Source organism: Dermacentor albipictus, chromosome 3 (genome assembly GCF_038994185.2).
Source record: "Dermacentor albipictus isolate Rhodes 1998 colony chromosome 3, USDA_Dalb.pri_finalv2, whole genome shotgun sequence".
Classification (NCBI taxonomy): domain Eukaryota; kingdom Metazoa; phylum Arthropoda; class Arachnida; order Ixodida; family Ixodidae; genus Dermacentor; species Dermacentor albipictus.
Genome location: NC_091823.1, coordinates 111,698,366 through 111,770,454, shown reverse-complemented (window position 1 = coordinate 111,770,454; position 72,089 = coordinate 111,698,366). Strand labels below are relative to the sequence as shown.

The 72,089-nt window shown below is 47.6% G+C and overlaps 1 protein-coding gene and 1 long non-coding RNA gene across 3 annotated transcripts; one reads left to right on the top strand and one right to left on the bottom strand.

Annotated features, from left to right (window-relative positions):
• The first annotated feature begins 43,160 nt into the window (after nt 1-43,160).
• Nucleotides 43,161-47,072, top strand: LOC135896570 (uncharacterized). 2 transcript variants are annotated; one of them, XR_011513067.1, is made up of 5 exons: nt 43,161-43,321; nt 43,654-43,895; nt 45,513-45,678; nt 46,624-46,740; nt 46,917-47,072. It is a non-coding gene; the product is annotated as an uncharacterized lncRNA (long non-coding RNA). The 2 variants fall into 2 exon arrangements; XR_011513068.1 differs by having other exon boundaries at nt 43,168-43,321; nt 43,748-43,895.
• Nucleotides 47,073-58,701: 11,629 nt separating this feature from the next.
• LOC135908475 (uncharacterized) lies at nt 58,702-70,434 on the bottom strand. Its single transcript, XM_065440257.1, has 3 exons — nt 70,342-70,434; nt 63,825-64,107; nt 58,702-59,078 (listed from the first exon to the last, which is right to left on the bottom strand). Exons 2-3 carry the CDS (start codon nt 64,078-64,080, stop codon nt 58,930-58,932), a joined length of 405 nt encoding a protein of 134 aa, XP_065296329.1. The 5' UTR covers nt 64,081-64,107; nt 70,342-70,434; the 3' UTR covers nt 58,702-58,929.
• Nucleotides 70,435-72,089: the final 1,655 nt, after the last annotated feature.

Sequence of the window (72,089 nt, the reverse complement as noted above, 5' to 3'; positions counted from 1 at the left end):
TCACGGAAACTCCCTTCGTGAAACGCTTTGCTAAATGTGCAGAGCAACATGGTCAACATACGCTCAGAACGTGTTCAGTTGTCGTTCCGCAAAGCTTACTACATGAACCAGAAGCTGCGAGAATGCGCGCAAGCGTCAGACCTGCTTACCTTCAATGTGGTCGGCAAACGGCTCCTTCGTCTCGCAGGCACCACGCGACGATGCTCTTTCCGGCGCGAACACTGTCGAATTGCCAATGAACACCCGCGCACGAAAGCACAACTTTCAACAAATTCTTCCACGCACCATAATTCGAAGCCACAGTACCAGGTATTCCACGAGCGAAAGCGGACAGGCGAGAACAAAGGCAGCTCGGACGGGCGCTGTAGTACACATATGACACTGGCGTATCACAGGAAACATAAGGCGAACTAATGGCGTTACACGAGTCCAGAGGTTTCTTGATGGTTAATGCACACGGTACGGATCACAGTTTGTTTAGGCACTTCGAAAATATGATTAAATTACCGTGTAACTGCAACGAGCACTCTCATCGGTCCCAGCAACACAACATGGCCCAGCTCACCGTCAACCGTTACACTGCGGCAGCGCAGCACTGCGGTTAACAAGTGAATTTAGCCTCCGAGATCTGCATTTCCTTTTAGGGCATACATGTTGAAAAAGCACGGCCTTCGAGATTTAAAAAAATCGTAGCTGGAAGGAAGGCTGGTATTTAAACACAAATTATTGAGTTTGAAGTGTCTTGGTGCGCTGCCTTGTTTTTTAAAGTATATAGAGAGATTTTAGACGACCTATGCACGAACTTTTGGCAACGGACACGAGCCAATCAGCGCGCATCATGTGCCGCTCCGTCTCCTTGTGATGGCGGACGGTGTGCGGACAGCCGCGATAGCACTGACACCCACCGATCAGAAATTCGGAATCGTCACACATATACACGCTTCTTGTGGCGCCCAGTGGCGTGTTTTTGAGAATGTCAGGCCTTATCTTGAATAGGTGGAACCATAGTTCCCGTAGCGTAAAGAATAAAGGCAACAAAATGTGGCGATGGCTGGCTTGCAGCGGCAGCGGAACTTCGGCCAAAGTGAAGCAGGCGTACTGCTTGCATGCTCGCCTATTCAAATACGGCCATACCCCGCACACAACTTTCATACTCAGCCAACTCACAATTATAAATTATTCAGTTGTACGCTCAAGCAAGCATTTACGGGATCCGCGCTGCCCTTCTTCTACGCGTGCTAATATCGACACAGCAGTTACTCGTACTTGTCGTCAGCGCGAAAGCGACGAGAACAGCTACTTAAATGGTTGTATAATCATATACGCTCACTAGCAAAGCGGCAGATTGGCCGCGGAGGCGTCCGCCTTTATTGGGGTTCATGTAGCGAAAGCCATCGAACACTGCGCGTCGTGCCACCGCGTCTCCAGCCGCCGCGCAATTGTTATTTGTCGTGAGGGATTATTCGCTGCATGAGGCTTTGATGTACGTATGTAGTGTTGATGGCGCGTGGTGATCAATACGGCCAAGATAGATAGGGAGGGGGAGGCAGGTGCACCCCCCCATTTTTTTTTTTTGCTTTGATACGCCAGTAGTTAAAGTTAATACATCCTTCAGGTAGACGATCTATCTGTAGCATGTGTAAAAAGATAATCACTATATATAAGCGCAACTCTATCTTACCTGGATGTGCACTCGAGGGAGTACACAGCCAGGTAACATAGAGTGCCCACACAGGTAACATAGTGCTCATATATATATATATATATATATATATATATATATATATATATATATATATATATATATATATATATATATATATATATATATATATATATATAAATTAAGTAGATTATTTCCCAAACTGGAGGCGAAGCGGAGCATCTGAAAGACGCCTGCTATGAGATCCGTCTTAAACACTCAATCAACTATATTTGATAGCCTAGCTGGCGCACAACTTTCGTGAAATTCTTGCATATTAGGTTAATTACTGCAGATTTCTACATATGGCTTGCTACTGGAGAATAGCAGGTTGAAAAAATGGCTGTGGCTTAGGTAAGGTTAAGCCCAGGATGCGAAGCATACTAGCCTTTATTTTAGTTGTTGAACCACTGTTTAGCCTGGTGAACTGCTGTTGCTTGGCTATATTTGGTTCGGCTAGACGAAGAAACAACTCATGCATTACTTCTTCGCCTTCAAGAGTGGAACGCGACAGCGTTCCCGTCGACCCGCCAAGGGGTGTAAGACAATGGGCTACAGGGCAGCGACTACGCGCCCCGCATTGGACGCGGTGAGCGTCGAGCAAAGCAGCGTTCGGCGCGGCAACGAAATGTGCGCCTGAGCAAGAGACGCACGCCTTAGAAACAGCTCGTTTCTAAGGCAACACCGCATTCACTAGAGGCGCTTTTGTACCGCTTTGAAGCATCGTAATCGTGGCTCAGTGGTAGCGTCTCCGTCCCACACTCCGGAGACCCTGGTTCGATTCCCACCCAGCCCGTCTTGCAAGAGTTGAGCCAAAGCCACTTCTCCTCTGTCGTGACGTCACGGTGTCACGTGATTTCATGGTCACCGCCGCGCCTGAGGAGCTGGGTTGAGCCCTCGTAATATGCTTCGCATAAAAGTAAGAAATACTTTATATATTAAAAGAATGCATGGCATAAATCATTATATACACCATCCTATTTCATGGCATGCTCGATTTTCCGCACAATATAGCCACAATTAGTGCCGGTTGGCATGTCTAGTGCGAGGGGTGCAAGCAGTGCCTTTTCCTTGAATCTGTCAGTGACTAACATACAGTAGAGATAGCTCTAACTGTACTATTCGCAAAAGATGCTTACTGCGCACATTCTGTTACCTACATGTGCACTCAAGTGCACATGTAGGTAACATATAAAGAGTGCATGCACCATATATAGATTAATGCTCTATGTTACCTACGTGTGCACTGAAGTACACACCTAGGTAACATCCCGCCGTAAACACAAAGGGCACATACTACAATAATCATAATAAGGGTTGTTTTCTTGGGGCAAAGGAAAGGATAGGTCAAGATTTAGTACTTACAATGACTCTGCAGAGTGTATCAACGGCTGTCACAAAGTACAGATATATCTGCCTGTATTATATGTACAGACAGTTGTTATGTGCACTCTATGTCACCTACATGTGCACTGAAGTGTACACTCAGGTAACACATAGTACACACCCAGTTAACATCCTGCCGTAAACATAAAGGACACATCCTAGCGGCATAATAAAGGTCACTTCCTCGAGGTATACGTTAGGATGAGTAAACATGTGGTACACACAAAGTTGGCGTCCCGGAGGTCACACAAAGGACAAGGAATCATAAAGGTCACATAGGGCACAAGAAGGAAACATAAAGGAAACATAAAGGAAACATAAAGGCAATGACCAATTTCATAGGGGCTCTGCGAGTGCGTTGCCTTCCTTGCCAACAAGACCGCTCAACTGTTGGGTATCGTCCCGCGCATTTCTTTCACGCTTCGTGTCTGCCAAGATTCTTGCCCTCTCACCTCCCCCCCCCTCCCCAGTAATAATATAAGTTGCATGGTAGGCAATAAAAGCAAAACAAAGCTCAAAGAAGCGCTCCCCTACACAGAGGTCGCAATCCGATAGGAAAGCGAACGTTACAGCATTGTCTGCGCGCACCAATAGCTAATCGATCGCCGTCTATTTCTTAACGAAAACGAATTGAAGCGCTCCGCGCCATCCACGCAAGACTTACCCTATTCTAAAGGCGATAAAGAAAACAGAAGAGAGTGGTGTCAAAATCAAAAGTACCGAAAACAATACCCCCCCCCCCTCCCATCTTTTCCCCGTCTCTCTTCCCGAAAAAAGACCACTCGGTCCCCATTTCACTCGCTCGTTTTCCGACAGCAAGCAAATGGTCGTCGCATTTCGTGAAGATGTAGTTTGTCGGGCTCCGTTAGTGAATTAAGGAGACTCGATTCGGCTGTCTCTTGTCTTGCACTTCTCCAGTGTTGCACAACTTTTCGCTTTTTGTTCTTTCTATTTGGTTTCACACGAAAGGACAAAGCTGCTGTCGCGAAAACGTTTTAATCGAACCTGACCCGGTCCACAGCAATACTCTGTTCTTTCAGTGTATGTAACGCCTCATCATGCAAAAAAGAGGCGAGGCGTGCAGACAGGAAGTGGACGACACGAACGCCGTTCTCTACTTCTCTATTCTTCTGTCAAGTCTGCACGCCTCACCTCTTTTTTGCATAATGAATCCTTACCAACTGGCTCAGCTTTCTGTCGTTCTAACCATGTAACGCCTCAGCTCGTAGTTGTTGATGTTGTTGTTGTCGTTGTTGCCCCTCAGTCATCTGCTGCAACACACTCTGGGGGACCAGCAACGAATTGGGTGGTGCACGGGTTCAAAATAAATAAATAAATAAATAAATAAATAAATAAATAAATAAAAATGCTAATTGCTAAGTTCCAATCAAGAGCTGATAACTGGAACTTGTGCAAATTAATGTTTGCCTGATAGAAATATGACATGTATTCTATCTACACATGACAGAATATATAAATCTGAATTACCAAAAAAATACCAAAGCGAAAATTTGAGCAATGAATTCTTTTTTGTCTCGCACAGAAAAATGCAGAGATCATTATGTTGTTCTTGTCGTCGTCGTAGTTGTCTATAAGAAGAAAGAGATGAAATAAACTAGCAGGGGCCAAAATGGCAAAACACCGTTAAGTTTATAGACAAACATCATACATTGAGAGAATAAAGGAAGTTTAATTGCATGCATAACAAAGAAGATAGTGTGATGCTCGATCTCTATATGTAAGCCAAAGAAATGTGCAGCTGCTACTTATGCTCGCACATGCATAGAGAGATAGAGGGAGAGAGTAAACTTAGGTGGAACGTCACTGCTGTATTGCCAAGACAAAAGAAGACAATTCCTGAAAAAGTCGTTTCCTCTTGGCGAAACTTTAGCTTCTATACGAGGCTTTTTTTTTGCCCACAAGGTTGATCACTTTAAGGTCTCGCTTCAATTTGCACTCCTGGTTCCGCATTTATCTGGAGCTATGAGATAACTCTTTTTCTCCTGACAGCCTAACTTTGGTTTCTTACTCTTTATGCAGTGACGTAAGACTTTGTTCGCAATATAGTCCGTAGAGCAGAGTCAAATCGGAACTCGAACTGAAAGTGAAAAACTTGAACGAAAGTGAAGAAGAATAAGATGAATAATTACATTCAGTGCAGCGCTCCGCATGGGGTTGGTCGAATACAAATTATTATATTGAAATTTGCAGCCAAAAAAAAAAAAGAAAACGTTTTGTGTCTGGGCTGCTGTCGCTTCCGTATACCGTAAGCGTTCCTTTGTCTTAAGAACGACGTAACTGGCGAATGGTATTACTGCAGTGGTGCAATTGAATTTGTTTCCGCTGGCGATGTGGCGACCCCCGTCATTGACATGAACAACGCCATTTCAACTGAATTTGAATTGAATCAATTGAATCTTTTCGCGGAGTGCTTTCTGCTCTCCCTAAGCACCGCATCCTTATCTATACGCAAGTGAGTTTTCCCAACAACGTCAGTCCCAAAAGGGGGCCCCCCTCGACGACGTGACAAATTAGAGCGTCACGGGGACAGCGAGGGGCAGCGCGCTCCGTGGAGCCGCTCTCGATCGGCATATCGGTGTACGACGCCACCCGCATCGAGACTACGAGGACGATTAGGCGCGCGCTACGGCGATATACATTTGCGTTCTGCAGCAAAGCGCGTCGGTGCAGTTGCGCGTACGACGCAGAAAGAGAGGCGCGAATAGAAACACACTCTACCGATGCTCGAGCTGGAACAACACGCGTGCTCACCACCGGTGCGCGAGAAACGTTTAGCGCATAAAAACGAGGGGGCAGCAGCTTCTCTCGCCCAGGAGGGGGGGCGTTAATAAGCCGCGCTAGGAAGAATCGCGCCGGAGCAACCTTAAGGAGAAGCAGCGGCGGCACAAATGGAGCAACCGTCCCCGGCGACCGTATCGCACTTATCCCGGCACACACTCCTGCCGTCCGCCCGTATACAGACAACCGGCGCATACACTTTAGCTTCGCCCCCTCAACGAAGGCGTACGCGCTGTAGCACAGCATAGCGCGGGAGTGTATGCGTACGCGCACATGCGCCGAGCGTCTTTTTTTATCCCGTGAACGCCGCGAGCACCGGCGGGCCACGCAGGGTATCGCAGCGGTGCGGCGCGCGTTCCCGAAAATTGAGCGCGTATATCCTCGCAGCGGCTCTGGCCCGAAAGCTCGGCAGCGGCAACGGCGGCGGAGCGGACGCCGGAAGAAAAATGATGCGGCAGATGGCTTCGAGTGCCTCGCGGACCACGCCCCTCAACACTTCCCTCCTCCCTTTCCAATCCGTCGTCGCTGAAGAAACGAGAGGAGGAGAAGGAGGGGGTGGACGATCATGGTTTGGGCTGCTCACCATGAAGGCGTGATCGTTTCTATGCCTTCCTCTTTTTGTTCATTTTAACTGCTCACTTCGATTCTGTACATCGTTCTCCCTCTCCCCCCCCCCTTTCTTTCGCCCTCTCGCTTCGTAACGTGGCACCTGCTCGCCAGAGGCGGCGGCCATTGCCTGCAGATGTCTCTCTTTCATCTCCCAGCGCGCGCGAAGCAGTCAGTCAACCGGGCGCGAGGAGCCGATAATCACGCCCGATATGCATATTGTATGGAGCGGTTCACTCGCTCGCTCTCTCTTGCACTCTCTCCCTCTCTCTTGGGAGGTATACTATCGAGCGCCGAGGCTTATGGAGATCTATTCCCTGCTCGTAAAGAATGCCTCCACTTCCGTCGCGTCTATACGCGCGCTGTCTCCGGAGGCGATATCCGAGGGATATGTTGCGCGAGCGGTTTGAGTACTGCGAGCAGTGAATCGGAACACCGTGGATCACTTCGACCCCTTTCAGGCGAGTTTGCCTAGTGCTGCCTCTTTCTTTTTCTTCTTTTTTCTTTTATCTCTCAGTCTCCGCGTTTGGGTGTCGTCGTTTCGTCGCTTTCCATTGCGGGGTCGGTGAAACGGCTCGACTACGAGTGCGCAGAGAGGCGCAATACTCTTTGAGACGATGCGTGGCTCTGTGCTGAGCGACACCGCGGTCCAGGCATGAATGATGCAGAATTAATGTCCTCTGCGCCCCCTTCAGCGACACGATATAGCTCGCCGATCTCTGCTGACACTGGTTCTCGTCCGCCCATCTCTCTTCCGGTTTTTTTACTTACTCACCAAATCCCGGACCAAGTCTCGAGATCCGGTGTTCTGGCTGTTATTGGTTCTCGCCTTGTTTGTTTGTGTGAAAACAATTGTCTTCTGTGTGTGCGCGCTTTCACGGAACGATTCGTTTTTCTCTCTCTCGCTTCCCCGAAGTCATCGGCGAAGTATTTCATGGGTTCCTGCGTCATTTGCTCTCGCTTTGTTTTTACTTCTTTCGAAAATGTATGAACTCGCTTTTCCCCTGCTTTGGCGGATGCCTGCATTTCTCTCTTATGTGTTCACAGCGGACCTCGGCAAAATACCTCACATTTCTGCTGCTGCATTCTCTTCACGCATCGACTTTCTCCAACTGTCCTGTCGGCTTAATCCTTGCGATCTCTTCATTTTCGGTGTTGAAATCTGTCGTTTGTGAAGCGACGTTGCATAATCGGTGCTAGACGCCGGTTGTCGCCTCAATCGTGTTAACAGCAAGCTTTTGATCTGTTTAGTTATGGAATTATTGGATCTGTCAATTTACAAGTATGTGAGCATGACTGAAAGAGAAGGACAGAACGATGGCTTCTGCGTTGAGCAGTAAAGCTTCCTGCTGCCACGCGCCCCATAACAAAGAATGAAGCGGTGTTTACGAAAGCGCCATGACGCTGCAGGACGAAAAAAAAAAGAAAGAAGAAAAGGAAAAAATAACGCTTTTTTTTACGCACCACACCAAGGTTTATTCGACGGATATGATCTGTCTCGCTTAGGGGAGTCCAAGTAGAAACGGTATGCGGAGCAAAATGGCCCGGCGGGGTATGTGCTTGTAAAGTAGAAGAGCGAGAGAGAGCAAGACACAGAAAGAATGAAAGAAAGAAAAAAAAGGAAAAAAATAAAGAAAGTTAACCGACGATTACGATACTCCCTATTGCGAAATTTGAGCGCAGATCTATATGTGTTTTCATTTCATGATATATTAAGGCAAAGAATTTGAAAGAGACACGTAACAGAGTCGGAAGTCGTCGAAAATCTGATCTGCGGGTCAAGCACGTCGGCTATTATACATGACTCGTCCAAGTTCACAGTGTAATCGCTGCTGCCGCGTGGCTTCCATAACGTACTATACGCTTCGTGTCGGGCATACAGTCAGGTTACAAAACAATCGCATACCACGAGACCCATATATATATATATATATATATATATATATATATATATAAAGAGAGAGAGAGAGAGAGAGAAAGGCAAAAGAAGGACAGGGAGGTTAACAAGAGATTATCTCCGGTTGGCTACCCTGTACTGGGGGAGGGGCAAGGGGATGCTATAGGTGAGAGAGAGAAGGAAAAAAAGAAAAATGAGAAAACCTACGCACGTACACACAAACTGTTTCTGTGGGCACTGTCACGCAGCCCGCAAAGACGTTCCTAATCTTACACAATGTCCTCGTACAACCCTACGTCACACAGTGTACAGTTACAATCTGTCAAAAAGTCCCGTGTCTTTCAAGTACCGCAGCAGCTCCTTCATAGCGGATTGCGCTGATGTTCGAGTAGGCCAGTTTCCAAGGATCTTGTTCTCTGTCATTGGGCGCTTGTCCAGTTTGTCTAGGGTGGCTGAGAGGACCGCTCTTTGCGGGTTGAAACGAGAGCACTGACATAGAAGGTGCTCGATTGTTTTGTTGCACTCGCAGAAGTCACAAAGTGGGCTGTTGGCCGTTCCGATAAGAAAAGAGTACGCATTTGAAAATGCTACTCCAAGCCATAGAAGGACTAGAAGGGTGCAGTCGACGAGACCAAACTGAGCAAACCAAACAAGCGCGAGCGAGAGCTGACGCGATCAGACGATTGTACGAAACGAGTGGCGCGGCTGAGATCAGATACGAGTACGCGTAGAGCGCTCGCGTGGGTCCGCTTGACGCCAGTTTCCCGCACGCACGTCACTGAAGGGGCCGCTCGCATTGGTCTCCGCAGTTCACGGCTCACGTCTTTCATCTGCTGCTCCACATTCATTCTTTCATCTTTCGCTGTGCTCGTTCGCTCGCTTACGCCGCCGACGCCGACGCTCGTCGCAGGAACGTGTACCTAAGAGTTGTGCCTTAAAAAAAGATTACGCAGAAACTTCTCTGGGAGTCGTCTAAGAATGCCTAAGCATTCTGCCGCTTGCTCATCTCCACGCAGCCTGGAGTCAATATTAGTGATATGAAACTTGATCCGACCTGTACAAATGACAGCGCTGCGGCGACACAAACTGCTGTGGACGGCGGCGCGAGGTGAATTGATGACGTAAGAAAACTACTGCAGGTGGCGGCGCCAGGTGCGTTGATGGCATTCCGGTCAATATAAGCCATTATCGCTCTTTAGCGCCTTATGCATTCGCGTCGAACTATCATCATCATCATCATCATCATCATCATCATCATCATCATCAGCCTGGTTACGCCCACTGCAGGGCAAAGGCCTCTCCTATACTTCTCCAACAACCCCAGTCATGTACTAATTGTGGCCATGCCGTCCCTGCAAACTTCTTAATCTCATCCGCCCACCTAACTTTCTGCCGCCCCCTGCTACGCTTCCCTTCCCTTGGGATCCAGTCCGTAACCCTTAATGACCATCGGTTATCCTCCCTCCTCATTACATGCCCTGCCCATGCCCATTTCTTTTTCTTGATTTCAACTAAGATGTCATTAACTCGCGTTTGTTCCCTCACCCAATCTGCTCTTTTCTTATCCCTTAACGTTACACCTATCATTCTTCTTTCCATAGCTCGTTGCGTCGTCCTCAATTTGAGTAGAACCCTTTTCGTAAGCCTCCAGGTTTCTGCCCCGTAGGTGAGTACTGGTAAGACGCAGCTATTATACACTTTCCTCTTGAGGGATAATGGCAACCTGCTGTTCATGATCTGAGAATGCCTGCGAAACGCACCCGAGACCATTCTTATTCTTCTGAATATTTCTGTCTCATGATCCGGATCTGCCGTCACTACCTGCCCTAAGTAGATGTATTCCCTTACTACTTCCAGTGTCTCGCTACCTATTGTAAATTGCTGTTCTCTTCCGAGACTGTTAAACATTACTTTAGTTTTCTGCAGATTAATCTTTAAACCCACTCTTCTGCTTTGCCTCTCCAGGTCAGTGAGCATGCATTGCAATTGGTCCCCTGAGTTACTAAGCAAGGCAATATCATCCGCGAATCGTAAGTTACTAAGGTATTCTCCATTAACTTTTATCCCCAATTCTTCCCAATCCAGGTCTCTGAATACCTCCTGTAAACACGTTGTGAATAGCATTGGAGAGATCGTATCTCCCTGCCTGACGCCTTTCTTTATTGGGATTTTGTTGCTTTCTTTATGGAGGACTACGGTGGCTGTGGAGCCGCTATAGATATCTTTCAGTATCTTTAGATATGGCTCGTCTACACCCTGATTCCGTAATGCCTCCATGACTGCTGAGGTTTCGACAGAATCAAACGCTTTCTCGTAATCAATGAAAGCTATTATAAGGGTTGGTTATATTCTGCACATTTCTCTATCACCTGATTGATAGTGTGAATATGATCTATTGTTGAGTAGCCTTTACGGAATCCTGCCTGGTCCTTTGGTTGACAGAAGTCTAAGGTGTTCCTGATTATATTTGCGATTACCTTAGTAAATACTTTGTAGGCAACGGACAGTAAGCTGATCGGTCTATAATTTTTCAAGTCTTTGGCGTCCCCTTTCTTATGGATTAGGATTATGTTAGCGTTCTTCCAAGATTCCGGTACATTTGAAGTCATGAGGCATTGCGTATACAGTGTGGCCAGTTTCTCTAGAACAATCTGCCAACCATCCTTCAACAAATCTGCTGTTACCTGATCCTCCCCAGCTGCCTTACCCCTTTGCATAGCTCCCAAGGCTTTCTTTACTTCTTCCGGCATTACTTGTGCGATTTCAAATTTCTCGAGAATATTCTCTCTTCCATTATCGCCGTGGGTGCCACTGGTACTGTATAAATCTCTATAGAACTCCTCAGCCACTTGAACTATCTCATCCATATTAGTAATGATATTGCCGGCTTTGTCTCTTTACGCATACATCTGATTCGTGCCTATTTCTAGTTTCTTCTTCACTGCTTTTAGGCTTCCTCCGTTCCCGAGAACATGTTCAATTACATCCATATTATAGTTCCTTATGTCAGCTTCCTTACGCTTCTTAATTAACATTCTTAACAATTCTTAATTAACAGACGAAGTGCTTCTCTTGCGGAACACATCTCGCCCGTCTCTGTGCTTTTCTGGACTTCTCACTGCACCTGTGGGGTCTACCGCCCCCTCCATCGCGGTGATGGATGTGCAACACCCCGAGGATCCTCCCGGTCCCCGTTCACCCGCGGACATCGGTTCGAGGAAGCGAGGAAATACATCGAGTGGTAGCGAGGACACAGAGCTGTACTCCGCATCAGGCGACGAGTCCTCGGAAGACAGCTTTCGACTTGTCCAGTACCGCAAGGCCAAACGAAGAATTATCAACTCATCTTCGGCGTCCAGCTCGAACACTGTGAAAACAGCACCTCAACGATGGCCTCACTCCATCCTGTTTGTGCCACAGAACGCTACCGACAACCTGCGCGTCCTCAACAGGCAAGCACTCTCCGTGTACCTCGAAAACACTGTGCCAAACGAGATTAAGGATGTCAGGATAAACACTAGGCGAAACATCCTGGCAATTGATGTGATGAACCCGAGCGCGCTGACCATACTACAACATGTAACGCAGCTGGGAAACATCAAGGTCCGATCCATCATGCCAACGAATGGTGCCACAATAACAGGAGTCATCTATGACATTGACAATGAAATTCCTAATGCAGACCTCCCAGTTCTTATAAAACCAGTAAGTGAACGCAACGTCATTGTGCATGTTTGTCGCCTCGGCAACACACGTTGTGTGAGACTAACGTTCAAAGGCGACTGCCTTCCACCCTACGTGAAGGTCGGCCACTTTCGCCATCAGGTTCGGCCATTTATTCCAAGACCAATGCAATGCTTCAATTGTCAGAAGATTGGCCATGTGAAGGGTGTCTGCAGAAATTCGGCCGTGTGCCCTCGATGTGCCGAACCCCACTCAGAAGACAACTGCAGCGCAATCAAGTTGAAGTGTCCTAACTGTCAGGGTGATCACTGCGCCTCCTCCAAAGACTGTCCCCAGATCAAGAAAGAGATCACCATTCTTAAACAAATGGTGAGAGACAACTCTACCCACAAAGAGGCTGCTGTGAAAGTACGGCGAAGACGACGTCACCGTCGAAGGTCTTCACGACGGAAAACATCAAGTTTTCAGGAACAGTCAACTCGTCAAGCAGCATCACCAGCGAAAGTTTCCAGCCCTCCGAACACCGATGTTGGAAGGGAGAAAACTGCCAGATCTCTCTCCACAAAGGAATGGCCGCCACTTCCACGTACACGACCGCCAGAGGAGCCGCAGCAGAAGCCGCCCCCAGTGCAGCAAGGTGCTGTATCCGAGGAGTCGCGGAAAACCGATGAGCAAGTGATTGCACTTATTAGGCCTTTAATGAATGCCATTCGCGTGCTGCTAAGCAACATGCACACACCGTCTGCCAGAAGTGCGCTTCAAGTACTGGACGCTCTGAGTCCGGTGCTTGCAACCCTTGAGTAGATCATGGCTCCACAGCCACGGTCTTTTAGGGAAGAGGTCCGACAAGCAGCTATTTTCCAGTGGAATGCGCGCGGACTCAGAGCGCGCCTTTCGGATTTCCGTCGCTTCGTGTACGCCAATATGTTTCCCATTATCGTCATTTGCGAGCCGAACTTAACGAACACAATCAGGCTTTCTGGATATGAATTATTTATGTCGTCAACTGTTTATGAAAACAGTAAGGTTTTGGTGTGTATTCGCCGTGACCTCACCTACACTCGTCAGCCTGTACCACCTAATGACAATAATCAATATATATGCCTAAACGTAAGGAAAAAGAATTTGGCCTTTACTTTTGTGGGCGCCTACCTATCTCCGTCAAGTCGATTTGATTATAAAAGACTGCAAGACATCCTTTCCTCAACCTCCAATCCCTGGGTCATCATTGGAGATTTCAACGCCCATCATACACTCTGGGGAAGTCCGATGATCAACGCAAGAGGCAGAGCTCTGGTATCTTTCGCCTCCAGTAATGAACTTTGGCTGCTGAATGATGGAAGTCCTACCTTCTTACGTGGCTCCACCTACAGCAGCTGTCTTGACTTGGCTTTCGTCTCACGAAGCCTTGTCAGACTTGCAGGGTGGTTTGCGGACATAGAGACGCACGGAAGTGACCATATCCCCACGTACATCAAGATCAGAGGATTGTCCCCTTCCAAAATACGGGATACGATCCAAAGTGTGGACTGGCCTAAATTTCAGTCTATAATGGAAGAACACTGCGACGCCAATCCATCTTTGGACTTGGAAGAGGCAATTAAGAGCGCGGTGCAAGACACTGTGCGCACTCTCACATGCTCTTCGAAACTGAACGAATTTGACGTGGAACTAGAAAGACTTCGAGCAATCCGACGACGTGCTGAACGAAGGTACCGACGTACGAAAACAATGGACGATCTACGGACCGCCAGGCGCACGCAAAAGAAGATACAGCGCCGGTTAGACAAGCTCGAATCGCAACGTTGGGCTGCCTTCTGTGAGTCGCTAGATCCACGCAAGCCTTTATCGCAACTATGGAGAACGGTGCGCGGACTGCGGACACTTCCCGTACAGCGATTCCCATTTAAGGCACTTGCCCTCTCTCAAAAGAGATCGGAGATTGACGTGGCAGAGGATTTCTGCGCCAGATTATCCGGCCAACTCACAGCTACCAACATTCCATCGCCTTCGATCAGCTGTCCGCCACCACGTGATCACCGGTTGGATCTACCATTCTCGATCCACGAACTTAAGGCAGCATTAGCTTTGTGTAGCCGCACATCAGCGCCAGGACCTGACGGAATTTCCTACCGAGCTCTGTGTCACCTGGGGGAGCGAGCGAGAGGTGTTCTTCTTGAGGTTTACAATGAATCTTGGAGAAATGGCACGCTACCAACAACCTGGAAGACAAGTCGCCTTGTTCCACTGCTGAAGCCTGGCAAGTCGCCGTTGGAGCTCTCATCATATCGCCCGATCGCGTTGGCGAGCTGTGTGGGCAAAGTAATGGAGAGGATGGTCCTAGGACGCCTGGAGTGGTACTTGGAGTACCACAACACCTACCCAGATGCCATGGCGGGCTTCCGACGCGGTCGATCATCGATCGATAACGTCGTCGACCTGGTCACCTACATTCAACATGAGAAATGCCGTAAGCGTCTCTGCGCGTCTTTATTCCTCGACGTTAAAGGGGCGTATGACAACGTTACGCATGAGGCCATCCTCTCTGCTTTCGCAGAGGTAGGAGTGGGTGGTCAGATGTTTAAATGGATACGGAGTTATTTATCCATGCGATCCTTTTTTGTAAGCACCGAAGAAGGCCATACTTGTCTACATTATAGCTACCGTGGCGTCCCCCAGGGCGGTGTACTTAGCCCTGTGTTATTTAATCTAACACTAATTGCTCTCCTTGAGCACGTGCCAACTACAGTCAGGCTATCAATGTACGCGGATGACATCTGCATATGGACGTCTGCAGTAACACGCCTACATTTGCGAGCGAGAATTCAGAGAGCCGCCACACAAACTGTTCTCTACCTTCGTAATCGAGGCCTGGAAATTTCCTCAGAGAAATGCGCACTAGTGCCATTTACGCGCAAACCCATGGCCAACTACAGTGTAATGATAAATGGCCAAATAATACGACGGGTCCGATCGTACAGGTTCCTAGGTGTCATAATCGACAGGGACTTGTCATGGAGCCCACACGTATCATACATGAAAAAACGGTTGACAGGCATCTGCCACCTATTCAAGTTTTTCGCTGGCAAGACCTGGGGAATGTCGCCAAGTGCGATGTTGCAACTGTACAGGGTGCTTTTCCTAGGATTTCTGCGATACAGCTTGCCAGCAATAAACAACACTGGTAAAACAAATCTACGCACAATACAAAGTATTCAGGGTCAAGTGCTCCGGATCTGTCTAGGCCTGCCCCAGAGTGCTTCAACAGTGGCTACGATAGCAATCGCTGGAGATCACCTTGTCAAGACCCACATTGAAATTGAAGTACTCAGGACCCATATAAGGCATCTGACCAGGACTCCTCGTCACCACTTGGCCTCCCTAACAGCGGACAGACCACACACATCTTTCAGCCGGACGATAACCGCATATGATGAATCATTGCCAGCTTGTTTTACCCCGGCTGCGAGACCTTCGATTCCTCCATGGTGCCTCGCTCAGCCAAAAATCAACCTCACAATACCTGGTATTTCGAAAAAAGCTGATCTATCATCGCCAGCCCTTAGACAGCTCACGCTACTACATTTGTACGAGAGCTACCGTGATTCTACGCATATTTACACTGATGGATCTGTCCTTCCAAGTAGCACCGCGGCGGCAATCGTCATACCAGCGAAAGCTACAACAATCAAGTTTAAGACGACCCACGCGACAACATCGACGGCAGCAGAGCTCGCAGCGCTGTTTACTGCCCTTCATCACATTGGTGATGAACCACCACATAAATGGACAATATTCTGCGATTCGAAGGCGGCACTGCAGTCTCTACTGTCACCTTTACGACGTGGACCACACGAACAACTAATATTCCATATTACAGAGACTTTGCAACATATAAGTGAAGCAGGCCATGAGATAACCTTTCAGTGGCTTCCAAGTCACTGCGGGATTATCGGCAATGAACGGGCGGATCACGCTGCCCACTCAGCCCATACTGAGGAGCGCTGCGTCCCGATTCCTCATTCTAGAACTGACGCAGCACGGAAGCTCCGCCTACTTGCTCGGCAGTGCACCGTGTCGCAATGGAATGAGCCACATTTAAGAAACACGCGACTGTACTCACTTGATCCAACATTAAGTCTTCGAGCGCCATCACAGCTTCGCCGTAGAGACGCCACGCTTTTCTATCGACTTTGGTTGGGCGTTGCCTTCACTAAAGCCTATGCATTTCGCATAGGGATGACCGACAGCCCAACCTGTGACCACTGCGGCCATGAAGAATCAATTGGCCATATTCTGTGTGCCTGCCCGCAGTACAGTACACAGAGGGCATGCCTTCGCCACGAACTTGACAAACTGGACGACCAAGCGCTAACCGAAAAAAGAATTCTACAACATCGAAAGGACCTACCATCACAGAAGAAGGCCGTGCAAGCGCTATTGCGCTTTTTGCGATCTACCGGCCTTAGTGAACGGCTTTAACTGGAACGCCTTTTGTGTGTGTGCCTCCATGTGTGCGTGTTTTTTTTTCTTTTTTTTAGCGTTTTCCTCTCTGTCATCTTTCTAACCCCTATCCCCCATCCCCAGTGTAGGGTAGCAAACCGGAGACTCATATCTGGTTAACCTCCCTGCCTTTCCTCTTCATTCTCTCTCTCTCTCTCTCTGCCAGTTCTATTCTAGCTGTAGGGTTAGAGGCTTTCATACATTGGCGTCAGATCTTTTGTCTCCTGCGATAGCTTACTGGCATCCTGTCTAACGGAGTTACCACCGACTTCTACTGCACACTCCTTAATGATGCCCGTAAGATTGTCGTTCATATCTTCAACACAGGTCCTCTTCCCGAGTTAAGGCCGAATACCTGTTCTGTAGCTTGATCTGGAATTCCTCTATTTTCCCTCTTACCGCTAACTCATTGATCGGCTTCTTATGTACCAGTTTCTTCCGTTCCCTTCTCAGGTCTAGGCTAATTCGAGTTCTTACCATCCTGTGGTCACTGCAGCCTACCTTGCCGAGCACGTCCACATCTTGTATGATGCCAGGGTCAGCGCAGAGTATGAAGTCTATTTCATTTCTAGTCTCGCCGTTCGGGCTTCTCCACGTCCACTTTCGGCTATCCCGCTTGCGGAAGAAGGTATTCATTATCCTCATATTATTCTGTTCCGCAAACTCTACTAATAACTCTCCTCTGCTATTCCTAGTGCCTATGCCATATTCCCCCACTGCTTTGTCTCCAGCCTGCTTCTTGCCTACCTTGGCATTGAAGTCGCCCGTTAGTATAGTGTATTTGGTTTTCACTCTACCCATCGCCGATTCCACGTCTTTATAGAAGCTTTCGACTTCCTGGTCATCATGACTGCATGTTGTGGTCTTCACCCGCGACGCTCACGGCGAGCACGCTCCGATTCCGCGCGCGCCAGACGACCACGGCGGGTTCGAGCACTCCGAGCCGCCGCGCGCTCAGGGCACCGCGCGCCCGCGCCTTCTCCGGCCCGCTCCGTGTGCCGACGCGCAGCTGCGCGCGTACGCGCCCCGCCAGCCCCCCCCCCCCCCCCCCCCCCAAGCTTAGGGGAAGGTGAGACCGCGCGCGCAGCAAGGGAGACCCTAGGCAAATCTCTCGAGAAGTCACAAAGAACATTTATTAAGGTTGGACTCAATACAACCATCAGTTTTAACATAACGTCCGAATCTGAATCACACAAAACATGGCCGAATGGTCGCCGGTGGCCGCTAACGGCGCACCGCGACAGAGAGAGAACAGAGAAACGAGGAACAAAGAACAAAGAACCCGAGCAGTAAGAATTTGCCTATCCTTCGGTCAGCGCCTGCCATCGCGTGCCCGCACAGCAGAGAAAAGGGAAATAGAAAGAAACGACAGACGAACAGACGGGGGCACGATCGGCAGATGCTGCCTCAGGACATCGAGACGACGGAAGAGTGCGCGCGCGCCCGCCGCGGCCGGGACCCCGACGAGCCGAAGTAACCATCGGCCGGCGGCGGACAAAGGGGGCCGCCGCCGGCAGAGAGGAACACGTACGCACCTTCCGACGCCCCGATGTTGTCTCCCCGGGACCCGACTTGCGCGCGCTTACCCGGAGTGCACGCAAGCAGGGCCCAAATCCCGCCAAAATGTCGGCCAATGGGGAAAGCCTGTTGACCTTCCCGTGGGCGGGATGACAGCAGAGTGACAGTGTTTTATGACCCGCTGCCACCCCGTCCAGGCAAGGAGAAGAGGGACACGGAGCCCCCGGCAACACAACGCAATGGCTCCCACACAACCATCACGAGAGCCTGAAAACTCGGCGAGAGCCGGAAACCCCACATCGTAGGGGCATAGACTTGTACCACCTTCAATTTGTACCTCTTATTAAGTTCCACAAGAAGACCTGCCACCCTCTCGTTAATGCTATAGAATTCCTGTATGCTACTAGCTATTTCCTTATTATTCAGGAATCCGACTCCTTGTTCTCGTCTCTCCGCTAAGCCCCGGTAGCACAGGACGTGCCCGCTTTTTAGCACTGTATATGCTTCTTTTGGCCTCCTAACTTCACTGAGCCCTATTATGTCCCATTTACTGCCCTCTAATTCCTCCAATAGCACTGCTAGACTCGCTTCACTAGATAACGTTCTAGCGTTAAATGTTGCCAGGTTCATATTCCAATGGCGGCCTGTCCGCCATTGTCAACTATTATCAACAGTGATCAACCGTACTCCGACGGCGGCTGCGTCTGTCGCGGCCGCGCGGGTCGTATCTTGAAAGCGATCTGCAATGGCTACAGTGAGCGGCTACTGGTGATAGGCCCGTGTGCACTGTGTTCTCGCCGCATAGTTCGCGTTGGAGAGAGACGCGTGGGTCGCTATTTTGAAGGCGATCTGTGATGGAGGCGAAGTGCGGCGAGTGCTGATAGCTCCGTGGACGCCGTGTTCTCTCCGCTTAGTTCGCGTTGAACGAGAGGCAGCATCTATCTTGAAAGGCGATCATATTGCGGGATGAACAGTCGGACGGACGGATGTATGGACGCTTTTCTTCGTTGGGTAAGCATAGAAATGCTTGCGCATATAAAGCTACTGAAAAGCAGAGTGGTTCGCTAGCGTATATTCGCACCTGCTACTTGTTGCACTTTAATATAAGAGTACGATGTTGACCACGTACATAAGAACACTGGAAGGTTAAAACAAACAAGTGACGTTCCGGCTCCCATACGAGAGCCTCGTTCACAATCTGCAATATTGGTCACATACGTACAGTCATATAAGTATACGCCGAATTTGTATGAAATCTTTAGTTTGACGAGAAGTCTTTTGGTCGGGGACGATCATGGCGATCTTGGTGCATAATACACGGAAACACACATTCATAATGCAAGCAGGCTTAAAGGAACAAAAAACAAGTGTATATTCCAGTGTTATTAAATGGTTGGTGTCAGCGTCATTAAATAATGGTGCCATGATCGTCGCCAACCAGACGAGCTTTAGTCAAGCTCTAGATTTTATACGCGCTATCTGCCAGGAAATGAGAGACCCTGGGCTCATCTGTGGCAGAACAAAAAGAAATTAAAAATAAATATGCGACCCTATGTTCTGTCTTGATTTTACGACAGAAGCTTTAGAAGATTAAGGGAGGCATTTATCTTATAACTCGTAATCTTGGAACCTAAGATGGACAAAACAAACATGATCGATGAGTGGAGGAGAGTGAAGCACAGTTCCGCAAACGAGCCTGTTGGATCAAGGGAGTTCAAAGCTTTGGGCTGTTTTGATGAGCAACACCATCGACCCAGCCTCCTTTCTAAACTGGAGGGGCGTTGGTGGAGCATTTGCGTATTCACGGGGTCACACGATCTGTAATCTCTCTAATATCTGCATTCATTCAAGCAAGCCATGGTAAAGTGACTCCGAAGCGTGATACTTTGTCGCATCAAGCACCTGCAGTTGGACCATTGCGACAAGAATCCTTTTTTCGCATTGAATTTCGATCAAAACCTCTGTTTGAGAGTCTCGAAATGCTAAAGAAGACATCGCGGAAGTTTTGGTGAAAGCTCTGGGTCAGCATAGGTTTTTGAAAAAGGAAAATATTAGTGGCTTAAAGGCAATGACCACGATTGTGTTCTATACGACTAAGTGGGCATGTGGCGCTTCGACGATATATATATAGCTCACTCCTAATAAAGACTTCTCGAAAATTTTCCAAAAGTTATCTGGTCGTCACTCTTATGGTGTGTAAAAACATATTTAAGGCCAAGAGTGTTCTACATGAATAGCGTGACGTCTCACACGCGCACGTCACATTTCCTACAATTGCATGCGTCGTTCACAACGTAATGAATTTGCCTAATCGGTATTCACGAACCGGCCAAGCCGTGTCGATCCGCGGGTCCATTGGCGACGGTGCCGTAGAAACCTGGTAGCCACTAACAACAACAACAACAACAACAACAACAACAACAACAACAACAACAACAACAACAACAACAACAACAACAACAACGACGACGACGACGACGACGACGACGACGACGACAACAACAACAAAAATAAGAAGCAAAGCGTGAATTTCTTCCTTGGCGTGGTGGTGAATAATTTTCCCAACTTCGAAGACAACTCTATTTTGCATGGCATAACCATATTTGGTAGCTCCATTTTGTATGCGGCTGCAGCTTTGCCTGTCCATTATCTAAAAGTTCACCTCCAAGGTGCCATGGGAACCGCAAAGTTGCGCTGATGCGTGACTGCCCGTTGTTTGCGGTGCGCTAACCGAATTCGCGAATCCTCATGAGCGCACGAAGAGTAACTGTGCGAGTTGAAAGACCGGAACGCCCTGATGGAAAAAAAAAAAACCAAAGAGAGAGAGAGAGACAGAGAGTAAGTATCGCGGCAAAGAAGAACTCCGGCAAAACAAAAAGAGCGGCAGAGCCAAGTTTATCATGCACGTTGTTTGTGCGGCGCGGGTTGCCGTAACGTTTTATCGGCCTTTAGACCCGCTCGCTGCGTGATTACTTTATTCATTTATCTGCAAACTCCTGGGCGTGAGCGGGGGCTCGGAGCGGCAATTTGTGGGAGTGCCTCGGCGTATATGCAGCGGAGACAAGCTTTTTCAGCCCGTGTAGTACGTGAGGTGGTGGCTGCAGAGTGCGCTGCAAACTAAATCAACCGCCTGATGTGTGCTTCAGGTTATTGCGTGAACGCGGGGGCGTGCGGTGCCAAAGCCGTACGCAGCGTTACTTACACCTGCAGTGCACCTATATGAGGCCTCATTTGGAGGCCTGCGTCGCAAGTGGCGCATGAGATACTGAAATCTCGCGCATCTATACGTGTGCCTGTATGCGATACGTGACGCTTCCATAGGGGGTAGAATATGCCACGAATCGAGGAGTGTCACGAACCAGCACTATATAGGGAACGGGACGTGTACGAAACGAAAGCGACACAAACACGGCCCTCGACAATTGAAGCTTTATTCTGACAAGCGTTTGAAGAAGTATTGATTCCACTGCGAAAACGATGCAAAGAAAGGAGAAAGCTGAAAAATAAAAAAAAGATGAACAAGAAACGCAAGTGTGCAGATGGTGTGCACAAGCCATAGAGTTTCTCACTATCTTAGCTAGAGGGAAATTTGGCGCTGCTGCGCTGTGGTATGCATGGGAATGCCGGTATATTGTGACTTCGGATTGGCATTGTTCTCGGAGAGCCAGGACACCTTGAAGACGCGCCTGGCAAGCACCGGTCCGTTTGTCACAATGAGTCATCTTCTACTAAAACAGCACGTAAAATGCTGTTTTAGCTCTATTATTACACAAAAACATGTTTTGTTTACCTATGATAACTTGTCATTGCATGTACAATTATATGATACGTATAAAGTATCAGCGGGCCGCTAAACTTGGAGGACAGACGACAAGATTCGCGATCGCTTTGAAACAGTTTGTCGTCTGTTCTTGCTTTCCTTCGCTTGGTCATGCATTGTACGTGAGTAAAGATGTAATATGCGTGAATAAAAACATTTTATGCATATTTTACTTTAAGAGCGCGTTAGTTGTGTAGCCACATCCACGTTTTACACGAAGCCTCTTACAACACCAGCCAACACAAGCCTCGCAGACACATATACTGTCATTCCCATGACGGCACGGCGCCTCTTAAGAAACTCCCTTAGACAGTGGCGCCAGTTTTCCCTCTAGGTGTTATAGTGAGAAATTCTATGGCGCAAGCAATACGGAGTACATTCTTATCTTTTTTTTCTAGGCATGGCGGCTGACTGTTAGCATCGGCGAGCGAGCGATAGCCGACACAGTTTTTCTTTTCTGTTAGGCTTCCTTTGTGAGGGCTGAATGAATCAAGGGCGAGGCAAGCCCACGCACATACGGAACGTCACATTTAATAGATGGAAGTGAGCACAGCTTAGGCGCGTGGCTGCGCCAATGGCCGGCATTCAGAAGAAGACGAAGCGCCCCGTGCGCCACTTGGGCCTGGCGTTGCAACGCTAGCGAAGAGGAGCTCAGGTGGCGCTAGCGATGTGATCGACTGTAGGACCTCACAGCTTGCATATCTGTCATTCTGCCTGTGAATCTCGTGGGCTTCTGTGACCTCCCTTGATTGTGGGTCTGCCTTGTTGGTTGGTTAGATGGAAAAGCACCGCTTATTGTCTTTTTTGTTGCTTTCAAATTTTGTCGGCATGCTTGCGTATTTTGCGTTTATTACGCCAACGTTGGGTCTGTGGCTGTGTAATGGGCTGAAGGTGTCCGTGTTTTCCCAAGAATATTGATGATTATCGTACAACTGTAGAAGGATAACGTGGTGGCGCGTGCAATCGAACCAGCCCTCATGAACGTTTAAGGAGAGCAGCCTAACCACTAATTTGCCCTTTACTGCAGAGACAGTTATGATCCAGGAAATAGGCTGAAAGTGTCCATCCACGGTTGAGCAGATTTCCCAGGCTGCGCAAGGCAGTGCGCACATAAAAAGGAAATAATAAAGAACGACAGGCTTCGGCCCTATTTGGTTATTTATTTATTTATGTATTTACTTGCCTGTTTATTATCGCGATAACAATTATGATAGACACTCCAGGGTAATTTGTGCCCTCGCCTTCACCTCAATGTTTCGTGTAAAGTCCAAGGGCGATAAGAGCCAATCGCACCCCGCGCGCCGTATCAAAACCACCTAGATAGCGCAAGGGCTGTACACTCTGCTTTATGACGTCATGCTATTAGGGCCGAATGCCATTGACTCTGATGGCAAAGCCGCCGAGTAAGCCGTGGTGATCTTGAAGTCGTCGCTTTCGTCACGCCAGGCTCGGCAATAATAATATCGGCCCTAGTAGCATGACGTCATAGGGCAGAGTGCGCATGCCTTGTGATACATCGGTCCCGTTGGCCGCCTGCTGTGGCTGCGAGGGAAAGCGTGAGGGAGTAAGCTGAGACGGACGTTGGCTTGATGCGCATTCTTCCCGCGCTTCCAATGTTAGAGATCACATGATCAAGCGCGCTCTAGGGGAGGAGAGCGCGCGTCTCCTCCTCTAGCCTGCAGCCATGCATGCTACGCACGGCTGTCCGCGCGGCACAGCGCATGCGCAGCCCTCGCACGCGGCACTTTGGAGGTAACTTGTGGCGTCTGAAAGTAAGGCGAGCTGAGATGGCTGGCCGCTTCACTCGCGCTGCGCTCCGCATCACATTGAGGCAGCGTAAAATATCAAGTTTCATACATACATTATGGGGTTTTACGTGCCAAAACCACTTTCTGATTATGAGGCACGCCGTAGTGGACGACTCCCGAAATTTCGACCACCTGGGGTTCTTTAACGTGCACCTAAATCTAAGTACACGGGTGTTTTCGCATTTCGCCCCATCGAAATGCGGCCGCCGTGGCCGGGATTCGATCCCGCGACCTCGTGCTCAGCAGCCTAACACCATAGCCACTGAGCAACCACGGCGGGTAAATATCAAGTTTCCGACGCGCAGTGAAGCGAGAGCAAGCACGAGGCCTTCGCTCCCCGCTGCCGGCGCTCTTCATCACGGCACTGTTGTGACAGCGAGTGTCCGTGGTTATGCAGTGACATCTGTTCGTGTTTTTTCATGCGCACGTGACACCACGCCCGTTAATTTGGTTAGTCAGCGAATGTTCACTGCAATTTACACGGCCGATAAAACTGCAAACCCTGATTCGCGTAGTTGTTTAATACCATGCTATCGATATCAATGGTTCACCTACCAGGCGATAGTGCGACTTTTTTGTCAACACTGCAGAACACCGTAGTTACGGATGGATCAGAGAAGAGAGAGGAAGAAGAAGATCGGAGACGCTGGCTGCTGCGTGTTGTTCGTGGTCAGCTATCTTGACTATTCTGACTCATCCTGTACATATATTGTAAATATGGTTTATACACACTCGCAACATCCTCGTAACAATATTCGACGTAATAAAGACCACGATGTTCATGTCGGATTCAAGTTTTTTCTGCGAGGCGCTGGGTACGTCATATGCTACAACCCCTCCTCCATCGTTATCGCATTTTGTGAATTCTTGTCAGAGCATGTTCACACAGTTTGGATATGTTGAAAGTTACAAGGAATTACGACGCCGCATTTCGCTTGGAGCACGTGGCTGCTAACGTAGCAGTACTATAGATAATGAAAAAAAAAGCAGAGCACGTCGGAGTGCCACATTTACGCGTAAAGTTGCAAACTGCTGCAGCACAGCGACAGTGTTCCTGCAGAGGGCCTGCACAGGAAGATCCAAAGCCAGCCGAGTTAATACATTTGATTAATCCAACTATTTTCATTTATTCCTTATCTCATAAATTAAGGTGATCTTAAAGATGCAATTCATCCATAACGTAGCTAAGCTAGCAGTCTAAAACCATGACGTTTCTTAAAAGTTTTATTAAATTTAATTATCTTAATTACTCTTGAGGACCTGTGACATTAGAGATAGGAGTGGTGTAACGAAATGGGACTGCTGGTGTGATGTCAGACACGATTCTAAAAAAAACTTCGCACCGTATCTCCATAACATTTTAGCATATATGCCGTCACGGAAGAAGACGCTGGCCAGCGCACCAGAGGTTGGAGAGCCGCAGCCTGTCGCATCGCTTTGACCGACTGAGGTCGGCAAGGCAGCAGCAGCCGGAAACCAAGCCGCCCGGGAGCGCATGTGTGCTCGCCCCAAACGCTGCGGGCGGAAGATGGTGCAATGACCGATGCGTCAAATTCCGCCAGGGGGCCTTGCCACCATGTAACTCGCTCTAACCAACGTGGCCACGTTACCGCTATTTAGTTAAGGCTAGTTAGCGTTGTTAGCTAAGAAACTCTGTTTGAAAGCTGGGACGATGCGGCGAATGGAGGGCAGCATGCAAAGATTATGTTACCAGTTCGTATGTTGAGACTTTATGATCCTAACGCGAGGTCTGCTGCCATCTTGGTTACATCAAATAACTTCAGACGGCAGGCGCACCTGCTGGTTTTGCATATCATCCCTTAAGCGGACCGGGAAAGGAAAAGAAGCGCGAGAAGATAAAGAGCGTATTAAGCGCTGTTCGCGGTAATTGAATTAGGGTAAAATCACTAAGTCGCCAGCTTTTTCCTTGCGCGCGCAGACGTTGCAGCGTTCGTTGGCATTTTCTACAGCGCGTTAGATGTTGTGACGTCGAGAAGTCATAAACGGCACTTCATAATCCGCGCCCCGCAACTAATGCATTTCCGCATCATGATGTTCTAATAACGCAACGTAAGCCAGGCAGCCGGTTAAACTGGCCGCGCAGCCTGCAGGGCTTCTCGAGTGATCGATGCTCTCCACCCTCGGCGCAAGGAAGAGGGAAGGCCGTTACCGAAGGTCGTTAAGTGATTATTTTCCCATTTGCCCGAGCAAAGATGCGTTAAAGCCACTCGTAAATTTCTCGGCTAGAGGCAGCAATCACAGTGTGCTAAGCTCGAAGCTTAGAAGGTTATGTGAGGGAAAGTTTAACAGAGACGTTGGATTGCAAAAGGCAAATAGCAGAATTAAAAAATAAAAATAAAAATGAGATATAAAAGTAAATAAATAAATCTGTGCTGCGTTTATTTATTTATTTATTTACTTGTTTAGTTGGTTAGCTAGTTATAAACTTGAAAATTTGGCAACAAGTACAATGTGTGATTAACTACTCCCCAACGTTATAGACGATGAGCCAAACGAGAACAAGGTGAAAGCAGGAGCCAACGTTTCGACAAGTGGACTTGTCTTCTTCAAGGCCTTGAAGAAGACAAGTCCACTTGTCGAAACGTTGGCTCGTGCATTCACCTTGTTCTCGTTTTGCTCATCGTCTTGAATTTCCATCTCCCGCATTACCCGTGTTTTCCCAATGTTGTAGAGTTGCATGGATGTAGGATGACAAGGGCAGGTGAAGTGAAACCTTTCAGCTTTTTAGCAGTTGCGAGGCAGCCACCAGAAATTGAGAGAAGGCAAAAATCTCCAGTTCCGCAAAGTCGAGATATCGGCTATAGAAAATGGGGTCCGAATTCCCGAAGCTACTCTTCCGTAAATGATTTTTTTGCCATTGGCCAGTCGCCTTTAGTAACATCTCCAGTAAATACGGGCTTAGGCTTTTAGCATCCGAAGGCACATGCTCAAAGACTTCGCGGATAGTGACATTGAACGAGAAAATAAATGAGGGAGGGAGGGACATAAAACGCTCATATATATATATATATATATATATATATATATATATATATATATATATATATATATATATATATATATATATATATACGGTGATTGTGGGCACGTGCACACAGCCCTACACATTCAAAGGCGCCTGCACAAGGCAGTGAAGGCTGCCTTCTGAGCTAAGAAGGCAGTGAAGTGCCCATTCCGACTGCATCATCGAGGGTTAGACTGTAGATCTTTGGGCTCAGTACTCCACCCTGAGGGACCCCCCGGTTACTGCAATGCTCGGGTAATTGGGCCATCATCGGTAAGTATTAAAAATGGATCTCGTTTGTGGGTAGCTACGTATCCAGGGGCTCTATTCACAAAGTGTTCTTGTGCTGGAATCGCTGGTAAGAGCAAATTCTAGCCTATCCCTATGCTGAATGAATTATTAAAAGAGACCGCAGGCGAATGACAAAGACCACTTACGAAAGACAAGCTTTGTGAATTCGTGTTCAGAAGTAGACTTTGCCGCCAAGCTCGACTACCTCTAACGTGTTGAAGATCGCTTCATATGTTACATTATCATAAACTCCTTTAACATCCAGAAATAGGGCAAGAAATAATCGTTTGAGGGACTTCTGGTGTTCTACGTATGCCATCAAATCGACAACGTTGCCCATAGAAGAATGGCCACGCCTGAATTCGGTCATTGAGTCTGAATATAACTCGTAATGTTCGAGGCGCCATTCTAATCGTGCTAGAAGCATTATCTTCACTAGTTTTTCCTACGCAGCTCGCAAGCGCATTTGGTCGGTATAATGCAATATCTACAGGAGACTTGCCAAGATTGAGCAGCAGAATCAGGGGACTAACCTTTCATTCCTGGGCACTGTGCCTGTCTGCCAGGAGTTCTTGAACAAAAGCAAGAACACTTTCCGAGCACGTTCGCCAAGTTCAAATAGAGCACAGCAATTTACACCGTTGGGTCCTGACACAACGCTTCGAGTTCGTCCAGAGAGAAAAGGCTTTCTATGCGTGGGTCGCGTGAAATCGGTAAGTGGTCAAGCGTCGATGTTCCAGCGGAACTAGTTTCGCCAGCAATCCTTCTGCACATATCCTTAGCGATGTCAATTTCTGTGCGTTGTTGGTGAAGGGACAAAAACTTGAAAGGATGGCGCTGCTGAGAGGTTCCACAAAGACCACCAACAGTTCTCCATGTCTGAGACAAAAGCTTCTTTTTTTGGATTCAAAGACGAATTCCTTCCGCACCCGCGGGAAATCCTCTGATGCGGCCTTGTGCTTACCACTGCAGTTAGGGCACTTTATGTGTGGCAGGCGTCTTCTGAATGGGGATTCAGCGTACCGCGGGCTCGCGACGTTGTTCACACAGACACCCTTTACGTGGGCAATCTGGCAACAGTTGAAGCACTGGAGGGGCTTCGGTACGAATGGTCGTATACTGGATAGCGGACATGTTCTTCTTTGACGTGAGAAGAAAGGCTATTTCCCTCAAAGAGAACCTTCGCGCAGTGTGTGTGTTTTCTTTCTGTCCTTGGTTTTATTAGTATTGGCAAGTCGTCTTTCGGGATGGCAACGCCAACGTCATGAATGACACCCGTTGTACGATCACCGCCTACAGAGATCATTCGTCGCACTTGTACATTGCCGATCCCAGTGATATATTAAGTTGTGCTTGTAGGGCCCTACGGTTTAACATGCGAACTGCTAGGAAACATTTCCGCGACTGTATTCTCGAGTCTTTTTTCTAATTTCTTGTAATTTTCTCAAGCGACAAAGAGAGGACGTGCCTGTTTAAAGCCGAAAATTGGTTTTTGGGCCCACGGGCATAACACTGTGCGGCCAGCGCTACCGGTGCCCTCTTCATGGTAAAAACACCTGCCGATGACGACATTTGCAGTAGCCTTCTCTTTTACTGTGCTACTCATCAAGATGTTGAAGTCATCGTCCAAAGAGCGGTAGATGTCCTAGCATAACGCAATGACCTCGCTGCCTGAATTTCTTCACGCACTTCCACGTTTCCTGGACGATATCCGACCTGGCGGCTGTGCAGCAGGAAGGCAGTAGGAGGTCTCTTCATCAGTTGCCTCAAGAAGGCAGCGGCAGCTCCCACAAGAGACAAATCGAAAGAGTACATACAAATGTATGAGCGTTCTACTAAAGAATCACTTGGTCAGAAAGACAGAGAGAACAAAGGTGACGTTTCAAGATGCCTGCTGTGAAGTAACGTCTCTAGTTGACCGTTGGTTTCTTGCGAGTCAACGGTCGATTGAAGAAGACTGAATACGTAATGACGCAGCGCAACCCGAATGCTTTTCTTGGCGCACTATCGACCTAAAGATTCAGTCTTCAATCATTAATGGTCTGCAATAATGTGGATATGGAAGGACTCTCTGTGCTCCTTAATGATGCAGCTGGAGAATTTGCGTGCGCAATGAAAAGTTCGGCAGGTCGATAATCACCCGCATGTTTCTTCGCTCTCATTAGCTAGCGGAATTGTCCCTGGCTGGGCTTTAATACCCCTCGCAGCAGCAATAATCCGAACTGTCATTACCCATGGTCGAAGCGGTAGCTCCTCTTGAGCAGTGGCATTAGGGGTTGACGTACGGCTGTCGCCAGTTGGCGTCGTGAACCAGACAAATGCCTGATCAAAGTAAACATAACGCAACACTTTAATGCGGTATTGAAACCATGAAAATTGGTATTTATAAGTGATAACCGTGGTTCCTTAGGCTATGAAAAAGGCATGAATCTTACAGTCGCAACTGGTGCAACCATGAAGAACACTGTATATATGCAATCTTAGCATAAACTATGGACCATAGATGTCAGTACAAGCTAAATTTCCCAATGGTTAGCGAGGAAGAAGCATGAAAAGTTCGCACTCCTATAAATCCAATGCTAATAACATACAACTGTTTGTTTCTCATACAGCAGTTCGTTCGCACCGATGCCGTTCGTAGTAAGTGGGCCTCAAAGTCGGCAGCGGGCTTCGTGAGCGGAGGCAGACCGTGTTCATGTGTTGGGACGTGATGTCGGCGGCACTGCTGACCCGGGTGTCCCTCGGCGGTCATTTATCGCCCCCGAAGGAGACTGCTGAGGTGTCGGATCGGCTTCTCGAGGCGTGGCCGCTCACCTCTACAGCTGTCCCAACACACGCGCGAAGCGAAGCGCACGTGTGCGTACTGGTAGTGACCGTGGTTCCCACTCTACTAGAAATAACCTTCACATGGGTGAACGATGCAATCGCCCATAGAACAAGTCATGGACTCGCAAAGCTCCACGATATAGTTCGGGCGCGTTTCCGCTGCGGTTCAGACTCTGCTGGCGACCCCCTTCTTTGGCGAACACACACACACACACACACACACACACACACACACACACACACACACACACACACACACACACACACACACACACACACACACATACACACACGCACGCGCGCTCGCACACACACACACACACACACACATACACACACGCGCGCGCGCACGCACGCACACACACACACACACGCACACACACACCCATACACACACGCACGCACACATACACACACACACACACACGCGCACGCACGCACGCACGCACACACACGCGCGCGCGCGCGCTCGCACACACACACACACACACACATACACACACATACACACACGCACGCGCGCTCGCACACACACACACACGCGCACGCACGCACGCACGCACACACACGCGCGCGCGCGCGCTCGCACACACACACACACATACACACACATACACACACGCACGCGCGCTCGCACACACACACACACACACACATACACACACATACACACACGCACGCGCGCTCGCACACACACACACACACACACATACACACACGCACGCGCGCTCGCACACACACACACACACATACACACACGCGCGCGCGCACGCACGCACACACACACACACACACACACACCCATACACACACGCACGCACACATACACACACACACACACGCGCACGCTCGCACACACACACACACACACACATACACACACGCACGCGCGCTCGCACACACACACACACACACACACACATACACACACGCGCGCGCGCACGCACGCACACACACACACACACACACACACACACACACACCCATACACACACGCACGCACACATACACACACACACACGCGCGCACGCGCGCGCGCGCGCGCACACATAGCTCAACAGCCACAGATGCACAACACAGCTCAAAGTAGTTCAGCTGCACCGATGGATCACCTGCACTGCCGTTTATACGAACATAAACAAAATGCGGTGCACGTGGGCTTTCTCATCCACTCTTAGCGAAGAGATACTTGGGAGGCCCGCATTGACAAAAAGCCCTTACACGCTACGGTTGTTCGCAAGAGAAAATTCGAGCCGATCCTGATGCTGGGCATATCATGAGCGACGGCGGCCAGCCAATGGCAGAGAACGCTTACGGCCGAAAAGCTTTGTGAAATCCGCCCACATTCGAGAAGAAGCCCTTACAGCGCTGGGAGAGGGGGAGTGAGTTTCATACACCTTGGTTTTATTTTTATTGTTTCTTATGTAAGAAAACTGTTTCTGAAGGCAGCTTTTCTTGTATAAGGTAAGAAAGAAACCCAACTCCTGATGCATATGGGGGAAAAAAAAAGAAGCTCAAGGGGAGACGGTAGTGAAACAAGATCGCTTGCGGGGAAACGAACGCTCAAAACTATGCTTTCAAGCGTGTGCCAAAGTGTACTGCAATTAAGAACGAACCCACGTCAATTTCTCCGCTCCCTGTATGAGCAAAACAAAAGAAAGAGAAAAGAAAAACAGAAACGAAAAGACGCAAACAACCTAAGAAAAAAAGAAAAAAGAAGAAAAGAAAAAGAAGGTGGCTGGTATAGAAGCAGCGAAACGTTGATATCGAGCGCGCATCTGCTCGAGTCTTGTCTCGTACCATTTAAGTGGTATCGCCATTACGTATATATGTCCTTATCAATGCGCATAACTGCGTCGCGTATGATTGAGATTGTTCACGACAGGTTCAACGCTCTGCGGGTCGGTTAGGGCCCCGACCCGTCCTAGATTCCACACTTGAACCTCAACGAAGCATCGATAAATAAATCCCTTCCTGGCCACTTATCGTCCCGTTCGTTCACTCTTCGAACCCGCCCCCCCCCCACCCCCCACCCTCCTTCTTTCCCTTTCCTTGAACTTTCCTTTCCCCGCAGCCGACCATGCATTAACCCCACCGCTTCTGTAAGCACCACTCGGGTGCGCACGCTTTACAACCCCAGGTTCTCCGCTCTGTCTCCCTAAATTATTTTTTTCAATTTCTTATTTTTCTGTTCGCTTTACGCATCGACTCTCTTTTTAGCAGCGTGCTTGCCATCTTATTCTTTCTTATTTCAAGTGTACTCATCGTGTCGGTGTTCCGTGACTTTACCGTGTAGTGCCTCCCCCCCCCCCCTTTTTAGACCTGTTTTTGTTACCAGACTTCAGTGCCCCCCACTCCCTTCGGTGTGTTCCCCTTCCCTCTCTCATCCATCTGCTATTTCCTGCAGGTCTCTCCTTTGCTCTCCCTATCCCAGCATGCGCAGGGGCTTCCCAACCTTATACCTTATTGCTCTTAATTACGGGACTCGGCGAAACGAAGTGGCTCGTTATGAGATTCGCGCGTGCCTGTCTTCGATCCGGGGCTTGATTCCCATCTCCGAGGTATAAGTTTCTTCTTTCACCGTTCTTACATTTTCTTGCTTGCGCCGCGTTATTCGCTTTATTTCGGCGCCAAATTACCTTCGCGATCGAGAGTGATGGGCGGTGCGACCACTCTGTAAACACATTATCGGAGCTCAGCAATATATGAGTTGTTTGTTGTGAAACACGCATGTCTCCGAAGTTTAGGAGATTGAGTTTTTAAAAAGAAAACGAACGTGTACAAAAAAGAAACAAGAAATGTCTGTACTACGAGATAAGTGATGAGCTGCACGGTGTCCTGGAAATCAGGTCTCAGGGTTCTCGGCACGGCGACGTGTAGGAACGATATCCCTTAGCGCCCGTCTTATTAGCGTTTTGTAAGCGTGAGACATCGGTAACTCTTACTCGAGTAAAGTGGATCCCGCCTTCGTAGGCTGCGGTGGGGATACCTCTCCTAGACCCGTATTCACAAAACATTTTGCGACGGAATTGTTCGTAAGGTCTAATTCCGGACAATCTAGATGCTGCAGTCAATGGTACCCCCCTATTTCAAGTTCATCATGCATCAACTGGCCCAAGAGCTTGCGCTAATGCAAGACAAAAACAACTTACGTTCGAAAAGCTTAGGTGAGTGTGGCTCCCATTTCATTTCGCCCTTCGTCAGTGTATCGGTTCCATTCCAATTATATTCCTGGCCGTACACTTCGTGAATGTTTCGGGCGGCTCTGCTCCCGCACTTTCACATAGATCGGCCGGTCGTGTAATCGTTTCGTACAATATAATCGAGCTTAAGGCATCCTTACATCGTCGTCGTCATCATCATCGTCATCATCATGCAAAGCCATCTGCATCATGCCAATGCGAGCGCCAGCCGGAGCCAGACGGACGGATGCCGACAGCTAAGTTCTATTTCTATTTTTATTTCTAATCGCAGCGGCGGCAAATCTAAATGAAGATAGGGCCAGCATAGTAACGTAGGTTGCAGAGAATTGGAGCACTGCGAAGCCAGGAGAACAGGGCGATAAAGTAGGTCGTGGCCAACACATAACAGTTAGGACTAAAGGGTTAATAGTTAGGGCTAAAAGTGTGCTTTTTGTGTGTGTGTGTGTGTGTGTGTTGTCCTTTTTTTTCCTTTTTTTTCCCCTTTGGTTATTGATTTGGTTATTTTACTAGCTCCCTTTATTCTTCTAGAGATTCCCAGTGGGCTTTATTATAGTTAATTTTTTCCCTCGTTTTTATACGGTTAAATAACAGTAGGACAAGAGATTCCATGGGACGGCCGGCTAGAAAAGCCAAAGAGGAAGGTGGGGACCTCGTCCAGTGTGAGAGGTGTGAACGATGGTGTTATTTGGATGAAACGACATTCAAAACCGTGGCGGAGGCGGAAGGGAATGGCTTCGTGTGCAGGCTGTGTAAGATGATTGAGAATTTGGAGAAGCAGCTAAAGAGTGAAATGGCGAGGACAAAGGAGGAACTGGAGAAAGAAAAAACGAAACGCGCAGAGTTTGAGGAAAGGGTCGAGAGGGAGTGGGCCTCAAGAATGGAGGCTGCAGAACGGAAATGGAGTGAGGAGCGAGAGAAAAGGCAGCAATTGGAGAAACAATTGAAAGAGATGAGAGCGAGAGAAGCGGAGAGGGAGACACAGCAGGAACGGAAGGAAAAGGTAGCAGGAGGATCGCCCAGTGGAGCAGAATCGGGGGCGGTCACGTTGACGTGGGGACCACGGGCGACACAGGTGCAGAGGGAAGAGACGACAGGAGGCAGAGAAGGCGAGGAGGCAGGGAAGACCCAGCCGACAGAGACAGGAGGGAGGCAAGATTTGCTTGAAGACCGAAAGGTCTGGGTCGTTGGAAGCTCCAACGTATCGCGAATACAAACAGCACTCCTCAGAACAGTACAATATGACAGAAGAGTGAAGGTTGAGTGTATGCCGGGGGCTCGATTCGAAGCTGTGGCGGAGAGAGCCAAAAGCAGACTGAAGGAAAACAGTGAGGGAAGAAACCTAGTAATTTTGCACGCTGGGGTGAATGACGTCCTACAGAATAGGGGGCGAATGCTGGGCAGGCAGATTCAAGAGGGAGTCGCAAAATTAAGGGCGGCCTCTGAGGCGGTGCACATTGCCCTGTGTACTGTCCCAGAGATCAGGGGACAGGGCCCTTTCATTGAAGAGCAGGTAGTGGCGGCAAATGTAGTGATTAGGGAGTTGGGGCGAGCCCTGAAGTGTGATGTGGTGGAGGTGAACCGAATGATTGGAGGGAAAAACTTCCCCCCTTTCGGCCCGGATGGCATCCACTACACTACACCAGCGGGATGGCAGGTAGGAACGAGGGTGGGTCGTAGGGCTCAGGCTTTGTTGCAGGTGCGCAGGGCGACCCTGCAAGCCAAAACCTAAAAGATGGACAGGGGAGGGGGGGCAGGACAGGAGCACGGAGGAGGAGGAGGAAGAGGAAGAAGGCAGTACATGTGGGGTTCATCAACATGCAAGGGGGAAGAAATCGCATTAAGTGGGACGAAATAGAAGAACAGTTACAAACGGAAAATTTTCAGGTATATGGAGTTGCCGAAACCCATTTAAGAGATGAGGAAGAGCCACCATTCATTGCGGGATACACCTGGGTTGGTTGCAACAGAAAAAGGGAAGAACGCAGAGGAGGAGGCCTTGGGGCGCTAGTGAAGGGACAGGACTGGGAAAGGGTAAGAGAGAGCTGCAGTGAGCACATGTGGCTCAAGGGCACCGTAGGGAATGTTGAGACAATCCTGGGAGTTGTGTATCTGAAAACGGGGAATGGGTCGAAAGAGGAGAATGCAGAACATTTCAAATGTATGGCCAAGGACATCAGGGAGGTAGCTATGAAACGGGAGATAATCATCCTAGGGGACATGAATGCACATTTGGAATACTTTGACGGGGCGACAGATGCAACAGGGCAGATGTTAGTAGATTTTTGTGAGGCTCATGATTTTGTGATAGTTAATACTGAAATTAAATGTGATGGGAAAATAACATGGGAAAGAAATAACACCCACTCGACAATCGACTACTGCCTAATGTCCCACAAGCTGTATGAACGGTTGGGATGTATGGAAATTGATGAGGAAGGTACAAAAAGCCTGGGGAGTGATCACAAACGAATCAAAATCCGTTTTGGAAGGACAGTACCACTGGTAGAAACTAAAGAAAGGAAAGGTATGAGCAAATTGAATGACAGGCAGCTACAAGAAGTGGCGAAAAACATTGAAAGCATGGTATCCAAGCAACCACAAAGGGCATGGACATACGACGAGTTAATAGGTATTTTTAAACGAGAGCTAGAGAAGGGACAGATTAGGAAACTAGGAAGTAAGCAGGGTAAATATAAACCGAAAAGCTGGTGGGACCGAGAAGTTAAGGAAGCCGTAGAGCAACGCAAAGAAGCGTGCAGAAAACACAGAGCAGCGAAGAAAAGGGGAGCCACACCAGAAGAGGTGGAGACTAAATGGGAGGAATACCTTACAATGAAAAGAGAAGCAATGGCATTAATTCAAGCCAAGATAGCAAAAGTTGGGGTACAGTGGATGTTAGAGATACGAAAAAAAGACAGGAATGCCTCTAAGAAATTTTGGGAACACATTAGGCAACAGAATAAGAAGACAGAGGTGGTTCAGCACTCACTGACCACGCCAGATGGAACAAAGGTAGAGGGAGAGGAAGCTCAGGAATATATTAGGTTAACAATAGAGGCAGCATTTGCAGAGCCAGTGGGTAACGAAATGGAGAATAATGACAACAGCAGGACAGAATTAGAGGAGGAGTACAGAAGGATGACAAGTAAGGAATGGGACAGAATTGAACACAAGGTCCCAGTGGGAACAGCGACAGGACCTGACGGCATACCTATGAAATTGATAAGCATATTAGGCCAGAAAAGTAAACTAAAATTACGACAACTTATTGAACAAATAGTAGTAGGGGGAGATGTTCCACAGGACTGGAAAACAAGCAGAATGTTATTAGTTTACAAAGGTAAGGGAAGCAAGGACAACATTAAATCCTACAGGCCAATAACTATCACATCAGTCATATACAGAGTAGCAATGCAGATGGCGAAGGAGAGAATGGAGGAATGGGCAGAACGAGAAGAGATCTTGGGAGAACTGCAGAATGGATTTAGAAGGAACAGAAGGCTAGATGATAATTTATTTGTTATAACACAGTGCATAGAGATAGCGACAGCCAGGCAGAAACCACTATGGATAGCCTTTTTAGACATTAGAGGAGCTTATGATAATGTAAACCGAGAAAAGTTATGGAGCCAGTTGAGGGAATATGGTCTAGAGAGAAAGATGATAGAGTTCCTACAACAAGTTTATACAGATAATGAGGTAGAGATAACATGGGAGGAGGAAACTACAAAGCCAGCTAAAATAAGAAGTGGTCTCAGACAGGGCTGTCCATTGTCACCTCTGCTTTTTATGATCTACATGAGCCAAATGGAAAAGAGACTAGAACAGAGCACAATAGGAACCGACATAAGCTATATGCTGGAAGGGCAGAAGGTAGTTCAAGTACTAGCCGGACTGATGTATGCAGATGATATAGTACTGCTTGCTGACACCCGAGAAGGACTACAGGAACTAATGAGCATATGTGGAGAGGAGGGAGAAAAATTGGGACTCCAATTCAGTAGAGAGAAGTCTGGGGTAATAGTATACAATGCAGAAAGGGGGGAGCCATTGGAAATACAAAGCACTAAGATTGATCATGTTCAAAAATACAAGTATTTGGGCATATGGCTAAACGAGGGCAAAAAGTACTTGGAAGAACAGGAAAAAATCATGATTGAAAAAGTGAAAAGGAACTCGGCTGTAATGAAACACAAGGCACTTTGGAACTATAATAGGTACGAGGTGGTTAGGGGCGTATGGAAAGGGGTTATGGTACCTGGCCTCACATTCGGAAATTCAGTACTGTGCATGAAATCGGAAGTTCAGGCATGCATGGAAACGAGACAGAGAAGTGTAGGCAGGTTGGCCTTAGGAGCACACGGGAACACCCCTAATGAGGGAGTGCAGGGGGACATGGGATGGACGTCATTTGAAGGTAGAGAGGCAATAAGTAAAATAAAATTTGAACAGAGACTCTCAGCACTGGAGGAAAAAAGGTGGGCAGGAAAAGTGTACAAATATCTCTACATGAAAAGTTTGAACACAAAGTGGACACTCCGAACGAGGAAGCTGAGGAATAGATACCTACAGCCGAGGGAGGGGATCCAAAGTGGTTCTAGTGTGGGAAAGGAGGTGAAGGAGACGGAAAGAAAAATGTGGGAAGAAAGAATGCTCGGAAAGCCATCGCTATCAATGTATAGGTCACAAAAACAGGAGATTAAGAGAGAGCTCTTATTTGATAACTCGCGGGGCAGCTCACTATTATTCGAGGCTAGGACGGGGGTTTTGAGGACGAAAACATACAGGGATAAATTTGAAGACGTGGACCTTCGGTGCGCAGCTTGCGGAGCAGAAATGGAGACCACTGAACATATAGTGCTGAGATGCACAGCCCTTCGCCCGACCCAGGCAGAGGGAACAGAGGCAGATATGGAAGGGGCATTAGGTTTTCCCGGGGAACGAGGGCAAATAGATGAGAAAAGAGTGGCAGTAACGAAGGGGAGGCTAGAGGATTGGTGGAGGAAGTCAAGGGATAGATAATAACATAAATCGGGGAAAAAATGTTTCCTCTACTGTTTTAGATAGTTATCTTGGGGGGGGGGGAGGGAGTAAAAACTAGGTTGGGAAAAAAAATAATAATAATAAAATAGGAGGGGGGGGGACAAAAGGCTAGGTGGCGCCAGCCGCCGCCCGTTACAAAGGGTATAGCCGCCATCCATCCATCCATCCGTGTACCCATTTGCATCTGCCCAAGAACCTTAACATTTTGCGAACATTTATACTGTTTCGGCATTTGTACTGCGTTAACATTTAAATTTCGCGTACGCAAATTTCTTGGCGTTTCTTTCTTTTGTTTCTTTTCTAGTCGTTTCTGTTAGAACATGAAGACAGCTACCGCGTAAGCGAAATGGAGCATAGTCAGCGCCACACATAGGCACCAACCTCTCCTCAAAGAGCAGTCGCTAAAGCAGGAATAATTGCCCGAGGCCTGTCTGAGCCGTCCCACAGAGCCGACACCGAGAACGTCCACACAGAGGCACAGTGGCACACCGGGCAGGCCCAGAGCGGGCCTCGCGACGACCCTATCTGGCGCCGTTCGACGACGGATGCGCTTGCGCCCCTATCACTCTCCGGCCACGCAGCTGGTAGTCATCCCTGCCCAGAGCGCACACGCAGGGGGCTTTATCGGTAATCGGTGTCTCTTTGTGTATGTATGTATGTGTGTGTGTGTGTGTGTGTGTGTGTGTGTGTGTGTGTGTGCGTGTGTGTGTGTGTGTGTGTGTGTGTGTGTGTGTGTGTGTGTGTGCGTGTGTGTGTGTGTGTGTGTGTGTGTGTGTGTGTGTGTGTGTGTGTGTGTGTGTGTGTGTGTGTGTGTGTGTGTGGAGTGGGGGTGGAAGCGGCCCAACAGCCGCGCTCGCTCCCTGCGGAGATCGGTCATCGAGAGGCTGTGAGCAACCAGCACATGCGGCTGTTGGCGCGCGAACGCTTGCGAATGGGAAGGTGACAGCGTCGCTGCGAGAAAAGGACAAAAACGCAGCGCGCGCGGCGGCTAAATAACGGCTGTTGCGAGTCGTTAACCGTGTTCGGCTTCTCTCGCTCGATGCCTGTTGCCAAATGCGCAGCCGAGGCGAGTGCGCGAGGGCGTGAGCGGAACGCCCCAAGCCGGTCCGGACTGCAACAACAACAACAACAACAACAACAACAACAACAACAACAACAACAACAACAACAACAACAACAACAACAACAACAACAATAATAATAATAATAATAATAATAATAATAATAATAATAATAATAATAATAATAATAATAATAATAATAATAATAATAATGAACTCGCGTGCAATTTTCCGTGGCAATGAAAGCAAAACTACAAGGGTGACCCTCCTGCACATGCGTTAAGACACTAGGTATTCAGGCATATAGTTTGACGGAGCCTTGTGTTTCCGTTTCATAAAGCGGACAGTGAATCACCGTAGTTTGCTTCGTGGGGCGGTTCCTCATTTGGTAACTCGAGTACTGGGCAAATCAACGAAATGAAGTGCAAGTTTAACACTGAGTGGTGTACTGTTTCTCCTCTCGATATTAGTATTGTGGCAGGTAAAGTGCTTGGCGTCTCCTGTTCCGTGCGGCGTAAGCAAAGGTGAACGAGTCTGATGGACTATTTCCGGCTCAGATATGTTTGTCTGCGAGTACAATCCAGTCCAATATGGTGGTCGCGCGCGTGCCTGAATGTAGTACACTGGCTTGTCTAGGCACCTAGCGACATCGGGGAAGCCGACACGAAGCGAAACATGGCATATATTTCACATGAGCATAGTTCACGATAAAGAAGGATAAAAAAAAAACGTAAGAACATACTACTATATCACTATATCACAACACCCGGATTACCACCTGGATCTCTTTGTGTTCGTATTTCTCGTGTGCGCTTATGCAAGTCGCGCTGTACCAATTGGATAGCCTTCATATGCACGCCTATACGCCCTGTAAGTAGTGCTTCAGCGTATGAAGGCTCCCAAGTACCAAACCGTTCGAACCATTACACTCGTGACAAAAATGTCGCCAATTTCATAAATTTTCAACATATAAGTAAAAGAAAAAAAAAGAAAGAAAGCGACGACACCCAAATAGTCTTTGTATTGCACACGAGGAAGTACTAATGCGCACTGTTTGCAAGTTGGAGTGAGCAGGAAAAAAAAAAAGAAAAATTAAATTAAAATTGAATAAACAACAACACTTAAATGTCCCCAGTTCCACGCTTAAATGTCATTTTAGCGTGCCTCTAGGAGTGAGGTTGTTAATAGTGTGTGGACGGTGAAGAAGAAGATTTTGTCGCGATGCAGGACAGGACGTGCGGACAAGAGACGACGACAAAAAAGTGTTGTTGCTGGGGTGCTTCGGCCGCCATGTTTTAGTGTCAGGCGGTGCCTTCAGCATTCGCCTAGCATAAACAACATTCGTGCTTGTCTCCGCCTCGCAACAATATTATGTTCCGGCAATAGGTTAATTTCCGAAATGTATAAAAAGATAGTTCTATCCAAACTAAACATTATTTTTAAATATTATCTTTCCGATTAATACCTTTGCCTCATGTGTTGTAGCTGAAAAATGGAAGCCGCTCAGTGTTCACTATATATCCGTTTGCAATGTGTCCCGAGACATGCACCGGACTTTTCATATCGGAGCAATTTACACGCGAAAGCATACAAGTAATTTCACGTGCAACATTGACCGGAATGGCATGAAAAATTGCTATGAGGTAAACGATAAATTGAAAGCGAGAAAACTGCACAAACTGTAAAAGAGAACGAAAGCACGGCTTTTTCGTTTTGTTTTGTTCCATTTCTAGCTGTCTCTACTTTCTATCTGTTTGCTTTTTCTGCCTCACCGTCATCTCTGTCTCGGACGCCTCAGCGCAACCGTTACTTCCGCGATATCGGGCACTCAGCTGGACGGACAATAGAAAAAAAAAACAATGAAATGCACCGTCACGGAATACATCTGCATTGCCGCCCGAGTGCCGACCGCGAATGGAAATTCGTTACCACGTATCGGGAACGTAACATCACGTGTTCCGCCATCTGCCCTTTAAAACCTCAAATCCACTCTCAGCAGCTTAACGGCAGCGCGCTTTAATACCGTTACACTTAAATCTGCACGATCGCGAGAAATCGCATTTTTGGAGCGAGGCCTCCAACCGGCCACTTCTCCTCTACGCTCTTCATCCTTTTTGGAACAGGTGCACACGTACGACGACAGTCGGCGCAGCTTTGTAGCAAAATCGAAACGTGACTACCGGGGCCCTTCCCGTCCATGACGGCGGCGAAAAAAAGAAAAAAAAAGAGAGAAAGGGATTGACACGTGACGACTGCCGCGAGTGACTGATGATGACGCCGTCACGGACGCGCCGAGAGCGGCGGCGTCATCGTGACGTGTCCTTTTCCCCTGATGCCAGCCCCCCCCCCCCCCCCTCACCCCCCCTCCCCCGCTGCCTGTTGACAGGGGGGCTCGTGACGTTGATTCCGCGCTCCGTGATCGAGCGCACCCTCGCCGGCGCTCTCCCGCCGCCACGCAGAGCACGGTGTACCCAACGCAATGCAGAAAGAAACCGAGGGGGTGCAGGTCAAATAGCCCTGAGGGCCGATAGCCTATACCCGCGCGCATGGAGTATCCGATCACTCTCTCCCACAACCAGGGACCTCCTCCTTCCTGTCTGTCACTTCGATGTGTTGTTCTTCTTGCCGTGTATAGTCGCCCACTTTCTCTTTCTTTTTTCGTTTTTATTTTTCTGTTCATTATTCGTCATTCTCTTTCCTGCTCGCCCGCTAGGGAGTTGTCATCGGTTGCCGCACGGGTGAGCGCGCCCAGGGTTCGCGACCCTCCTCCCCCGTCGTTTGACCGTTGTGCCCCGGGGGTGCGGATCTCCCAATTAATCTCTCCGCCGTCAGGCCGAGCACGAGGATTCATTCAAGTGGGTCGCACACACACATACGCCGAAGCCTCCTCCGTCTTCTCCACCCACCTTTCCCCTCCCACCCACGACGCCTGTCGGCGTTGTTGCTCCCTGGGCATTGTTCTTCCTCGTGAAGCCATATCCCTTCCCGTCCTCGGCAGCATGTTGCAGCTCACCCATGTTGCGCGTCTGTGTCCACCTTCTACAGGCGTGCTTTCGTGTTTGTTGGGCCGATATAAAAATGAGTCTGTGCGGAACAGCACGCAGACTTGTATACAGAGGTCACGTGAAATTCATCAAAATCTGTCTCCTTGCAGGAACTATAAACATCTGGTGTACGTGCGCTGAACCAGATGCGGAAAAGAAAATGAGTCATCGCCCAAGAGACGACGACATTGCCTTGCCTACGGTCCGAAAAAAAAAAAAAAGTTCCTGGTCTCGGCTGCGGATTTATTAACCACCATAATCACTTTCGCTGTCCTAGTCAGTGCACGCGTTGCTATAAGGTGCGCGGAAAATCTGCGGCCAAATTCAAGAGCTCTTCGTTCGTGAATGCTCTTTGCCGTTATTCGGCCACCTAGAATGATGTGCCCTGCATCACGATGGGTCGGTATCTTCTCTCACGAATATTTCTAGCGTACAAGAACTTTTCGAGCGACGCTTCCTTTGTGACACGCCGAGCAGCCGCACGGGTTGCCGGGAAGCCGAGTGACGCCGCTGACTACGGACACCAGTAGGTAGCTATTTATTTATTTATTTATTTATTTGGTATACCTACATCGCCTGCACGGCATTATCGTAGGGGGTGTTAAAATACAGGGGATCACAATGGGAAAAGTATCAGCAATATCAAAAGAATACATCAGTAAATGCAACATTGTTTAAGCCCTGAAAATCGCAATAGCGGAAGACAAACTAACAAAGTACAGTAACAAAAAAAAGTGCACACAGTAGCGTATGTGCACACTGTAAAAAATTTCGTTTTTTTTACGGCAGATATGCCGTAAAATATGCCAAATCTATACCGTAAATTAGAAAGCAGTGCCACCACTGTTAAAAAGCTTCGAGAGCCTGGAGAGGGACGAAGAGAGAGGAGTTTAGAGAGAAGAAGGACGAGCTGCGCGGATGCTCATTGGCGCGCCGGCCGTCCGCGGCGCGCGAAACGCGCATGCGCAAAGGCATTAGCGCGCGCTGTAGAAGGCAAGACGCACGCTACAGCAACTTCGGCCGTCCCGACGCCGCGGCTTTGGAGCCAAGTGGAAATCGTACAAGTGCACACAAAGAAGAACGGTTGGTCGCCTTGTAAGTGCAGGTAGGTCGAGTCATTATGCACGGGTCAGTGGTGTTCTGCGAAGCGTATGCGATCTTGTTTGAGTGTTGAGCTAGCGGTTGAGCTTGCCAAGTCTGCGGTGTCGCCTGCGGAACGCTTCCGCACCACTCTTCGGCTTCGCCATGTTTGCTTTCTCCCGCTTTTGATTTAAACGGGTTTGGCACATTCATTGACTTGCGCACGTGGTAGTGCTGTTGCAAATTGTTCGCTATCCTGTCTGAGCACTACACGTGATGCAGTGCTCTTCGTCACTTTTGCATGTTTTCGTGAGCCCGCTGCCGCCTTTGTTGTGAGCGTTGTGGCCTTGTTCGCAGATCGCGGCGCGGCGGCGGAAGCGGGCGTTGCAGCGCCATTGGGAAGTCGAGGTGGTTCACGTTGCGGCTTCCTCAACTATGTTTCTCTTCTCAGCCCGTCACCACAAGAACTCTGGACGTTCTCTCTTTGGTGTGCTCGCATGCCACGGACTGTGTGCGACGCATTTGCAGCCATGTCTCATTGTAAGACAGGTTGATTTGATTTGAGGACACACCGCTTTCTCCCTGCATAATCGCAGCAGGTACGTGCATTCAACGTATATTTGGCATTTCGTTGGCATTAAATGGTGCCAAAAAGCTTCAATTTTTATTGGATAAAGAAGTTATAATGTAGCAGCCGTATAGCCCCGAGTGTTTTGATGATTTACCTTAACGAATTACATGAGGCGCTTGCAGTTATGGGCTGACCTATTACACTGCCATGCTACAGAAAGCAGGCCGTAGTGATGATTTCACCGTTGTACAGACCTCTTTTATTTACAGAACGGCAGACCAATAAAATTTGGTGTTCACAGTCTAGTTATTGAGAAAACAAGTCAATATAATGCGAAATCAACGTTAAGACGGTGTAATAAACTAAAGTATGTAACTTTTGTTCTCTGTTTTATACCAAGTATAGTGATCGGAAAATTAGGGCTAGTTATTGTTTTAGACTGGCGCATTTTTGGAATTATCTAACGCAAGCACCTAGTTCGAAATATTAGGCTGGAAATGTTGGTGCCAAGTACATCAGCACTGCATATGGTTCTACAACTGAGACCTCCATATACAAGGGTTTACAAACCAATATGGAATGTTGGTATACTTGAAGCCGATATTTCAAGGCAAGTGTTTTAAACCGCATGCTCTCTCTCTTGAATTTTACAAATATTGACTTACAATAAATATTCACTGGGACCATTTCTATAATTTCCACATAAGCCGTGAAACCTGTGATGAAAAATATAACTAATGACTTCCTGTGAATATCCTATGCTGACAGTGTGTTAGTGTCTCATTATGTTAACGACAGAGCTTACTACACAACAGCGAAAATTAATATTTAGTACTCGGTTTTCTCAGGACAGTTCAGCAACAAAATGCAGCCAATATGTGTTATTATACCCTTTAAACAGTGATCTTCGTGTGCACCATGTAGGGAGGTATGAGCATGCTATATAGTTAATTTGACTGAAAACAAGTGAAAGAGCACACATTTGATCACTGAGCCTGTTTTTTTTTTTGCTCTATGCAAAATTTTTGTTGCTGAATTGCAGTTTTAATGTTCTTCCACATATATTATATAGCAGTTCCATGGGTTACGCAGTCTGCCAACTACATGGACATATCCTTAATATTCAGTTCATTTTCGGGTTGCTTTCTGTTATTCAGTATGCTGCCAGAGAGCCAGTATCTGAATTTTTTATGTGCCAGCAGTCTTCACAAGTAACTGTATAGCAATGGCTTGTAAACCGCTAACTGCATGCAAATGAGTCATAGTCAAGTATTAAAAAAATTGGGTCAAATTTGTCGCAAATTTATGTCTTTGAATGGGTATGCATATGGTAGACGCTCTTTTTGTTCGAGGATGCCTATAGTTTCACTTCTCTTTATTTAAATACTCTTGATAACTTTGCCCAAAATAGTTTTCAAAAGCCATTTATAGTTTCTTTCCTGCAACACTATTTTGTGGTTTAAAGAAAACTAAAGACCTGCTGGATTAGGAACAAGTGGCACACAGCACTCAGTGAAAATTAGAAAGTGCCCTAGAACGTAACTTTTGGAATGCATATACTTTGCATACGACTGGTAAAGAACAGTTGATGCAGCAGTCAGCCCTATCATGTGAAAGTGACAAGTACTCTTTTCATTTTGTTTAGGTGATGACATCTGGATGCCTGAAGAGTACCTATTGCTTGTTGATGGCCATGTTGTGGCAGCAGCAAAGATGTTCAAGCAAGCATTCCGCATGCTGTTTGCAGCTTACTGCTGCTTCCACATTTGTTATGCAGAGAAGGCGTCATGCACACTTGAATTCATACAAAGGTATATTTGATTTTCTGCTTATACTTGTATTTGTTTTACATCATGCGCATTAGTAGCATATATTATACTGGCCTTAAAAGAACGAAACTGTATACAAGCACCTTTAACAGTGCTGTGGATATTGTAAATTCAGTGTCCTAGCTTGATAAAAGAAATTGACGGTAGTTGGCAGCAGGAACCAGCAGACATTGCTTCTGTGTAATCAAAAATAACACTGGACGATTTGAAGCTTAGTCCACTTTTTTCAGCTTCATAGTACACGTCTGTAAAGCTGAAAGATGTTGAGGCCTAAGTTTCAAATTACACAAAAGTAATGCGTTCCGGTTCCTGCTGCGAGCTACCATCAATTATTGGAGTTATTTGGAAGGTCAAGCTGCTCCCATATTTATAGCAGCGAGATTTATATTCAGTTTGCAAGCCCCCAAGGTAATAAGCAGGTCTAAAATATCCATAGGTAAAATGTGTTCACATTAAAGAATAAAAGAACTTTAGAGATTTGTTGCATCTAAAAGCAAAACCCATCTGTGGCTTTTTTTTATGATGAAAGTCAGTCAGACCTGCCACGTGCACCTTACACCAGATGCACCTGTATGATAAAAGTCAAAAGTCACATCTCCTGGGTGTTAGGTGGAGAAACGGTGCACGAAAATCGGGGACAAGACGAGAAGTACACAGCAGGCGTTGTCGGTTACTAGATTTTTTTTTTGCACTGTTTTCTATTCAACTTTCTCATAAAACAACTTGTCCAACTTTGAATCCTTTCGTAGGCTGGTGTTCTTTAAAACAAAAAAAATGTATTATTTGTATGTCATGCTTGAAATCAGCGTGAGCTGTGGCATTAAAAGTATTCCAGATTATCCGAATCATTTCTTTATTGCCGTTATATATAGGCTTTATTGCAATTTTGCCTGCCTTCTCTTTAAGGGGGGGGGGGGTGGCATTTAGGGCATTTTCGGCATAAACCCAGACCGTGGACGGAAGGGCAAAAAAGGAAATGTGGCGGTCAGCAAGAAAGTTCTTGCCTTGGTGCAGCGCATTACTGAGTGTGAATGGAATGTCCAGGTAAGTCTGCCCCATATACCTGCCTTCTCTGTTTTGTGCTTTGAAAATATGTTATAAGTCATTCTACCTTTCATAAAATGCAAACCACTCTTTTCAAGAGCACTCACATTCTGTGTAAGCACCTCTTTATAGGATTTGGAAGCCCCCTGAGTCATTTTTTTTACTTTGCCCCACAGCATGGACTAGTTGACCACACGCAGGGATACTTTTTCGTCTGCCAAGCAGCCCAGAACCTTACAATGCGAACTACAGAAATGGTTCCCTTTCACCAAGTCATCTACACAAGAAATAATTTTGAAGCTACATGAAGTGCAATAAAGTGTTTTGAAATATTTGTTGTTCATTATAAAACATCACTGGATGTTTCCCAGTGTAAAGTTTTCATTCTGTATCAGTGGTGCTTCAAAACGTGAGCTGGCCATTACAATAAGTTAAGCTCCTCGCTTACTTTATTTGTATTTGATCCGTTGACAGGGCTGATATTTTGTAGCGATGCCTTTTCTGATTCTGTACTTTTTCGTGCTTGGCCATTGGTCAGAGCGACGGTGTGCCCTCATTATCAATAGGATCAGACAGCCATTTGTGGTGGATTATAAGAATAGCATAGAATAAGGCAACGCTACAAAATAGTGGCCAGGAGTATGGTGCCCCTAATTACCTGCAAATTACTGGCAGCTGTCTCAGTGTATTGCATATTTTCTCTGATGCGGTATTTGCACTGCATCGGTGCTATGTTGTGTTGCAGCCTATTTCAGCTTCAGTCAGTAAGTGCGATATATCTTGTTGCAGGAAGGGGAGAGTTCCGCATCCCGACTACCCTGACTAGAACATTCAGATTTGGAACAGTCAAACCGCGTGAAACAAGCGATTAAAAGTACACCATGCGAATATATTGTTTTTAAGGGACAGTATGTTCAATATTGAAATTAAAGATGCAGTTGTGCAGCGTCTAGCTTCATTTTCGCCGGCGGAATTGATGCCGTAACGGTGGTATTTAATAGCAAAGTAAAACAACTGACGAGTGATTTTCAGCAGGAACTGTAAAATTTACTGGCGGTACCCGTAAAAAAAAATTGCGGGTCTGCATTATTTTTACTGGAAAGGTGTGAATTTCACGAGCAAGGCCCGTGACTAAGAATAACTGAGATCCGTAATTTTTACGGGAACAAGTTGGCAGCCAAAACTGACGGTCGAATTCCCGTAAAAACAACGGACAATTTTTTACAGTGCAGAGATGAATAACGACGAATTTACTTGTCTATGGCTGAATAACGAATTTACTTGTATATGGCTGGCGAGTTGTACTACGTGTACAAATTGAAAAACGAAAGAGAAAAAGTGCCGTTATCTTTACCGGACTTGGCAGCATCGGCTCCCAACTATCTCCCGTAAAATGTAAAGGCGTCCGTAAATTAATTTCACAGCACAGCGATAACGCGCCGTCATGTTTACAGCAATTTGCCGCGTATATGAAATAGACGACTGCGGTTTTACTCCATGGCTATGCAAGAACATGGCATCATATTTTCAGGAAGCTACCGCAGAAAATACAGACGTCACTAATTTCATTCCATGTCACCGCGAACGCACCGTCACATTTACGGGAATTTACCGTAAACGATACAGAAATCTGTAATTACATTCCGAGGCACCGCAATAACGGGTCGTCATGTTTACAGCAATTTCCCGTAAAAAAAAGAAAAAAAAATACTGGCTTCTGTTATTTCATTACACGGCGCCATAATGACGGGGCGTTAAACTTACAAAATTTTAGCACTCTTTCTGTATATTCTCGACCTGTGCTTCTCGATAAAAACGAAACTTCTACATTTATTATTATTTATTATTAGAGTAACTCGTTTACTGAAAAAGTGTGCTTTGTTATCCTTGCTGCAGAGTCTACTTGTTTTACCAGGTGCGAGCTATTTAACAGTTTAGTAAAGGAGAACAAGGGGAACACCTAAGTGCTCGATTTTGTCAATAATGACCCTTTAAAGCTGACAGACAATGAAGCTGAGGAAAGCTTCGGGGGAATTAGCAGTAGTTGAAACTGAATTGTAGAAAATAATGAAGGGGGGTAATGGAAATGAAAGTGGACGAAAAGACGACGTGTAGCCAGTGGGAGGCAAACCCACAACCTCCGCATTACGCGTGCCTTGCGCTACCTATTGCGCTACGCCGAGGACTATCAAATCGTCCACTAATTTGGGTATTTATGTTTTAGCAGATCTAGCCCTAGCAGTGTTTGCCGGCGCCACTCAGAGCCAAGGTGGGTGGATGTTTAGTAGTTATGGATTGCATATGAAGCAAGAAAAGTAATAAATAAATAAATAAATAAATAAATAAATGAGGAAACTCTGAAGAACGTGCCTGGCAATAAAACCGACGCAGCAACTGATGGTAACATGAAAGTGTGCTAGCCCTTATTTGAAAATATCATAGGTCGCTGTAGCTCAATAAAGAAGATGGGCAGCAGTCCACGCAAATAAACAAGGTAAGTCGATAGAAAAAATATTGAGCAAGTGTGTCTCGTGTTAGGCTACAGTTCACCAATATACATACCAATATATCTGATTGGCAAACTATGTTGGAGTATGCACTAAAGACTGATATGTAATGTGTTTAGCAGTAAATCAGAACCATGCAGTACGAAAATGTCAGCCTATTGCTCTTTCTTGGCGCTCAATTTACATTTTTTGGTTCCCACGATATAAACAAGAAAAAAAAATGTGGCAGAACCCACCTCACGGTGATTGTCTACGGTAATGCGTGAGCATTGAATCAAATGTCGAAACTGCAACCGCATGGCGCGTTTTTTCTTTTTTCTTTTCGCTCGCGAGAATGCGACGCTCGGCGATCGCCACCGCCACCGTTGACGCGTCTGCGGCACCCGCTAAAAAAAAAAAAAAAAAAGCTGGCCGCGCCGCGTTTGCCGCGTGTTCCGCCGAGCTATTTCGCCAAGGTGCGTAAAGCCCCTCAATTTTCTAAAAGTAGCGCCATTCTTAGATCTTTCCGCCACCCCGCTCACCCAGGCGCTTCCTCCTCCACTCCTCCTGTCGCCCCAGCCTCCTCCGCTCCCCCATTGGCCAATCTGTGTCACGTGAAAGCGGGCCCCGCGCTTTTGTATATTTTTTTCTTTCCGGCGCAGAGCAGGCGCCGCACTTTTGTATATCTTTTCTTTCCAGCGCGCTGCGACCCCCAATCTTGGGCCTGCGACCCCCATTGTTGGGCCTGCGCGTCGAAGTACGGCAGGCGGTTTGAAGGAGCGCGGTAGTTTTATACAATGTGTTAGGGCCGAGTGCTTAATTGCGATGCCGTGCTGCTGCGCCTACGGTTGCCACAACAGACCCAGTGACGGCAAAAAGCTTTTTGTTTTACCATCCGCCGGGCGCAACGCAAAACGAAGAAAAGTGTGGATTCACAAGATCGGGCGGGCTGACTTCGAGCAAGTGGCAAAGAACGCGCGGCTTTGTGAAGTGACACGGCTCCTCCAACCTCTTCTTTTGACGCCCGTGTCAAAACGGGCTCGTGTCCAGTGCATTGGGGGTGCGTTAAAGAACCCCAGCTGCAAAAAAAATTAATCCAGAGCCCCCATTATGGCGTGCCTTATGAGATCGTGGTGTTGGGATGTAAAACCCAAGAATCAACTTTTCTTCTGTCTTGTGTGCCTTGACTGTTCCAGTTAACGCAACACTGCTTCCTTGTGAAAACTTACAACGCAAAAGAATACAGACGCACGTAGTATACAGAGATAAAATTAGCACTTCAACAAAAGTGTTGCTGGTGCCAATGAGGGAGGGGGATAATTATTTTCTGAACCTCTTTCCAGTTGTCCCATCAAGTTCCTTCTTTCTTTTCTATCAAATTCTAGCCATTTGCACTGTAATAAATAAATAAATAACGATTTCATATGCTGGTACGTTGTTAAAATTATCTATACCGCCTATGTGTGAAAACGTTGCTCATGGCCACCACAACCTGTGCATGAGCTACGTACATCTGTAAAAGGAGCGGAACAGAAACGGCCCTGCTGCCAGGCATTGCTGACCGCAGACAGTCGGAATCTCTCACACGCCGGCCGAACAAAAGCATCCTGCAGGTACGTAAATTAACCTACGAAACCACGTGCACATACTTTCGCGCTGTCAAAACCTGAAACTCTGGTAATTACTCGCGTGTCTGAGCACACCGCGTGCTTGTGTCGTGTTTCAGCAACACGAACTTTCAACGTGCGCGCGCTTTACGCCTTAAATACGCCTTGAATAATGGTGCTTTTCTCTATTTCTTCCGCAAATCCGACACGACATTCTTAAGGCCAGTTACCGACTGACAAAGCAAGATCTAGATTGAAAAAACTACTCCGCAGGACTCGAAAGAACTTTTCCGCGGATTTCCTCCCGTAGCGTGTTAGCCGTCGTCTGCTACGGCAGGCCCACCACCAGCGGCGCCACCGTCGAGGCCGCGCCGAGCGGAGGAGGAGGGAAGTGAATGGCGCTACTTTGGGAGATTGAGGGGCTTTAAAGGTGCGCAGAGGGCAACGCCATCTGGTTGGCCTGGCGTTAAGAGGAAGCTTTAGCTCGGCTGCTCCTATCTAAATGCATGTAGAAAGAGAAATCGTTTTTCTCGGCAACCACTGCACCAAATTTGACGAGGTTTGTCGCATTTAAAAAGAAGAAACTTAAAACCTCGTGACCGTCTGTTTCGAATTTTTGGTTTAGGTTGTGAATATTTTATTAAATATTGGCAAAAATCGCAAATTTTCAGAAAACGAAATTATCGAGTTTACAACCCAAGTTTATCCCACATCTCACGGAAGACGTGGGATCGTTTCTAACCTGCAGCAAGTTGTTTTTTCATCCGCTTTCATTTGCATTAACTTATAATGTCATTAATTCATTTAGGATGTACAAGTAATTTCTCCTATGTTGTCCTTGGTGTGAACGTTTGTTGGCTTCTTACGATTTAACTAATGTGGGTAATAGAACTCTGGTAATGACACTGTAAGGGGGCTGGGTGTAGGCTTCGGCATCGTAGACGGTGGGGGGGGGGGGAGGGGGGGGGCTATGCCCCACACCGGAATACTCCGGAAGGGGCGCGGGCCCCAGAGCGCACCACCCCCCTCCGTCGACGCCCATGAGCTCGTTATGATAAGGTGACCAAATTGGAGAGGCAAATTCGAGATGCGGGTGAACAATCGTCTGATAAACTAGCTTGCGAATGTTGGAGGGTGAATTACGTAGTTTTCAGCGTAGGTGCCTCAGTGATCTTGAAGCATTAGCAAATATGGTAGCAACGTGATGGCTACAGAAAAGGTTTGGTACAAGATTAATGCCTATGTAGTAGTTTGAAGTAGCTGGAAAATCCAGGCTATTATTTATACGACAAGGCAAATTAGAAATTGAATGTTTACGAGTGAAATACATTACTTTGCATTTTGATTAATTCGGAGTCATTAACCAAGTGTTACTCCAACCCAGAATAAGCTGAAGGTCGTTTTGAAGAAGGAGGTGGTCATCGGGGCTGGTTATAGGGCGGTAAATAGTGTAGTCGCCTGTGAAAATTCCCACTCGAAATATTAAGACATCATTGATGTATAATAAAAAAATCACCGCCCAAGCAATCCGTACAGATGGTTCACCAGCGAAGCTTGGACGTGCGGCCCCGGTGTCTGTGACTGGGTTAATCCCGACGGTTCATTAAACGACGGCTTGGTAGGCTGCCAGATCCTCGGTACGCAGTTGCTGCTTCCGTTTGGCTGTACAAGCCTGTCCTTGTGCCCGGGCTGCAGCATCGGCACGATGTACAAGGTCGATTCAAATAGGTCGCGATGCTTCGGGCGAAAAGCGGTTCAGTACAGATTGTCACCGACATCAGCATGGGGGGTTATGGGAGCAGCGATTGAAGCGCGACTATGTTTGGAGGGAACAAACATTGGGAAAGAAAAACGCGTTTTTTAATTCAAACGAGACGCACTTAGATTCATTCAACGAAAATAAAATTCCTAGTCAATTTTATATATTCGTGATGAGTTAAGAAAATACGTTTAATTTTATTATTATTAATAAATACATTTCTTTTCAGCGCCCATCGCTACAGGGGGCGTTGACGCCACTATCACTCGCAGTGCAATGCACGTCTTGAAATGGGCAGAAAGGCGCACTCGTATCACCTGTTGAAATACGCCCCCATCACAATTTGTGCTTTCTTGCTTGTCGAAGTTTGTCTGAATTTGGTGACGCGGGTAGTTTCACTGCTTCTTAATCTGTTCAGTCAAAAGTAGTGAGTTACGACCGCCAGATAATTCTGTAGTTGTTTTTGTGTGACTGCGCTGGCCGACGGGCTTGGCATCCGACAATAGGATCAGCACTCTACACCTAAAGCTTTCGTCGGCCTCCAAAGAAAGTATGTTCTGTGCAGGGATGCGATTTTGACAACCGTACGACTGGCCTTTTTCTGCATCGCTTTCCACGCTGAAAGCTCGAAACGCTCATCAAGTCGAATGGCGGGGCATTTGAGTACATAGCTTCAAAGAAAGAACAACAAAACAAATTTCGCGCCTTGGAAAACAAAATGACGTCACTTCTGCTTTTACCGGACATGGCGTCACGTTATTTTTTTTTTCCGCCGGAAGTGTTCCCACCACATACAGATGGCGTTAAGCCCCATGAACCGGTGATGGACCGCCATGTTTTGAACGTATGGGCTCCTATGGAAGCTTCGCTACCAGGTATATTTACCTTGCGATGTAGGTGAGCTCGCTCCCGCTTCTGCTTGCGGCGTTGTTGATCGAAACCTGCCTGCTCTTCAGGAGTACGTATGAGGTGTGGCTCACCCATTTTGGAGCCGGAGACAAACTGCTGCGCAAGCGCTCGGTTGTGATGGCAGTCGATCGCGCGCCTATCTTTTTCTTTTATTTTTTTCGCGCATGCGCATGGGGTTGCGCCGGTGCAGTTTTCGGCGTATAGACGACAGACGGACGGATGAATCGGCTAGCCACATACAGCTTCGCTGTAAAATAATATAGCAGCCCAAGAATGCTACCTTCTGGCACGCCGGAGGTCGCATGGAAAAGAGACGAAGAACGCTTCTTAACGATCGTAAAATGTCGGCGATTAGAAAGAAAGTTCTCGAGCCAAGTTCAGTTAATCTAATCTTAGTGCGGTTAACTTTGAAACCAGGCGGCCATGGGCTACACAATCAAACGCTTTGGAAAAGTCCAAGAAGATACTGTCAATCGATACATTACGGCCCATGTCAAAATGCAAAACAGAATTTGCATGACGGCTCTAGTCCGAGTCAGTGGTGTGCATCCCGGATGTACAAGGTAACTTCACAATTCACCTTTCTATACTTAGTTCTACTGCTCCCATTGCAATGTTATGCTAACAGATGTTTTCATTTCAAACTAGATCACATAAACGACTGAATTGAGAGCCGAAGGACCTTGTAACATGAAGCAAAGTCTAAAAAAAGAAGACAATAAGCACAAGAATAAACAAATACAACAACGCCTATCCGCGTCTTTGTTACGTGTTTGTCTATTGCATTTTGTGTGTGTATGTGTGTGTGTTCAGCTTCTCGCGTAAGGCGAATCCTTGCTTGACTTCTACTTGGTCGGTACACGTGGTTCTCACTAACGTATACAATCTCTCATCCCCCTGGAAGACGTTTTTGCGCACACTCATCCAATTTACAACTAGAAGATGTATCGGCGCAAGCTCAGGGCGTTGTGACACGGCTCTACTCCGCCAAATGTGTTTTCGAAATTACAGTACTAATAAAAATATTAGGTACAAGTCCGCCACATCAACGCCCAGGTCACGAGGGCCAAATTTGTTATAAGGAACCTGATTCCGATATTACAAGAAGCCCGGATAGAGCGTCAGCGGCAAGGCCATGCTGCGTATACACTGGCTTCGTGTATACACTGGCTCTGTGTATACCGTTCGCTCGGTGACCATATCGGAAGAGAACCCACACCGATTTCGGCGACCCCTATCAGTGCGAGAAACCGCCGGAAGAGCGTACAAGGCATTCCGGCGTTCTACCAGGGCTGCCTCCTTTCGCGGTGGCCGTTCTCTGGCGCTAAACGCAGCGTAAAAGAAAAAAAAGTGAAGAAGAAAACGCGCAGTCCCTAGGTGGGAAATTGCAATCCCTTAGCTTCCTTCGCTTTGATTGCTCGTGCTCCCGGGGGCATCCTATGTGGGTCAGGCTCGGGGGCGGTCGCCGCGCCGGGTTCCGTGTGCGTGCGTGTGTTTGTTTGTATTTGTGTTTGCATGTGTGCTCTTGTGCGTATGTACCTTTTTTTGCTGCGGATGAACTTCTTGCGAAAGGAGTCTCATATTTCTTTATATTTTTTCTGCGCCCTTCTACTACTTTATTGCCTTTTATTTCCCCCTGTAATGTATTTCTTTCTTCTTTTTTTGCACCGTTGCTCGCTACTTCGCTTGGACCTTTGGTGTCGCTGGTCACTTGGCCCCATCGTTGTCATCTTAACTTCGCCGTGTCGCTCGTCCCGTCACACATATTCCGCATTAAAATCTACGCGCTTGTTTTCTCTTTCTCCCCTGTTGTGTCAGGCGAGACTACCTGCTTCCTTCTTCATAGCTTCCTCTCTCCCGTCTTTGTCCAGGCCTTCTACCGGCTGATGGAACTTTGTCGGATTGTCAATCCGCCCGCCCCGCCCGCACGCCTCCCCCATCTCGACGTTCGCTACACCGCGGCCTATACCCTTCAATATCCGCCGGCACAGCGTCCTTCGGCGCACTTTACTCGATACCGAACCCTCCGGGCCACCGGCGCTCGCTGTTTTCTCATCGCTTCGACGGGTGGGGTCGTGGCCACCGGCGCTTGGACAAACACTCTGTTCGGCGTTCACTCTGCCGTCAGTGGCGTGTTGCCTCTTTCCTCCTCTCCATCTCCGTTGTGCTTCGCGTTGTCCCGTACACGGGCAACGTCCAACGCATGCCCTCGCTCCCTCGCCGTGCACCACGCCTGGGGCCTCGCGAGGAATAGAGAAAGAGGACACGAGGGAATGGAAGAAGGAGAAGATCTCGCGGGAGAGTAAGTTTGTGTCGTTTCGGCGTAGCGCGGTCGTTGCGTGGAAGCTTCTGTTTGCCGCGCGGCACAAACTGGTTGTAGCGCCGGTCATCGATGTTGCTGCGGTCACCGGGACTGAGTGGACTCGGCGGTGTTGTAGCGCGTCGTCGTAGCGATCCTTTCTTTGGCCTTCGCCACCGCTGCACGACGCCACGTACGCGAATGCGTTCACTGCCCTACCCGGAAGAGATGCAAGGTTAGATGTCGTCAAAAGTAAACTCAGCAGAAGCGTTCTCTGAAAGTATCGTTTCATTGTTCTGTGGGAGTACAAATTTGACTTAGCGGTATGAGTTTGCTGCGTGGCTCGCTCATTAGCTCCATATAGCTCATATAGTCACGTGCCCTTTCATATAGCTCTTCGAACGTGTGCGTACGTGAGTGCGTGTGTGTGTGTATGTGCGTGTGCGCTATTCACGTGTTCACTGGACAAGGAGTTTTATTGACATTGTTTTAGTTACACGCCAGTTTCTTCAATTACTCCACACTGTACTTTCCAATAAACTTGGGTTGTTTGTTCACAGTGCATCCGGTGGCGTTTTTTTTTGTACCTTGATTGTTTAGAAATCACGTCACACTAAGAAAGCAGCTTTCATTGCTCCTACATCGTGTTTATGAAGGTATAAGTTCGGTTCGTAATTGTTTTTATGATGCGCGTGCCTAAATATATTAGGATACATACGTAAACATTTTTCACACACACACACACACGCACACACGCACACACACACACACGCACACACACACACACACACACACACACACACACACACACACACACACACACGCGCGCGCGCGCGCACACGCACACACGCGCACACACACACACACACACACACACACACACACACACACACACACACAAAGAAACAATCAAGAGACATTGGCATCACAAGGAAGCCATCGAAAGTCGTTATTTTCTAGTAAGCAAATAAATCCAAATTTATGGAGTGCAGTTGGGCATTATTATGTTTTGTCGAACGTATTTCACCTGGCTGCGACGTTATTATCCATTGAGGGCTCTTCTGGCAGCCGCTTACAGCGCCGAAAGCCTTGCTACATTGAGAATTGAGGAGCACGTATGCGCGTGCATCACCAAGAGCAAATAATCCTGCCGGCTAAAAACCTGAAAAATTCAATTTACCCAGAGCGCGAGAAATTGCGCTGCCGTTCGTTGAAATATATTACCATCTCTCTCTAGTTGCACGCCGTCTCCCAAGCGCCAACCCTTGCAGTTTCTGAGCAGGAAATTGTCTTTCGTCGACGCGACTGTGCGGGCATGGCTTCCTTGCAACTCGTAACGTTTTCGAAAGGCGAAGGAAGCGATCTTGATCTTCTCTTGGAAAAACAGCCGGAGGGAGAAAGAGAAAACGCCGGAGAGCGTTTTATTTCTCCTCCGTGCCGTATCCCGCTGTGGCGGTTCGACAAAAATCGGAGCGGTCGCATTTCAAGCCGCCGAAAGCTCGAGAAAAGATAACATCCTCGTTCCTCCCGCTTTATCCTCATCTTAGCTTTCTTTTTTTTTTTCTTCTGGAAAACTCGAGCGTGCAGGCAAAGCGACACAATTTGGTAACGATTCAATCTCGCTGATGCGTTTTCCAGCTGAAGAAGAGATAAAGCGTGAAGTAAAGAACCATCACAGAGAAGAAGAAGAAAAGAGAGAGAGAGAGAGAGAGAGAATGCGAAGGACACTGAGCGTCGATTGGCAGCCTCCAATCACAATACGGCCGAACCAGCGAAAGTCTTATTGTGCTTACGAACGGGTGCGCCATTTTCTCTCTTCCTTTCGCCGCCCCAACACGAGAGAGACAGAGAGAGCAGTTATTGCCTCGATCGCAAAGTTCTGGCCGCATGTGGCTAGTGTTAAGGCCGTCGCTCGCAGCATGCCCCCGTCGTCATCCTCCGGTCACGCGGTTGAGATGTGACGCCTTCAGCTGCTCGAGGAGTGAGAGGTTATTCCAGATTGCCTTAGAAAGCATTCGACGCAATTGGCAATCGACGGCGCCTGGAAAGAGAACTGCAGGCTGGACAGCGGCCAATCGAACGCTGCCAAACGAGGAATGGTGCCACAGAGCCACCCGTTTCCGCGCCTTTGTACATAACTGCGCGTCACTCTTCCTACATCAGAGATGTGGCGGGTAACTTGCGGCAAGTTCCCCTATAGTTGTTGACGCTGCCTGATGAGGAGCTATCGACTGCGCAGTTTTGCTTTTGCACGGCTCCCATTTGGAAAAGCTCTCTGCGCGACCTGACCCGGAACGGCTTCCTCGGAGGAGATAAGCAACAATAGGTTGCTTTCGGTCTTTGTGTGTGTGTGTGTGTGTGTGTGTATGTGTGTATGTGTGTGTGTGTGTGTGTGTGTGTGTGTGTGTGTGTGTGTGTGTGTGTGTGTGTGTGTGTGTGTGTGTGTGTGTGTGTGTGTGTGTGTGTGTGTGTGTGTGTGTGTGTGTGTGTGTGTGTGTGTGTGTGTGTGTGTGTGTGTGTGTGTGTGTGTGTGTGTGTGTGTGTGTGTGTGTGTGTGTGTGTGTGTGTGTGTGTGTGTGTGTGTGTGTGTGTGTGTGTGTGTGTGTGTGTGTGTGTGTACATTCGCACGAGGAGCGCGATTGGAGAACGTTGTTCGAAATGCTGCTTACCATGAGGCCACTGGTTTGGTTCATGGCCATTCATGGTCATTTGCTTGTAAAAGGGCCCAAATAAAATGAAATAAAATGACAACCTGGTGAAAGTTAAGCGTAATAGAAAGTTTTTCTATTATCTTCTTCATCTTCTTCATTATTATTATCATCACTGATTCACGAACTTGCAATGACCCGGGCCGGCTTGTGCAAGGTCAAGTGTCCGTATTCACCAAATACCAGTGGCGCATTCTAATCTTTAAAATTTTATTGTCAGTATGGTATATCTTCACGCCATGAATATACAAAAAAAGAAAAAAAAAGAAAGAAACTCGATATAGAGCCAACGTCGACTGTGATTAGGTCTATGACCGTCTGTAGACTGCATACGTCAGTGGAATTTTCACGTTATAGGTACTGCTAAGGGTGTGCAGCAAAGAGGTGCGGTTCGCCCCCGGCGGTTTGTACGCGGACCGTGCTAGGCCTCGTCCATGCGGAAGTTCTTCAGCCCCACGGGTCTCCGCGTTGGCCTCTGTCCCCTGGGCATGTCGTCGGTGTACGGTGGTCGTTTATCGTCATCGTCCCACGACCGGGCCAGCTCCGGCTGCAAGGGCGGTGGTGAATTCTCTGTGGCAGAAAAGCGCCAGCGCTCTACAGTTAGCCATAGTGGCAGTTCAGAGAAACGTATGGAATTATTAGCGGAATAGAGAAATCCCACTTCAAGCAGTGTGTCGCCCCTTAGAAAACTACGTATGCAATCACTAATGAATAGCAGCATGTAAAATGAACGCCGATGCGCAGTCAGTATGAATAGAGAGGATGTAATTGCGATTGCAATCAGGAGTGCCGGCCCGAAGGCCTGTCGACGACCCTATCCTGTGTGCACGTGATCTGGTGTGCTCATTACCTTTTTATCCACGTGCGTACCTTGTGTGTCCACCCTGTGCATAAACGTGCACGCCTGATCCTGTGTATTCATGACCTACGTATTCATGTGCACACGGTGTATCCTGTGCATTCATCCTGTGCATCCACTTGTATACGGGTGATCCTGCGTATACGTGTCTTTATCCTGTGCAAACAACCTGTGTCTGGCTAACGAGAATACCCGGCTGGGTTTAAGTGAATGAAAGTTGACTGCTTTGAGAATAGTTAGCCTTTGCATACTCATAATGAGTATTGATGGCAACGTTCAAGCGTTCTACTTAGTGTATACACGTGTGATTGCTATACGAATTGGTAATATGTCTTGAAAAAAAGTAACAGGGTTTACAGACAATTGAATTCTTGCATCTTGCAAGGAGCATGAGGCATACACGCACGTTATAAGAACAAAACGGAGGACCAAAGTCAACCCTCGCAGATAAAGAAAGCATATCTTGGCCGTTCATAGTTATCAAAGATTATATACAAAGATTAGGTCGAGGGCAAGTCACGCGTTCAAAATTGGTGGGTCATTTGCAGTTTCGTCGCTATCATGTAAGGAATACGGGAAATGCAGAGAGAAAGAACGGAGAGTAGCCTTCCCAGAAATGTGCCATTTTGGCAACGTTACTGTAGAATAGCGGGAAAGCGAACGAACAAATTTAGGAAATATAAATATAGGTAGTAATTGCACGCACGGGGCACACGAGTGAGTCACTTAAATATGGTGTCATGGTGTCATGTCTATACTTAAGAGCTTGGTGGTGAGTTTGTACAATATCATCATACTAGTTTTTCATGACACCCATGATGCAGGAGGAACCGAGGGCTGCCTCTAAGTCGGGGAATATCGCCCATCGATTATGTGGCTGTTGGTCGATGTTATCGACAGCACATCTTAAAGCCGCAAACTAGCTAGTCCTGTTGCCGTCGATGTCGAGATGGGTGAAACCTTGAAGTCAAAAGATGGAGATCGCGATGGACTGATTATAACACCGGTAAACCTGCTATCGCTGAGAGAGAACGCCGCGAGAACCAGTACGAGGCTACAGCGAGTCTCTCTCTTTTGTTCTGTAATTATCGTAAAACGCCAGAACATATCAGATAACTTATTGTGCAAATTATTCCGGTTATTTGTGAATTAAATATTTCGGCAAACGGACTCAAGATTTCTTATTTACTTACTGGTTGAGTCGTTACTAAATTACAGTGGAAACGTGCAATCAATAGCACATATAAGATGGCTCAAATGACCTTATGCTTAAGATAAAGAAACCAAGAAGGCATGGGATTGTCTTTACAGCATGGCTTCAATTTCTGAATCTTGAAAAATCGGCATTACCGACGATTGCAGGACAAGTGGAGTAATGTTGCGAAGCACAAACAACACAGCTGTTCTGATTTAAAAAAAGAAAACAAAACAAATTGCGCGCCGCGATACGGAGCATGCATGTGCAAAATATGCAGGAAGACGCTTTTTTGACGCACTTTGTTCAATTGTGTCTTGAGTGAGAGAGAAAGAAATACAGTTTGGGAAGGGCCTAATACTTTTGGGGAATCAGTCAAAGCTGCGGTCACGGAGGCAAAGTTTGGTCAAGTAAGTAGACAGAAAGAGCGACGATTGAAGCATGCGAGGAAAACGAACGAAGTCAATGTGAAGAAAAGTCTAAGCACCGAGAACGTTAAGAAAGAGTTACTTACTGGTAAGGAGAAGTGGAGAAACCCCATAAAAAGCAGCGACGCGGTTGAAAGAAAAGTAAACCACATTTTACGCAAGAAATTTCGAAATCATACTATGCCTGAGACAAGCATAAAGAACACAAAGAGGGGATACAAGGACAGAGAGAGAAGTTTCAGTCAGAGCAGATCGATGTTCAATTAGCCGCAGGTTTCGCGGAACCTCCTCTAGCCTCTGTGGTTTCTTTGGTTTGCGTTGTGGTTTTGGAGGACACCTTGTTTCAGAAACCGGTAACAGCTCTCTAAACGGTGAGTGCGTGAGCGTCTGGCTTGATCAGTTTATCGGGTTCGATCCACGATTGGAGAGGTAGGGGCGGTATATATAACACGCCGGTGTTTGTACACTTGTATTTGCGGTCTGCACACATGCTAGTGATCCACTGTAAGCGTTCTGTTGCGTCAGTGATGGCTGCGAGCTGGTTACGGAGATAACGGATGAATGTCTACGTCGCAATGGTGGCGCTGCAGTGAAGGCATAATTGCTATGTCTCGTCGTACGCTTGCCCGATGAATGGAAGTGGCAGTCTTGGACTCCTGGTTACAGCTGGTCGGTAGGATCTCGACAAAGATTTGAGGTTGAATAGTTTCGCCACGCGTTTCCAACAGCACGCATGCACCGTTGCGCACCGAACGCACGTTCGTCCCCTCAAGAGGCCGAAACATTTGTCTCGTCAGCCGCTGTTTCCTCGAGCTCAATATTCTGAATTTCATCGAGCGTGCAACCGCTTGAGAAACAGCTAAGTAAGTTGTCGGAAATTATTATTATTTTTAGATCTATTAACGTGAACGCGAAGCTTAAGCTTCACGGAATACAGACCTTTTCTTCGCGATCAACCATTTCGTGATAAAAAGAAAATGAGCACAAATGTTTCGGAATTATCAGCAGATGAACGCGAAAACTACGTGCTAGATCGTTACTTTTGAGACATCTGCGATAATTTCTGTACGTTGATCAAAAGAAGCGTGATGATTAAGATGTAGGCTAACGGTGACGTAATTTTTGTTACAGATATAGGGAGAAAAAGAATCGCTTCACCCGTGAAAAAAAAAGACATATAGCCAGTGGAGAAATCTTGATGTCCTTACCCCTTGAAAATAACTATAGACACAAAAAAGGCATATGACAAAGGTCAGAATACAAAGGCAAGGTCTCAAGCTATTCTGTGGTTTAGAATTCCTCCTCGACTTTCAGTGGCTTCCCTCGCACGTCGGCGTGCCCTAAGACGAAACTACAAGACAGTCTCGCACGCCTAGCATTGACGTATAGTCGCCCAAATCTTTAACTGGTGTGCGGGAGCGACGACTTTTCCGTGCGTCAGCGCCGTTTGACGGGGCGAGGCTGGAAACAGTCTGAGGCTAAGCGCATGCGGACAAAGCGCGCTCAGCTGGGCCCATCGTCTACTAGGCTGTTTCCAGCCTCGTCGCGTCATACGGCGCTGACGCCCGGAAAAGTCGCCGCTCCCGCACACCAGTTAAAGATTTGGGCGACTGTACATGCCATGGCGGGAGTACCTCAATATTGAAGCATGTAAATTGTTTTTCTCCTGTGGCCGTGTTGGACCGGCAAACAACTGTTACAATGTGATGCCTTCCTGTACAACACCTTCCTGTATCCGAATCTTCTCGAAAGTTGTCGTCGATACTATAGCGAAAGAACCTTTATCTAATCAGATCATGTGCGCGAAGTGAACAAGGGGCTTAGCTACACAAGGTGGGATTGACGAAATCAGTGTTTCCTTCCTGTTGCAGTCACGTTGATGCGAGACATTGCTTGCCAGAGTGCGAAGAGTTCACTGAAAAGCACAAAGTTCTCCTTAACGGATGGAAACGTGTAGCTGCTCCGTTCATCAAGAGATAATTCCCTCCCCTTAATTCTTCCGAATACAGAAACAAAACGGAGTACACACGGTCGTTAGTTGATTTGTAATTCAGAAGCGCAATTCCTCACGCACTCATTTAAAATGAGCACTCTGCTTTATCTTTGCGGTTACTTATCTTGTTACCGTTACGGGGTAATTACTTTGTGGGGAAAGGGATAGGCAGACTTCAGCGACTCCACAAGCTTTTACCTCATTCACTGCGACAGCAGTCATTCCTCCACATCCCACCGATTCCCTCAACATGGCGCAGAGTTTCATCAATCCTTTGCAAACATACTCAAGTATATACAATGACGAGGGAAAAAAAGAGCGACAACAGCGGTGGTCGCTCGACGACGGCGACAGCGCGTGGACATATAGGAAACGACACATGGATGGAGGCCACAGTAACGATGACGAAGACAGCGACAACAGGACGTCACCATGATGGCGGCGCAATGACCTAAGTAAGTGCTGTCGCAGTGATATGTTCGACCATACGTGTTCGTACCTTATTCTAGATAAATAGGCAGGGATGACGGCGAAACAAGAAATAACGCTGCGCGAAACAATGGACGGGCGGGCGGACGGACGCACGGACGGACGGACGGACGGAGCTAACCCCGCTTCGAGCTCTTAACTGCTCGGAATCTGGGTGTCGCTAAAGTGACAAGGACGGATACGAAAATACCGCGACACCCGGTGCTAACAGCGTATCTCATCTCCGTCCTTTTTTTTTTTTTATGCGCTATGTACTCAAATTCTCTGTATGACGGACCAACTATACCGCATCACTGCTTTTAACTGCTGTCTCGGCATAAGGAGACGTGGACGCGGCCAGCGTAGCGCTTACTCTTCGCCCTGGCGTCCCGCCGGACGTTGACGAAGCAGCCGACGAGCAGGGTGCCCAGGCAGGCGCCGGCAGCCGCCACCGCGCTCTTGCGCAGCACGGCCGGCGGGCGCAGATTCCACAGGTGCAGCGCGCCGGTCACGGTGCCTGCGGTCAGCGCCGGCAGCCAGACGTCGCAGGAGGTCCACTGGACGCCCGCCGCCTTCGTGCCTTGGTCGTCCAGCTGGTGCCGGCTCCTTCTCCAGGCACCGTCGTCCATGGCGTGCACCGCTGTATCCTAGCCTCCCTGGTTGCGTGAAAAGGGATGTCGGGGTATTAAGGAAATAAAAAATATATATAGTTAAATTCTGGAGTTGAACGCGCCAAAACCGCGATGATTATGAGGCTCATCGTATGGTACCAGACTCCGGATTAAGTTTGACCACCTGCGCGGTTCTTTAACGTGCACCTGTTGCGCACGCGGTTAACGAGCGCATTTGCGTTCCGCCCCCATCAAAATGGGGCCGGCAATGAACCCGCGACATGGTGCACAACTGCAAAATTCACTGCGGCGGCAAGATAGGGAGTCCATTAGCTACAACTTTCGACTGAATTACATGCCTTTGTTTGTTTCTCTTATGGGGAGGGTGGGGGGGGGGGGGTGTTACTTAGAAGTTATGAAATCTAAATCGTAAATGGAGGACATGTGTCGCTTAGTAAAAATGGGTGATGTTAGAGGTAGCGGACACTGTATACCGGCCTTGCGTAGCGAAATGACTAAAACCGAGTTTATGCTCTGCAGGCATGCGCTGTGCCACCAGAGCTATCTTTCGGGCACGTACACCGAACCATTTATGACCGCTAGGTTTGGGAAATTTTCTAATACTAACCAAATTAGGATATAAGGTGGCTGAGAGGCGTCGGTGAGGCCCGAAGACCGTACAAGAAGGTACACGGCACGCAACTAAACAGTGAGAGGATCCTCGGATGTTATGGGGAGCGGCTTGAAATTACAGCTCAGAGATGTCAGGGCCTGAATTTAGGTTTGCGTTCCTTTTAAATTAATTATATTCGTATGAAGGTGTTATTGAGTTTAACTTGCACGAGTGGAAATGTATACCGTTATATGTTTATATGCTTTGTCCATACGTGTGCTCATTGTGTTCATTATGAAGGGTGTATTTTTTATTTTATTTTTTAGGCAATACATTTTTTTTAGTAAAGAAGGTAGTGAGCGCACTGAACATGGCATTTTTGCAGACGCGTTACTGGACGAGGCGGACATACTTTGCCACTAAGAACGTGAGCTTCAGAAGAATAATTAGCAAAAATGTATTCATTAACTTTTCGATCAGCGTCTTTGGCGCAGTTGCCTAAACGGCTGACTTGGAGGCAGCGAAATCTTCATGCACATCTATCTTTTATAAAAATCTTGAAAATCGCCCCTGATTCGAGATGTCCATCATCAAAATCCAAAGCTAAAGCGAGGCGATATTGTGACCGAGCGTGTCCCGCTGCTCGTCAGACGGCAACGTCCCGCAAGGGAGTGTGGGGCTAAGTTTGAACGCTAGCGTGCCGCGGCAAATCCTGACCCGTCACACCGCCCGCCACACAAGCTTGCCAGCCAAAGCGTGCCGATAACCAGTAGCTTCCGCGACTGGCTCGGACGTTCGGTCTGCAACTTCCTCGCGCTTTTCGTCACGGAGGTGTTTCGGTCTGACACGACAGTGGGCCCGCTTCTTCCGCGTTCCCGGGGCGCTCGGCTTCGATCTGGATTTAGCGTTGAAATTCGATAACAAATATCTCGAATTAGGCACGACATTCGAGATTTTAAAAAAAATGAAGTGCAAATAAATGTGGCTGCCTTCAAATTCGCCATTTACCCAACTGCTCCTAAGCCATTAATAAAATGCTAATTAATATATTTTTGTTAATTAGTCGTCTGATCGCGATATTAGTGGCGAAGTATGTCCGCCTTGTCTAGGAACTCGTTTGCAAGTCCGCCACGTTCGCTGTGCTTATAGCTTTCTAACAAAAAAATCGGTATTATGTTTAAAAAAAGGGGAGGGGGGGATCGAAACACTGCATGACACACATTTGTATCCTTTGCTCAGTGTCCTCCATGTGAAGACATGGGCAGGAACATCTTCAAGTTATTATTGTTGCAGCTTTATTTCTGCTGTCCAAGCATATCGTTTCTTTTTTCTCCTTGTAAAGAGGAAGAAATGCGAAATAGAGGAATCCGAAATCTGAAATGTACACCCGCACAGCAGAACAAACCCATGGCCACCGGCACTTGCACTGTGCATGATGTTGATGTCAGAAGGCCCGCTGCGTCATTTATAGGTGTCTTCTTGTTTCTAAATGGCCTCCTCAAGCATGTGGACATATTTACTACAGCTTTGCTAGTTGAAACTCAAGTGGTGTTCAGAACTGTTCATGGTGCTCGGGTATAATGACGCAAATAGTAGACACAGAACAAAATAACACGTTTTGAGCACAAGCATTGGCTGCCAACTGGAGCAATTGGAAGCGAATTCACAAAGATTCCTTCTTTCGTACAAGTGCTCATTGTAATTCGCTGGCCACCTTCGCTAATAATATGTTAAGCACCAGGACTGGCTGAAACTTTTCTCTTCCGAACACTTCTAACGCAAGATCTCTTTGTGAATACGGGCCCTGGTTTGGTTTGTTGCAGGATAGGAATGGATGTAGTATACCTTTCTCAATAAACAGCACCAGTCGGCCTTCAACGCTTGTACTCGTCGCGTGGTACTTTTTCCTGCGTCCGCTATTTGCGTTGTTATACCACGAACACTGTGGAGTGTCACCAAGTACTCCAATCCTTTACGTATTCACAGAAAAAGCTCTTTCGCTATATATAGAATTCATCCTAAGAAACAAAAATCTTCTCTATCTTGAGGCTGGACATATTACTAGCAAGGGCGGCCAGTCAGTGGCAAAAACCTCTTAAGAACGAACGACAAGCTTTGTCCGTTAGGCCTCAGAAGGGCAGGCGGGGGTGCCTCCCTTTTACAGAACGGAGGACACGTGCACAGGCAGAATACTTTCTATGCCAGTTTTCCGTATTTCAGCTCGTTGAAGCGGAACCTCCATCTGAGATCTGTTTAAGTCTTTGGCTTGGTTCACCTTTGAAAACAGCCTTTGCGAGCCTTTGCAAGTGATTGGGACGAATGCACTGCATTGGCCACATGCGTGTAGTATACATGCAGGCCTTCTACGCGTCGCATGTGTGGCCAGAGCCTGAATGCGAACTGTAAATCAAGGGCTAGTGAAACTTACAGTCCCCCCCCCCCCCTCCGTTCTGTTTTATCCCTCTTTTTCTAACACAGCCATACCGCAAATGCAAGATACGTTGTTTATACTGAGAAGAGCAGTTAAAAATTATGAAACGTGCTGATCGTGTTTGTTCCTCACGCTTTTGTAGTGGTATGGCATAAAATGTAAAAAAAAAGTACTCAGTACTTTAAGGAATGTTACAAATTCGCTTTAAACACCTTTTTTATAATATACGGCGAATAATAATCTCTGCTTTGTCCGTTGCTTTGGGGGCTTATATTTCCCAAAACACTTGTCACTTTTGCCTTCTGTCAATGATAGGAGGCGAGAATTCAATCGTCTCATTATTTAATGCAAATACTACGTGCGCCTCTGTGTGGCGCTGCGCCCGAGCCGCCGGTTATCTTCTTAAACATTTGCTCATAAACGTGCACCTGCGTCTGTAAGTAATACTGTCCTTGTGTGCAGTGCTCAGCTATTCAAACGCGATAATACGCACGGATAGCGGTCGGCGCTTTTCGCACCCCTGGTACAGGCACTGAGGAACGCCGAAACGATGCATTGTGGCGTACGATGAAAGCGAGGGGCTCTGTGACGCATCGTGGTTGCACTTGGGCCCCCAGTGATCACCAAGCACTCACCGGGGGCGCGAAAAGCTCCGGTTGCAATGCGGGCCGATTGTCACATTTGAATCTATGTTACGTGCCCGAGCTGTTGAAAGTGCAAAACTATTCCAGTCTGTTTACATACCAATCTCCTGACGTCAGATTTACGTAACCGCAGACGCAAGCGTAAGGCGGTGACCCGCAGCGTTGTTTCAACCACCAAATCAAACGCTTTTCTTGTTTATCGAGGCCACTTTTTGATTTCAAAGCGAATAGCATTGCCTACTTTGACAGGTTTTTGCATAATTGGATGACAAGAGGCGAGGAGCATACAGAAATGGAGAGGGATTCGGTGTGGCCGAGCTAGCACAGCGAAAGTTGATGACCACACAAGGAGGGTGGTGCTGGCGTCTGCGACTGGCCCGCTTCCCCTTGCTTAACTTGCAGTGGCTGGTCGAAAATCGCGGTGGCGTAACCGGTAGTTTAAAAATGCCGATAAAGCGGATCCTCAGAGAAAAAGAGATGACAAAGCGATGTCGCCTATGTGCCGAAAGGGCTTGGCAATGCTATACTGCAACGTCAAAAAAAAAGAAAGAAAGAAAACTGCTAGCCAATCCGTTCTCCTTGGCAGTTCCGAGTAACCACTGCCAGATGGATCGGTAGGCAGACGTCCCGTACACCTTGCGGACCGAGGCAGTTTGCGGCTATTCCGAAAAGAAGTTCAGTATTTCGGCATATTAACGCATCTTTAATGCGTACACGTCACTTTGACGTAGTGAGTTTTCGTGGTTTTGTGACGTCGCCTGACAGAAGGGCGAAGTTGGCGGAGCCCTAAAGCTTTTGACCGATTGCGGACTGCTAATGGCGATGAAGGTGTGGAATCAGGGGCGCTATAACGCAAAACTATTCCAATTCTGCAATCAGCCCACAGCGATTGGTCAAAAACTTTTCTGGACCACCCCCACTTCACCTGTCTGTCACGCGACATCACGAAAACCGCGATAGCTCCCAATCTGATATGACGTGCCCACACTGATTATGCATAATTTGACCGATCAAAACAAAGATAGCTATTTTTGGTTCGACGCCTTGTTGCCATTGGCCCTTGACTACTGATCAAAAGTTTTCGGGCTGCACCCACTTCACCTGCCTCTCACGCGACTTCACAAACACGCAAAAACTTACAGCGTCAAAGTGGCGCGTACGCGTTAAAGATGCATTAATATGCCGAACAAAACTGAATTTTCTTCTGAATAGCCGCAGCCTGCCCCGTTCCGAAAGGAATAAAAAGATGGCTGCCGCCGATCGCTCCGGCACTGGCTACTCGCCCCTGTCGGTGAGCATGGTTTATTTGGGTGTAATAAATTTTTTTGCGTGGATGTTTAACGTTTTAGAGAACTTTCGGCACGTTTACGACCTCGTTCTACCAATTCTTCTTTGGTGAGGATCCATTTTAGCACCATTCTTAAGCCTCCGTTGCATGCCGCCGCAATCGTCGATGAGCCACCGCAAGCTATGTAAGAGAAAGCGGACCAATCGCAGACGCCGGCACCACCTCTTAATCCGGTTATCGATATTCAATGCAGTGGCTCGACCCCATCGAACCCCTCTTCAGTTGAGCATGCTACTCGCCTCTTGTGAGCCACTTAGATAAGAGAAGCCGCTCGGTGTAGGCAATGTTATTCGTTTTTATGAACGAGGAGAGCGTTTGATTTGTCCGTTGAGACAACCCTGCGGGTGACCGCCCGATGCTTGCGTCGGCGGTTACGCAAATTTGGCGTCAGGAGATTGGAATAAAATCATATTGGAATAGTTTTAAGTTATACGGCCCCAGAAATACTTATTTATGTTTTGTTTTATCTAATCATGCATAATCAGTGTGCACACGTTGTATCAGATGATGAGTTATTGCGTACGTATTTGTGACGTCGCGTTACCGAAAGCGCGGCTAGCATGAAACATGTTTGACCAATTGTGGAGGGCCGATTGCAGAAATGGCATAGAAACAGTTTGGAATAGATTTACGTTACAGCGCCCATGATTTTTGTGTTATCAAACAGCAGAGACTGACTCTCTGATTTCACTATTCCCTAACTGCGCTTCTCTGCACGCCTGAATATATGAAGATTTAAAAAAAAAAGTGTAAGCTTTCGGATAAAGTGTTGAAATGGCAATGCCCTTTAAAGAATGCTCGCGCAAGGCTGCTTCTTTTACCACCTCTGCAACTTCCACTACCACATGACTTGATACTTCAGTTCCAGAATATAACCAACGAGAATTTTAATTGCTTTAACGATCAAATCCACGATACGATTACGAGGCATGTTAGAGTGCGGAGCTCCGAAATAATTTTGACCACCTGCTTGGGTTCTTTAACGTGCACCGAATGAATGGCACACGGACGTTTTTTGTTTTTTGTTTTTTGTTTTGCATTCCTTGGCCACCTGAATGGCACCGCCGTGGCCGGGATAGAGTCCCGAGACCTCGAGCTCAGCAGCGGAGTACCGTAGCCACAAGGCTACCATGGCGGTTAACAAGCATTTAGTGGCATCCTTCGCAGGACTGGCATATCAACGACAAATGTTTATAAAAATTGTACGCATATTTGAGAGGACAGACTTGCGGCATATACTTACGGGGCATTGCTGCACCCTGCTCGTCGTCTCCATCATAGGAGCGAAAGATGATGATGATGATGATGATGATGATGATGATGATGATGATGCCACCTTATTTAATGGCACAAACCCGGGTGGTGAAACGACACAAACGAAAACAAGAGAAATAAATAATCGGTGATGAGAACGAAATCGATAATATCTGAAATAAAATAGTGTATAATAAGTTAATAACTTATATAGTTAATAACTTGTATAGACAGGTAGACTAACATGAACGTAATATTAAGATTACCTAAAGTAGAGGGTCGATGTAAAAAATAAGCAAGTGAAATTCAACAGCAGCCGGGACGCCATCTTCTTCCTCATTTTCGTCAAAACGTCGGGGAACAACGATCACGGCAAGAAAATAAAAGATGAACAACGTACGCGTGCCAGTATGCATCTCGGTGCACACAGTGCCACTTCGGGCGGTCTTTTCGGAGCCTACAGAAGTAGTCACCTCATTCGAGTGGTTGAAAAAAAGTCGCACTATCAACCGAAAGGCGAAGCATCGATGCCGATAGCAAATTAGTGGACAGCTATACGAAGTAAGGATAGTAGTTTTATCGGCCGTAGAAACTCGTAAGCATAGGCATACTAATTAAATTAGAAAGCATGGTTTCACGCGCGCACAAGCAAACAGGGAAAAATCTCACTCGATGACTGGGAAAACTCGCTGTCAAAACGGTGCCGTGAGGAAGCGCGGCAGCCGCAGCGAGCGCCTCCTTCCCCTCCCTACTCTCCCCAGGAGCCTTGAGTACAACAGAAAACGACGCGCTTCCACCCCGCGTTCTTCCGTTGCATGCGCGACATCGAGCCACATTCGCCGGCTTAACCTGGCACGCTTTCACTCGCACATAAAGCATACGACGCGCGGCGACTATTTTATCACCATTGGACTTAATATGGAACCTCAGGGTGACGCCGACGGCGACATCAGAAATGTGCCTGGAGTGTCCGTATAATTGCTATCGCAATAAAAGGGCGTTCGTGCTACATTCGGTTGGTTCGTTCAGATCACTGAAATACGACTCGAAGCGCCCATAAATGCTCCCACCGACGACGACGTCAGAGCAGTGGCGAAATCAGGCTGGTTTCCAGTAAAGCGAACACCATATACGCCGCTTCCGCTAACGCGCTTTTGCTGGTGCCGATCGTTTCGGCTCAGCCGTTCGGGCGGCTTCGTGATTTTGCCCTCGTGCTCTGCGTCCTGCTGTACACAGCGCAAAATGTAGACAAGAGACGAGACAAGAAGACGCCACAAGCGCTGACTTTCAACATCGTTTATTTTGAAAGAAACGCGGCTTCTTATAGCCATTGCCCACACGTGTCGCAGACACGTGATCGCACATAATGTGAAACATGCACTAATACCGTGTTTCTCTCATACATGCTTCATACATGTTTCTCTCATACCGTGTTTCACTCATACATGCACTCAAAGCCGTGTTTCTTTCAAAATAAACGTTGTTGAAAGTCAGCGTTTGTGGTGTCTTCTTGTCTCGTCTCTTGTCTACATTTTGCGCGGTTAACAGCAGGATGGAAAACCAACAAGCCCAAGCTGCCATTGTAGTGCTCTGTGTGTGCCTCGCGTCGATGACGGCGAAGCGGCAACGTTTTCATTAGTTAGCGGCACCTTCAGTTATACGTTTCAGTCGAGAGGCGAGCAGCGACAGCATCTTATCGTATGTAGTGCGGAAGATTTGCTGTGCTGGGCGCATGGC

What these genes read in the sequence shown, in the direction of transcription:
- LOC135908475 (XM_065440257.1), bottom strand. Translation starts at nt 64,080, where the DNA reads ATGGACGACGGTGCCTGGAGAAGGAGCCGGCACCAGCTGGACGACCAA. An exon ending in GCGGGACGCCAGGGCGAAGA is followed by an intron (nt 59,079 to 63,824) that starts GTAAGCGCTACG and finishes TTTCTGCCACAG; the next exon opens with AGAATTCACCACCGCCCTTG.